General features: G+C 30.9%; 4 protein-coding genes and 1 pseudogene across 4 annotated transcripts; 4 read left to right on the forward strand and 1 right to left on the reverse strand.

Annotated features, from left to right (window-relative positions):
* The first annotated feature begins 10,019 nt into the window (after positions 1-10,019).
* On the forward strand, positions 10,020-12,107 carry LOC114385860 (annotated as a pseudogene).
* Positions 12,108-26,392: 14,285 nt separating this feature from the next.
* Positions 26,393-31,439, reverse strand: LOC114388242 (putative disease resistance protein At1g50180). Its single transcript, XM_028348636.1, has 3 exons — positions 30,136-31,439; positions 27,663-29,309; positions 26,393-26,763 (listed from the first exon to the last, which is right to left on the reverse strand). The coding sequence occupies exons 1-3, from the start codon at positions 31,184-31,186 to the stop codon at positions 26,522-26,524; spliced, it is 2,940 nt and encodes a 979-aa protein (XP_028204437.1). The 5' UTR covers positions 31,187-31,439; the 3' UTR covers positions 26,393-26,521.
* A 10,623-nt stretch (positions 31,440-42,062) lies between these two features.
* Positions 42,063-43,022, forward strand: LOC114386828 (transmembrane protein 230-like). The gene is made up of 2 exons (XM_028346883.1): positions 42,063-42,450; positions 42,684-43,022. The coding sequence occupies exons 1-2, from the start codon at positions 42,264-42,266 to the stop codon at positions 42,803-42,805; spliced, it is 309 nt and encodes a 102-aa protein (XP_028202684.1). The 5' UTR covers positions 42,063-42,263; the 3' UTR covers positions 42,806-43,022.
* A 3,696-nt stretch (positions 43,023-46,718) lies between these two features.
* On the forward strand, positions 46,719-49,194 carry LOC114386596 (glutaredoxin-C4-like). The gene is made up of 4 exons (XM_028346621.1): positions 46,719-46,939; positions 48,151-48,224; positions 48,594-48,692; positions 48,810-49,194. Exons 1-4 carry the CDS (start codon positions 46,794-46,796, stop codon positions 48,893-48,895), a joined length of 405 nt encoding a protein of 134 aa, XP_028202422.1. The 5' UTR covers positions 46,719-46,793; the 3' UTR covers positions 48,896-49,194.
* A 7,334-nt stretch (positions 49,195-56,528) lies between these two features.
* On the forward strand, positions 56,529-58,345 carry LOC114387328 (homeobox-leucine zipper protein HOX17-like). The gene is made up of 3 exons (XM_028347488.1): positions 56,529-57,189; positions 57,453-57,532; positions 57,799-58,345. The coding sequence occupies exons 1-3, from the start codon at positions 56,851-56,853 to the stop codon at positions 58,058-58,060; spliced, it is 681 nt and encodes a 226-aa protein (XP_028203289.1). The 5' UTR covers positions 56,529-56,850; the 3' UTR covers positions 58,061-58,345.
* The last annotated feature ends 2,603 nt before the right edge of the window (positions 58,346-60,948 follow it).

Here is a 60,948-nt window from a genome sequence, read left to right on the forward strand (position 1 = left end):
TCCTCAACTTATCAATCTTTCAAGATTGTAGTGTTGCTATTTCCATCTCCTTTTCTAATTCCGCTTTTTCCTCTTTATTTTCCCCAATTTTAGAGAGTCCCAAATAGGTTCTCCAATTTGATGATGCTAAAAATTGGATGCACAAATTAGGGCTCCATCAGTAAGTATGCTCTCTAGTGACTTTGGAAGCGATTCAGTACCAGATGGAGGAGTAGGATTATGAACAAATGGAATATCCTAAAAAAACCTTGGGAGGTTTTGTGTTAACAGACTCAGGAGGGAAAGAAGGGAATGGAATAAAGAAGGTAAAGGGTTCACTAAGAATTGGGCCAAGTCCACAAGCTACTTTGATAGAAGTGTCAAAGAATGGAGAGTTGAAGAGATTTTGCATGTTCTCAGTGTTGAACATAGAATCCTTCATAAACCTCACAGGGGTCCTCTCACCAGCAACATTATTTTAGGAATGTTGAGAAATATCAGGAGAGGATTCGACCTCTCTTCCTTTCTTAGATGGTTCCTTTTTCTTTTCTTCTTTATTTGAGTTTTCTTGCTCCAAAATTTAGTTAGTAGTCCTTAGTTTTGCAACAACATCAACTATGATATCCACATTGAGATCATCTTGGGTAGGTTCAGGAACCATTGGGTTCTAAACATCTTTAGCCTCCACACCCTCAGAAGGGCGGATACCTTCATTTTGGTCATCAACTTTTTAAGAATTAGCCTTCTGACTCATTTCTTCTTCTTCATTCTGAGTAGACTGATCACCTGCACCAATTGCCAGGACCTCATTCTAAGTCTCATAATGGACTTATGCTTCCTTTTTCTCCTCCTTAGAAAGGTTTTATGAGGCATCATGTCTTTTCTTTTTCCACTTGGTCCTTGATTTGAGGGCTTCTGTCAGCCCTGACCTTCATTCTTTTGCTACTTTTGATGAAGTTACCAACGATCTCTGGTGATCTCTTTGTAACTTTCTTTTCTTTTTCTTCTTTCTTATTTTCGTTCTTGTTCTTGTTGTTCTTCTTTGTTTTCTCCTTGTTTTAATCATCATTTTCATCAGAACATGTCCAAGCTCTCTCAATTCCTGGTTGTGGAGAGAGCTTCAAAGAAACAACATTCTTGGCAGCCAAGGATAAAACATCATTATCCACAAGTTCACCATTTAGAGAGACTTTAAAATGTTTGAAAACTGGAATCATTAGCATTCCATAAGGAATACTAGAAGTGGATTTGATGGGTTTGGTTGCCTTGATGATGTGATTAATGATCAAGTGTGGCAAGCTAAGGGGAATATTCTTCCACAAACAATAAATGACTAGCAAATCATAGTCATTTACTTCTTAAAAGGTTCCAACTCTGGGTAGCACAAAATGCATGCAAATCTAGGGGATAATCCTTCCAAAGGATTTCAGAGACTTGGACTTGAAATCATCTCTTTTGTTTGCCATAAAATTTCTTTGGACCTTTGTCTTTCTAAGTCCCTTGGCCTCGAGTCAGTGTTCATAAAGCCTTGAGCTGTCTCTAGGAACCCTAAAATTTTTTGCTAAAATGTGTTATGAGATTAGAATCTTAGTTCCCTTTATGGTAGCCTTTACGGAGAAATTTTTGTGGTTCACTTCAATTACTGAGAAGAAGGCCCTAACCAGTCTAGGATAAACTAGTTTATGGATTTCAAAGAAGCCAACCCATTTCTTCTTCTTTACAAAAGAAAGAATGTTCCAATCACAATCTTTTATTTCCATCCAGAAGGTCAATGTACCTTTCTATTACCATTTTCTTGCTTACACATCCAACATCAAACTTCTCTTGAAGCTTCTTGTCTTGAAGTAGAGCATGGGCTTTATATTCAGCTCTTTACCTTTTCCTTCCCGACTTCTTAGCCTTCATAAATCTTTTCTTCTTGGGGAACCCAATCACAATCCCTTTTGCATGAGGGGATGTGATGGTCATGGTTGCTTCAAAATCTGACCTAGAAGAAATATGGATAATTATTGCCTTTCCCTTTTCTTGGTTTTTAGGAGAGGGTGAGTGAGAAGTCTCACTTTTAGATGTGGATGAGTTTGTTGGGTTTTTCATTGCAACGATTTTGGTTATGGCCATTTATTAGGAAAGGTTACAAGAATATAAGAACAGAGATGAGGGAAGTAGTGTTTGAAGAGGGATAAAGATTGCGAGAAAAAATGTAAGTGTAAAGAAAATTTCACAAATCCCCTTTATAGAGCGTGAGTAAGAGAGAGAAGTGAAAAAAAAAGAGTAAATAAAATAGCAACTAGTTGTTGTGCACACCAGATAGTTTTCTCAGAAAAGCATATGTCTCAAAAAACATCAACAATCCCAATTTGATCAAGCAAAACATGCGATCATAAAAGCAATTAAACCACTCAATCAAATGTTTCATATAAATCATAATAAATGCATTGGACTTCGTGCATTAATTAAAGATCAATCAGACGTTTAACATTAATTAAGGATTTAAGAAACTTGAACTTGTCTTCAGTCAAGGGTTTAGTGAGAATGTCAACTAATTGAAGCTTGGTTTCAATGAATTTCAATTCGATATTCCATTTCTTAGCATGATCTCTGATGAAGTGGCGCCTAATGTCTATGTGCTTGGACCTTGAATGTTGGATTAAGTTCCTTGATAGATTTATAGTACTTGTGATGTCACACCAGATGGAAAATTTTCATGTATTCTAATGAATAATCCAACATCTATTGCTTGATCCAAATGATTTGAGAGCATTAAGCAATTGCTAAGACGTACTTAGCTTTTGAGGTTAATAAGGAATTGTGCTCTATTTCTTAGATGACCAAGAAACCAATGATTTTTCCAAGGAATTAATATGAACCACTGGTGCTCTTCCTTTCTACTTTATCACCAACAAAATGCACATCACAATAGCCTACAAAATCAAACTCAGACTTTTTTCTCAAACCATAGGCCATGATTAGTAGTTCCAACAAGATACCTTAAAATTCTCTTATTTATAGTAACATGAGAAACTTGTGGACAAGATTGAAATCTTGCACAAAGACACACAACAAATACAATATTTGGTCTACTAGAAGTTAAATATAATAAGGAACCAATTATACCTTTGTACTCCTTTTCTGGAGTATCATTACCTTTCTTATCCTTATTAATGGTTGTGGAAGGATGCATAAGGGTAGACATAGGTCTGGCTTCATATATTTTAAACCTCTTCAGTAGGTCCTTTATTCATTTCTCATGGTGAACGAATATCCCATCGTCTTTCTGAATGATTTGAAGCCCTAGGAAGAACTTTAGCTCACCCATCATACTCATTTCATCATCTCAAAAAACTCCTTGCACATCTTTTCCGAGGTTACACCAAAGATTATGTCATCTACATAGATCTAAACAATCACAAAGTTTCCTTTTTGAGTCTTTCTGAATAGTGTAGTGTCCATTATTCCTCTGGTGAATCCAATCTGAACAAAGAATGAGCTTAGCCTTTCATACCAAGCTCTTGGAGGTAGTTTCAATCCATATAAAGCTTTAAAAAGCTTGTAAACATGCAAAGGTTTCTCCTTATCTTCAAATCCAAAAGGATGCTTCACTTAAACCTCTTTATTTATGAATCCATTCAGAAATGCACTCTTGACATCTATTTGATACAATTTGATGTCTTTGTGTGCTGCATGGGCTGAAAGTATTGTGATAGCTTCGAGTCTTGCTACTAGTGCAAAGGTTTCCTTATATTCAATCCCTTCTTGTTGATTGTACCCTTGAGTAACTAGTCTACCCTTGTTTTTGACCACTTCTCCTTCTTCATTGAGCTTGTTTTTGAACTAACTCAATTCTTCTTCCATAAAAATCACCCAAGAAACTTTACTCAATGCTTCATAAATATTTTTAGGCTCAATGGTTGAGAGAAAAGCCATCATTCCTCTTTCTCTATTCAAAGAGGCTTTTGTTTTGACTTTAAAAGATGTTTCTCCAATGATTAGAGTTGGAGGATGTGAATAAATAAATCTCTAGTCTCTGGGCATATTAGCTTTTGTTTTATGTTTTGAGCTTTGCTTTTCCAAACTCTACTTTTTTTAGCCTTATTGGGCTACCTCATAAAGATCTTCTTCACTTTTCTTTGGACTTTCTGTGCAAGGTTCAATGTTCCAAGTATTCTTGTTGATCCTTGTTCTTTCTAGTTCTTGTTTTAGATTTGCAATCCTTCTATTCTCAAGTGTATGATCATGTTCTTCAAACACAACATCCATACCTTCTTCTACAACTTGAGTTCTCAGATTGAAGATTTTGTATGCCTTAAAAGATAGAGAATAACCAAGAAATTTTTTTTTGTCTAATTTCTCATCAAACTTCCCAAGGTTGTCTTTGTTGTTTAAAATATAGCATTTACAACAAAAAATGTGGAAGTATGATACCATTTGTTTTCCTATTCTCTAAAGTTCATAAAAAGTCTTGCTCAGAACCTTTTTGATAGAAACTTTGTTCAGAATGTAGTAGGTTGTATTGACAGCTTCAACCAAAAAATAATTTTGTATGCAGACTCACTAATAATGTTCTAGCCATATTTTCTAAGGATCTATATTTCCATTCCACAACACCATTTCGTTAAGATGTTCCTGGCCAAGAAAAATTGTGGGAGATGCCATTTTCATCAAAGAAGTTTTTAAAGAAAACATTTTCAAATTCTTCCCCATGATCACTCCTTATAGAGATAATTTTCAAATCTTTTTCATTCTAAACTTTCTTATATAACTTTCTGAATGCTTCAAAAAAACTCATCCTTAAGTGAAAGGAATAAAACCCATGTGAATCTACAGAAGTCATAAACTACCACAAATTTATATCTCTTCCGACCTAGGTTAAGTGTTTTGGCTGGTCCAAATAAGTCCATATGCAGTAACTCTAGGATTTTCTAAGATGATACTGCAATTTTAGAGTGAAAACTAGATTTGATTTGTTTACCCTTGACACAAGCCTCACAGATTCTATCTTTCTGATACTTAATGTTTGGGAGGTCTCTCACTAGATTGTGTTTATAAGCTCAGAAAGAGTTTTTATGTTAAGGTGACCTACCTTTCTACACAATAGCCACATCAGTTTTAAAGGATGCTAAATAGGATTGGCTTGGTAAAGATTATAGACATATCCTATAGAGGTTTCTCTCCCTTATACCAGGGAATAAGACCTTTCTAGTCGATGCTTTTTTAATTAGACAAGCATTGGGTTCAAACTTAACTTCATAGCCATTGTCACACAGTGGACTAATGCTTAGAAGATTACATTTTAACCCTTTTACATGATAAAAAATTTCAATTTGAGTAAAGTTTGGTTTACCTATTTTACCTACTTCATTTATGAGATATTTTTTGTTATCTCCAAAAGCAATAAACCCTTCATCCTTTCTCTTCTCAATTTGCTTTTGTATTCAATCATATGCCTGGAGCATCCATTTTCCAAGAACCACAACTCTTTTCTCTTGTTGTGGAGCATACATTCTTGCATCAGAAAGTAGTAAGTTCTTAGGTACCCACTGTTTCTTGGGTCCTTGTGTGTTAGTCACCTTTCTAAAGGGAATGTTCCTTTTATTATAACATTCTAAGGTTTGGTGTCCCCATCTTAGTGTAGAAGCAAGCTTCATGATGATGAATCAAGATTGATTCAAGGAATTTTGATGATAACAAAGATGATAACAAAAAGTCCAAGAGAATGAGTTCAAGATTAAGTCAAGAACAATTCAAGAATCAAGAGAAATATTCAAGAATCAAGTTTCAAGTTTCAAGAATCAAGAATAATCAACATCAAGATTCAAGACTCAAGACTCAAGATTCAAGAATCAAGAAAAGACTCAATTAAGATAAGTACTAAAAAGTTTTTCAAAACATTGAGTATCACATGAAGTTTTCACAAAATCTTTTACCAAAGAGTTTTTACTCTCTGGTAATCGATTACCACCAGTAGAAGAGTTTGTTTTCAAAAAGCTTTCAGCTGAATTTACAACGTTCCAATTGATTTCAAAATGGTGTAATCAATTACAATATATTGGTAATCGATTACCAGTGTATCTGAATGTTGAAATTCAAATTCATTTATGAAGAGTCACATTCTTTCATAAAAAGCTTTGTGTAATCGATTACAAGGATTTGGTAATCGATTACCAGTGACAAGTTTTGAACAAAAATCAAAAGATGTAACTCTTCCAATGGTTTTCAGGTTTTTCTAAAGGTTATAACTCTTCCAATGATTTTCTTGACCAGACTTGAAGAGTCTATAAAAACAAGACCTTGACTTGTATTTCAACAACAATTTTTACATCTTTTACACACAACCTTTGAACATCCTTTTTTGAACTTCTTCTTCTTCTTCTTCTTCTTCTTCTTCTTCTTCTTCTTCTTCTTCTTCTTCTTCTTCTTCCTTTGCCAAAAGCCTTCAAAGTTTTCTGGTTTCTAAATCTTGTTCTTTCACAGAAAACAAAAGTGTGTTATTCATCTTTTTCATTCCCTTCTCTCTTTGCCAAAAAGAATTCGCCAAGGACTAATCGCCTGAAATCTTTTTGTGTCTCTCTTCTCCCTTTTCCAAAAGAACGAAGGACTAACCGCCTGAATTCTTTTGTGTCTCCCTTCTCCCTTGTCAAAGAATTCAAAACGACATAGTCTGAGAATTCTTTTGATTCTTCCATTTCCCAAAAACAAAAGTTTTCAAAGGACTAACCGCCTGAGAATTCTTTTGTTTCCCCCTTCACAAAGTTTCAAAGGACTAAGCGCCTGAGAACTTTGTCTTAACACATTGGAGGGTACATCCTTTGTGGTACAAGTAGAGGGTACATCTACTTGGGTTGTTGTGACTGAGAACAAGAGAGGATACATCTCTTGTGGATCAGATCTAGTGGAGGGTACATCCACTAGGTTTTTCAAAGAGAACAAGGGAGGGTGCATCCCTTGTGGATCTTTGCTAGTAAAGGAATTTACAAGGTTGAAAAGAAATCTCAAGGACCACAGGTCGCTTGGGGACTGGATGTAAGCACGGGTTGTTACCGAACCAGTATAAAACTCTTGTGTGTTTGTCTTCTTCTTCCCTACTCTTTTAATTTCTGTTGTGCACTTTATTTATCGCTTTTACTTTTGGTTAAGTTTCTTTTCTATTCTTTACTTTCTTAACAACATAGTAAAAGCCTAAGAAGGGTAGATTTTTAATTAGTAAAGGTTCACTAATAATTAATTCAACCCCCCCTTCTTAATTATTCCGAGGCCACTTGATCCAACACTTAGAGCATTTCCTTTCAGCCTTCTAACTTTGTTAGGCTTTTGAAAAACTTTCTTAGGATTCTTATTGAAGCCTAAACTAGTTCTATCATAAAACTCTTTTTGACACCAATTAACTTATCCAGGTTTTTTGTTCCAGTTACAAAGTTAATTAAATCTTTAGAAAGTTTCTCAACTTTTTCTTTCAAAACTTTGTTTTCATTTTCAAGTTGAGTTTGATTAAATGAGATAACTTATTTTGTAGTTGTCTATCTTCTCAATTTAACTGTTTAGAAAGCTTGAAATGATGTTCTTGCAATCAATGGTTTTTATTTTAAAAGTATTTCATCGTATATTTAGCTTCTCATTTACTTTCTGAGTATCAAAAAACTGCTCTTTCAAATGAGCACATTTCAAAGTTAAAATATGGGGATCATTAAGTTATCAAAGGCTTGTTCTGAAGCTTTCTAATTAAAAAAATCCAAATCATTTTCAGAATCAAATACCTCATCTTTTTCTGAGCCTTCGATGAGGCATAGGTTGGTTGCATACTCTTCATCTTTTTTTTAGGATGATGAGTCAGTATCATCCCATATAACCATCATTGTATTCTTCTTTGGATCATTCCTCTTGAAGTCTTTCTTAAGGAAATGGTATTCAGTTTTGATATGGCTAGGTTTGTTACACTCAAAGCATCTGACTTGTCTAGAACTTTCTCCTTATTAGAAGTTTCTTCTGGAGAAATTCCTTCTTGGCCCTTTTCTACTTCTAAGTAATTTTTGCACTCTTTTTGTTAGGAATGTCAATTTTTCTTCATCTTCCTCATAAAGTTCATCGTCACTATTTTCAGCATTAGAAGCTATTGCTAAGCTTAGTGCTTTGGACTGATGTTTTGTCTTGCTTTTCTGATAAACCTTGAGAGTTATAATCTCCCCTTTAGGTATTTGCATCTCATCTATCAACTCTTGTTCATGAACTTTGTTTCAAAGGTGGTTGCTTAATCAAAAAACTCTTGGTAAAACAAAGATTAGTTCTTTTGTTAAGATGTAAAGATAACATATTTAATGATTTTCATCAAAACCATATATGTGCAAAGCAAAGTAAAGAAAGATAAAAAAGGGAAGAGTGCATATATGTTTTTATACTGGTTCACCCTAACCTCAGACTACGTCCAGTCCTCACCCTTAAAGATGAGATTTCAATAACACAACCAGTACACAACTTGACCAACAAACCACTAGGTTTCAACAACCTGCTAGTTCCCCATTGGACTTCAATCCTAGCCTCAATTATACCAGCTACACCAATAGATTTCTCCTCTAGTAGCCACTGCTAGATTTTACAGAAGATGGGTCTATGATTAACTGCACACATTACAAATTTTCTCCTCTTAAGAGGGATACCACTAAGGAACTTATTCTTACATTTCTATCTAAGTTTATTAAAAGCTCTGAAAGCATAATACAAAAGTGGGTCACTCTCACAAATAAGGTTGAAACTAAAACACATATTTCTCACTCAAAGATCTAGCATAGTGCGTTGTAGATTTGGAACGATTCAACTTGTTCTTCGTAGCCTTCAAAAATGTATCTTAAAGCTCCCAATAAGACCTTTGTGATGGGCTCCACACAACTGACACGCTTATGGAGCAAGTAGGTTCACTTTCCAGCTGTCATGATGTGATAACAAACAAAACCATTATGAGGTTATCATTCTGAGGAACCTTTTTGATGGGCATTCTGAAAAACCATCAGAATAACCATTCTAATGTTTGTTGAGAATGAATCCATACTTTGGTGAATTCCCTTGATGAAGTTTAGATTGATATCTCATTATGATGTAGTGCAACTTTATCACTTTTGACACTTCTTCACAGCTTCAAAGCATTCTGAGGTTGACTACTTCAAAAAGACTTAGTAGAAGTTGATGTTGTCAGTGTGTTAGTGTTCTGTCCAAGGTCAGAATGATTTGTTCAGTCTTTCAATTTGATGCTTCACATTAGTTCTTCTCATGGACAATTTCATCATTCAGCAATATTGCATCATCTTATGTAGTTAGTTCTTCCTTTCTGATGTGCCTTCAGTGATTGTGGCAACATATGGAGGGTGTAGAACTGTGAGACTACAGTCTATTGATATTGTTCAAGTGATGCATTTTGAGTCTTTTTGAATCATTCTAATGTTCATAAACTTGGGTCAAGGTCTTCATCATTTTGATGTAGACTCTGCATAGCTTCCTTTCTGATGTGCCTTCAATGATTGTGGCAACATATGGAGGGTGAAGAACTGTGAGACTTCAGTCTATTGATATTGTTCAAGTGATGCATTTTGAGTCTTTTTGAATCATTCTAATGTTCATAAACTTGGATCAAGGTCTTCATCATTCTGATGTAGACTCTGCATAGCTTCATTTTGAACCATGATGTTCTTCATGTAGCCTTTGATGAATCTTCTATGTAAGACCTTGTTCTGATGGACTTCAAGAATTCTTGTGAGTTCTCAGCGTAATAAACATTGAAACACTTAAGTAGAATTGTTAGCTATCACTTAAACCTATCATCATTTCAAGATTTGTATTGCTAATGATTTATCATAATTAAAACAGTGAATTCAACACAATAGGCTCTAAATAATGAGTATTTTACTATTTTTGTGTAAATCATTCTCTCATGCCGTTGTGATAGCCTAAGGGTCACGTGTTTTTGTTTGTTAGGAACGGATCTATATTCCTATATATGTAATCATGGAGATGAATGAATACAATTTATAGCTTCCTATTTCCTTTCCTTTTCTTAATTTTTATGAGTTCTCCCTTACTGGAAAAGGGCTAGTATCAATGGTGTTTTCATAGTACTTCCTCTGCCTTCCATGGATGACCACCACCACCCCTTCCCAGAGAAAATCGATGTCATGATCCAGCAACTACAAAATCAACATTTGACGATGTTCACAACGATAAACAAGTTATGCCTCTGGCTCCTTGCCTAGGCAAGTCGTCAACCATCTTCCGATCACACGACCATTCATCCATCCCCTACCCCTGTTATCAAACCCATTGCCACAATCAAATTGTTTCAACGAAATCAAAAATCCCTAAACATGTTCTTCACTGGTCGATCTAGCACTTGTTCTCCACTCTATTTGCTAAAGCATTCACAAACCTTTGTACCGCAACGCCGTTGTTTGACTTAAACCCGCCCACATCACCACCGTTGTACTCAGCACACTCATCTGCAATGGTATCATGACCAATTTTACAAAGTTTCTCATCTTCGCAAAGGTCAAACTTACCATTACAACACTCTAGATATGCAAGCACACCTTATCCGAGCTCAAGTTCCATATCGCCCGTGTAAGAGAGTTTCCCATGATCCACATTCGACATCGTCGTTGCTACTGTCACAAAGGGATGAGAGGTCTCTGCTCACGCTCTGCGCGGCATGACCGAGTATTTGTTCACGTGTGCACTGCATATCGTGTGGATAAGATATTCCACCATGGTCGTTGATGCATTCGACATCACTGTTGCCGTCACTGCATGGATGGTTTTGCTTTTAAAAGAAAAGAGCATAGAGCAACATCAGGAGGGTAATTTTATTGCTCATTGCAAGCATCACCACCAACCTAGACAGGACAAGCATTTCCAGAACAAGGTTGCATGACTTGGGGTGGACCAAAACCCATTTGAATTGTTGGGTGTATTGGTTCAATTGGAACTCAGACACTAGGTTTTGTGGCAGAGAATCCAAAAAAGTTTAAAGTTGCAAAACATAGAGTTGGTTCAAATGTTACTCTTCTTACAGACCATTTAAGATGATTTAAGCCTCAACTTGTTGTTGTTAGAAATGAATCCTTATTTGTTGAACTAATAGAGGCCTAACATAATGTTGAACAAAATCCCTATAGAGTAGGGAATCATTGAGGTTGCTTGTCACACCAATGCAGTTAATTAGTGTAGTCACAAGAATAGTAGGTTGTGCAGGACTGAAGCCAACAGTTGCTATGATAAAAGCATGGACAGACATAGCTTTAGCCAACAAAGGGACATTGATTGTGGGAGGTCCTTTTGTTCTTCCTCCTCAGCAACATAACATAAAATTACTTACAAATGATTCAGAACATTATGTCATTTTCCAATGTATCCAGGGTTTACCAAAGGGTGCACTTAGGCAAATAATCTTAACTGCATCTGGGGGTGCTTTCGGGGATTGGCCAATTGATAAACTAAAAGCTGTTAAAGTTGCTAATGCAGTAAAACATTCCAACTGCAATATGGGGAACAAGATAGCTGTGGATTTTGCTATACTTTTTAATAAAAGGTCTAGAAGTAATTGATGCAAATTACTTGTTTGGAGCTGACTATGATCATATTGAGATTTTCATTCATCCAAAATCAAGCATACATAGGATTTATCTGTTCTTGCACATTTGGGGTGCCCTGATATGCGTTTGCCAATCCCCTTTACATTATCATGGCCTGGTAGGATTTGTTTTTTCTGAAGTCACTTAACTATGTCTTGATCTTTGCAAGCTTGGTTCACTTACATTTAAAACTCAAAGTATCCATCCATGAATCTTGCCTATGTTGTTGGTCGTGTTAGAGGCATAATGACATGAGTTCTAAGTGCAGCAAATGAGAAAGTTGTTGAGATGTTTATTGATGAAAAAATTAGCTATTTAGATATATTGAAAGTTGTGGAGCTAACATGTGAGAAGCATCAAAATGAATTGTTATCCTCACCGTCCCTTGAGGAAATTATTCACTATTATCTGTGGGAGCTTACTTTCTTAAACCTCATTTTGGTCCCCCTCCTACTTAGTTTGGTGACATCTCTTCTCATTCATATGCCAATGGCCCATTGGTCACCCTTATGGTCATTCTAGATTTCCACATTGATTCTATGAATGACGTCCTTACCCTTCCCGCTTTGGAACAATGGCTTGTTTTCTCTCTTGTTGATACTTGGGAAAAATGGAATGACTTGCCAGGCTTGCACAACCTTGAGCATAAGGTTGCTTTTAATGAGGGAGGTATTGTTAAGAGTAACCCAATCAGCTAGGGGTCATTGAGATGGGTAACTACATTGTGAATTTTCAACACCATTGATTTGTTGGCACAACCATTGGTGTTACCATTTACAATGGGTAGTAGACTGATAGGATATCAGAACTTAGATGCTTTGAGACAAACCACAGGCCAACATATGCCTATTTTGAGGAAAGAATAGGTCCAAGTCCAACAAATCTACTAGCCACTTTCTATATACATGATTTAGGCCACTTTTATTGTTGCAGCCATGCTCCTTTTGAAGGCTTGCCATGATCACAACCTTGAGGGAAAATTTGTTGTGGAAGAGTGGAGTAATGTTTCAGCCCAAGACCCCAATAAACTTGAAAGCCTAAATCTTGTAGGCCCCAATGTGTGAAGATTACTCCTATCTAAAAGAGAGACCATGTTTAGTCTAATAGGCTCTAAATAATCAGTATTTTACTATTTTTGTTTTAAGTCATTTTGTTATGTTGTGATAGTCTCAGGGTCACGTGTTTCTCTTTGTTAGGCACATATCTATATTCCTATATATGTAATCATGATGTAATGAAAAAATGGAGATAAATGTATATAGTTTATAACTTGCTATCTCCCTTCCTCTTTCTAATTTCTGTGGAGTTCCCCCTTAGTGTAAAAGGCTTGTATCAGATGGCTCAACAAATCTCATCAGTTCATCAAAGTTTAATAATTTTTGTTATTCACAAAATTATGAGATTTTTAGGGTTAGACATTCTCCATATCTTAAATTATGATATTATTAATATCTTAAATTAATGCAATTCATATTTTTAATACATTGCATTATATAATTTATTTATTTTTTGTATTTATTTATTTTTTATATTTACTTTATCATTAATTTTTTGGTCAATGGATTATATTAAATCACAATAAGAATTTCACAACTACCTGAAATATTTCTATTCAAGTTAGATAGAATCATTATGAATGATATTAGGATAAAGAACAATTTAAAGATTTTACTAGTTTTGATTTGATCACAAAGAAAGAAAGCAAAAGGTTTAAAAAGCTAAAACAATGAAAGAGGTTTTTTTACAAGAAAACAAAGTCAATCATATTAATATGATAGAGTAAAACGTTGTGTTTCATTAAACATATAGTCTTGAGAATATGTGCATGCGTAGTCCTATCATATTTCACGAAATATACATTTTGAATCATGTCAAGTTGACTTGTTATAATTTAGCAATAAAACATACGGATATTATATAAAGTCAGTAGTCTAAATGTGAATTATGTGTCAAAATATGTTTTAACAATAAAATCTTCTACGATTTTGCATTAAATCAAGTTGAATTGTATATATTATTTAAATTAAAAATATAATTTATTTTAAAATATATAAGTAAATTAAAGTTATAAAAAATGATGTGGTGGGTCACTTATGAGTTTCTTAAAATCCAATAAAATCTTAAAGAGATGAAAAGGAGTATTAAAATTTTAAATCTATCTTTTTTCTACTCAAACTCATCCTCCTTTTGCATGGATGAAGATGGGATAGCCTAATCCATCTTTGACCTATCCCGTTAATATATTTAGATGAAACAAGAGAAAATAAATTAGACTTTAAAAAAGAAAGGAGTCTAAAGTCATTTAAATAAATTTACATAAAAAAGAAATATATTTAATAAATTGAGAGAGTGTGAAAGGAAGGGGACCCATGACCCACCAAAATCAATGTTATCTATTGGAGTAGATTTGAGCTGCTCCAGTGTACACAAATCAATCTCAAATAATGAGAAATAAATGTGAATGGAAGCACCATCACAATGTATAGCACAAAAAGACAAACATGACGTACCTTTCTCGTTAGACTTTCTACTTATTAAGTTTAACAATATTTTTTTTCTCTCAAGAATTATTGTGCGATTTTAATCTTTATGCCTTGGTTTGGATGCTGAGAATTGAAGGAAAATTTGAAAAGAATTAATGTGGCCTCTCACTTTCACACATTATATTAATTTAAATATTTTTTTAATTTTCTTTTATTTTTTTTTGCATTTCACACGAACAAACTCATCCTAATTTTCAATTGCACCAATAGCATCTTTCAAGTATCACTAATGTGTAATTTTAATCCTTCAAATTCTTTTTTCTAATAACTTAGTCCTTTAAGTTCTAATTGCACCAACTAAATCCTTTAGGTATCATAATTTTATAAATTTATTCTCTATTGAATTAATATATATCGATATGACATTACTGATGACATGTTACCAACTTGACACTTACATGATGGTGTCACCATGACATCATGGTAATATGGTAATTGATTTTGCATGCATATCACCTTTATTTGAAATGTGTGATTTTATTTTCTCAAAATTTAAAATTGTGAATTTTAGTCTCCTAAATTCTAATTTAAGTCTATATAAATAAAAATTATTAAATAGAAATTATTGCTTATTTTTTCTATGATTATTATTTATAACTTTTACTAAGATATGAGTTAATAAATATAAATTATTATTACATTAGAATACTAATAAATATATTATTATATACAATAAATATATTATTATAGGGCACATAATAAAAAATACTAAATAATAATGTATTTGATAATAAAAGCATTCATATTTCATATTTTATATTATTTTTAATTTATTAATAATTTTAATAGTAGAAGACTAAATCGCATAATTATGAATTTTATTTCACTAAAATTGAATATGTTAAATCAAAGACCACATAGATATGACAAATCAATCATTATGTCAACATGATCTCATATCATGTAAGAGTTACATCCGCTAACATGTCATGAGAATGTCACATGACATAATTAGAAAAGCTAAAATCATAAAATTGAAACACTTAAGAAAGCAAAGCTACAATTAAGCCGAATTATTATTTAGGTAAACTATACTCTTCTTATTTTATGAATATGCTTAAATTATATATTTTTATTCAAAAATTACATTATTTTTTAAAGCCTAAAATTCAATACCATCAAGCATGTGAATAAGTTATGTGTGGTTAAGTAAGCTTAACTAGGGTTGTATTTAGTAAAACTAGCTTATAAGCTATAAGTTGGAAGCTGAAAAAAATAGAAATTAGTTGAAAACTTAATAAGTATTTGGTACTAAAAAGATAGCTAATTTAATTGAAAGTATTTAATAAGATTAGCTAATCAATTAACTTATAAATATCAATTGAGTAAAAGGATATATTTAATCATGTGTAGGACTTAGTTAACAAAAGGAGAATTTTTGCTTTTACAAATTAAATCGATAAAATAAAAATATACAAGAAAATGAATTAGGTCATATAACTAGAAAAAAAAAACATAAAATAACTCAGCAAAAAGTTAATATGATCAAAACAACTTTTAACCTTAAGAAAGAGTACTAATGTCAATTGATTGTTGTGTGTGCCATGTGTATATAAGAACATAAAATTACATACTAGGTTTTTTCAAACAACAAACAAAAAGAATAAGTGGGTTTTTAAATTGAATAAAAAAAATAAAATAAAATTTCAAATAAAATAGTAAGAATAAAATTAAAAAATAGAAACTAATAACTTATAAACTAATTTACTTCAAATACCTTATCTAAATTAGCTTATGAAAAATAAGTTATTAAAGAAATTTATAAGTTAGTCAAAAAAATTTATAAGCTCGATCTTACAAACATAATTTAGATATCTGGAGTTTGAATTACCATTATACAATTATATTATATATTTTGAGGAAAAACTTTATCATTTATAATGATTCAACCCAACTCAAATAGGATTATTTATTATAAAAAAACACATGGTCTTAAAAAAAACACTAAAATACACTACCGCTTAATTTATAAGATGATATCGACAATTTCTTTTAAGATAATACTTAATTGAGAAATTGCCTTTTAAAAAAACTCTCTATAACGTACATTTGGTGGTATCACACTTTTTTTCTTTAAATATAGTTTACGAGAATTAGATTTAGAACACACTGAATATGAATAAAAACTATACAGTTATTTTCTTATAAATTTTCATATGCCATAAGGTTGCTAATTTTTGTAATAACTATTTTGTAATCATACTAAAATAACTTCTGATATCTTCATAAATATTTTTTTTACAATTAATGTATGAAAGTATTGTCCTTAATATTTTCAAACTCACATCTCTCTGTATAATTAATGAGCTAGCTAGCTTGCTAGACTTCAATATACATGTGGCATTGTGGCCTACTAGCTACTTCATACAAATTAATTAAAGCAGGTTTCTTGTATATTCTCTTTCAGGCATTGGATGCTTATCCGTGACCCAAGAATTATCTCTTTTGGGTTGACTAAATTCTTCTATATGAATTAATTAACATGCATGCCCTACCAAAAAGGGTGACCATGAGAACCATATATGCATGGTGGTGGTGCTAACTACAAAAGAGTACTGAAAGGTGTTGTAGATGTCAATCGAGTTTAAAAGGAGTCAAAATTAAGAGGGCATCTCTTTGGAGCTTTCTATGATTTCTGAGGAAAATTGAAGAAGCCATCATTGACGATTCCTACACATGCATGATTAATAATCAATTATAAAGTTCGCTTTTTTTTATAGAATTTTCTTCATATAATTATTATATTGAATTACATATATACTATTCAATTGAAGATCATTGAAAAAAATATTTTAATTTTTCCTACCATATTTTTTTATTGACTTTTCTTATTAAATAAAAATATTAAATAATTTTTTAATGTTGAATATTTAATGTTTTCTAAATTATTAAGAAAATTAATTAAAACTATTATAAAATGAGATAGCATTATTTGTTGAAGAAGCAATAGTGGAAAGCTAAAGCAAACCTATAATCTCTGGATTTTTCCAGCTTGCATGCAGAAATTGACTCAACTGAGGGTAAATGCCATTATAACGGTTTCTCTCGTTGTTGACTTAGAACTTAGAAGGTACTAGTATATTTTAAACTATTATAGCAAAAAGTGATTATTTTATATTAACATTTTTACGCTAACTTTACTCCTAAAAATGACTATGTTCTTACTCTGTCTTTTCTTTCTTTGTAAGTGACAATTTTTAATAAAATAATACAAGATCTATTTTTCGAACACACATAATTAATACAAATGATAGGAATATAATAAATTTTAATTTTTTCAAAATGTAATATATATATATATATATATATATATATATATATATATATATATATAATTTTGACTTAAATTAATTTCTGACCTATAGATCTTATTGTTTTAGTTCCTATAAATACTTTTTTACGAGTTTTTCCTTGCCAAGATTCATTAATGACGTGACAAGATTTAATAAGAGTCTAAAACGAACATCTTTGAATATAAGCCGGACATAGATCAAAAGTTTACAATTTATAAGGATGAAAATAATAATATCAAGTACTAAAATTATAAGAAAAATATTTCATAGGAACCATAACAAATATTTTTTTATAAATCCAAAATTATAAAATAAGTATATTATAGTATCATAAATATATTTAATCCTTAAAAATTTAAAAGAAATAATTATATCTATATGAATACTAGTTTTCCAATATCATGATGTATATTATATTGAGGAATACTAACAGTATACTTTTAAATATACTCTAATACATTCAATTATTAATACAAAATTATTAAAATTTACAAAATTATGATTTAGTATTTTATGTCATTCCACCCAAAAAAAAAATGTGGCATTAAATAAACTTGTGTAGGACACAAGTCTTTATATATATATATATATATATATATATATATATATATGAGTGTATTAGCAACTAACATTAAAATATTTAAGACAAAAAAATAATATTTTTTATTTAAAATAATTTATTTTAAGGATATTATAGTGATTTAATACTTAATTTTAAAAAAACATAAAAATCTCTTATCTCTTTTCTCTTTTCTCTTTAATGAAAATTTTTGTTGAGAGATAATAATAGATTGTTAAGTGTAAAAAATTAAATGTGCAGTGAGAAAAAATAAAAATAATATTAAGTTGTGATAAGAGAGAAATAATTTATTTTTTAGTTAAATATTAAATATTAAATATTAAAATATCTTTATAATAAATGAATAAATATTTTGATGTTGGTTGCTAATGCATTCTAACTAGAACGAATATTATCAATCCCCATGCATGTATGCATATATAAATGATTAATTAAATTATATTAGTGTAACTTAAACAATTATTATATCATTTTATAACTTTATACAGAATGTTATTCTTATCAATTTAACCGTTGAATTATATCTACATATTATTAAAATAGTCTTTATCAAATTTTATCAAAATTGAACAATAATAAGAAGGTAATCACATGATTCATTTTATTTATTTATTTTTAAAATCTTATATTATGTCAATTTTAATTTATATGAATGAGGTCGCACATAATTTTGGATTAATATGAAATTTTATATATATATATATATATATATATATATATATATATATATATATATAATCTATGTGGAAAAAAATTTCAATTCAATATTAGATTTTTTGCTTGAAAGATAATATTACAATTTCAAATTAATATTTACCGTATTTGGAGTTGAATTTTTTATTCTGAAAATTAGACACATTTAAACGCATGTTCAATCAATACATGTGGTTTAGCATGTTCTACACGAGTCCAATGTACAGCATATACATTTATAACAATAAAATGGCGTATTTTAATTTGTGATGCATAGATCGACAACTTTCTCCTTTAAACTTCTTTTAATGACAAACCTGGGTTCTCTTTTTTATTCTATCTTCGTTCAAAACCTCAAATTAAGCAAGCAGCACTACTATATGCCTTCACCAGAGGAAGCTAGCATAGCCTTTCATATGTCTTGACATTGAAAGACAAATTTAAATTTATAATATAACAGTAGTTCTCCCATCCCAAAATAAATATGTTTATTCAGAAACCATGTGAGTTATGCAGCTTTTGTTTATTAATACAGCCTATGATTGTTTGGTTTGGATCTAAAGTAAATTAATTAAGCTCCTGTAGTACTTTGGATTATATAATGGGTCAACAGTATTCTCTGGCTGCAGGGAATATTGTGATACACAGGTACCTAGCTTTTACTTCCATTGAAATATATATATATATATATATATATATATATATGAAAAAATTAATTTTTTTACTGTCCCCCATGCACGGAGATAGTTTGAGAAAGGACATCACATGCGTTTTGAAGGAACAATACAGAGATAATTTGAGAAAGAACAACACGAAGATAGTTTGAAAAAGGACATCACATGCGTTTTGAAGGAACAATACGGAGATAGTTTGAGGAGGGACATCAGATAGATAGGTGCATATATATACAGAAGTACATAATGAAAGTTATTTTCTATATAAGAACGAAAAGAAGTAAATATTGATATTATAATTATTCATAAAAAATAAATATTAAAAATTATTTAAAATCCTATAACCATTTAAAAACGTAACATTTTTTATAGAAAAAAATTACATATGTTTAGTATTTTAATATTTTCAAAATTTTAAATCAATATCAATTTAATTATCTTCTAAGAATAAGTGTTATCTAATTTATTCTCTTAATATATTTTTTTATAGAATTTAAATTCTATAAATCCAACTGATAGTTTGAGATTTCTCGTTAAATAGATCAAGTTTACCAAAATAAAAATATAATTTAGAAATTATTTAATATTTTCATTAATTATAAGTAAATCTTAACTATAAGATTAATTTATTTAAAATTTAGCATTCATGATTATTAATATGAAATGTCATTATTTAACATTTAGTATATAATTTAGAAAAAATATTAAAAGAAATAGAACCTAATTCAGGCATTGGAGGAGTCGGATCAATAGGAAACAAGAGGTTACCAGAAAAAAAAAAACAAAAAAGAAAAGGAACAACGAGAAACGTTGTTACCAAGGATGATCCGCTGCTACAATATTACCAAATTAGTCGATTACTATTCACTAGTGCAGTAAACGTACGTAACTCATATCCGATCGAATCGATGCACTTATGATTATCCATTTATTCTAATATTACCTGAAATGCTTAAAAAATGTGTATGATTATCTTTGGGATTTGCTATATGTGCAGCTTGGTTGACTTATACTGGGTTATTTAAATTGAATAATGTTATTTTTATTCACCTTGATCATAATATGTTTTATAATGTATTTTTTATTTCTCTATTTTCACTGTGAAATGTGATGCGAAAATATAAATTATTCCAAGTAGCATGGTTGTATATTCAAAACAAAAAATTCTTTCATACGCAACTTTCGAACCTTGAAGTTAGGCCTTGCTAATCGAGAGTAATAAAAACCACCATTATTATTGAACCCATCTAAATAGAATATTCTACCATAAGGTACATAATAAAGGCTAGTTGAACACAAAATCTTAATGTTTAAGAATATAAATGATGCAGCCGATCCCAGTTAGATATACATCCAGCTGTGTCATGATTTTAATACGCCAAGAACATATATGATGATGAGAACTGAAAACAATATTACGGAAAAGAATAACTATAAAAGTTGTTATTATTATTATTATGAGGACAAAAGAGAGACAAGAACGTGAAAAGCAATAGTAAGTTGACTTGAAATTAGGGGAAAAAAGAAGAAGAAGGTGGTTGATTGAAGCATGGACAGCGAGGCAAACAAAGGCAAATGGCATGAGACCGAAGAAAATTGAGACTGAGTCAGAGTCAGAGTCAGGAAGATCAGCAAAGACAAAGCCGGGAGTGTTGCGGATGCCACCACATGAACAGCATCTAAACTAATCATGTGACTTTGTGTCAGATCAAGGTTGGGCTCCATCTAGCTGCATGCCCTTTTAACTTTATATACGTTGTAATTATAATTCCACACTTATATTTCATCTTAAAAAGATAACATTGTAAATTGTCTTTAGGTTAAAATACATTTTCCATCCATTCTCTGTATTTTTAGTTTGGTTCCTTTAGTTGAAAAGGTTTCTTTTGTTACCTCAAATCTGAATATATTGTTAGAGTTCCTGTATTTTAGGTACTTTTCGTTTAGGTATTAAATCTACTGTCACGGTTTTATTTTTATAAAAAACACCTAAGTGGATTGAAAAAATCTACAACCTTGATTTTTAAAAAATATGAGATTTTGTGATTATCACAATAGTTTCATTTTAGTCTCCCTTAATTCATTTGTCAAGTTAAATAAGTAGTTTTATCACTTGGTGTTTTATAGTTTATCATATATCATCAAAATATGATAAAGTTTCATTTGTCAAGTTAAATAAGTAGTTTTATCACTTGGTGTTTTATAGTTTATCATATATCATCAAAATATGATAAAGTTTATGATGTGATAGAAAAAGAAATAGAAATAAATAAAAGGTGTTGATGGAGATCTTTAAAATAAAGAGTGATTTATATATCATTATTCTTAATTAAATTAGTGTGATAAACTAATGGAAAGATTAATTTGATCTAATAAAAAAACTTTAAGGAACCATAGCTAAATTTTAACTTTAAATGATCAAATTTAAATCTTTTTTTAGGTGGATCAAACTTAAATCTAAAGTATAGATAAGGGATCAAAATTTCATTTTTACATTTTTTTTAATTTTCCTTACATTAAGATGTTTAAAAATAGTTATTATGGTGTAATATAATTAACAAACAATCATGTTTTATGTAGTAGAAGTTTGATCTCCAAAGAATAATCGATGAAAAAGATCAATTTCTTTAATAGATTTCACTAACTCCCTAAATTAATCTTTAATTCTAAATCAACCGGAAATAGAGTTTAAAAACTGTTTAGTAAATATGATTTTTTTAATGTGGGTATTTAATTAACTTTTTTGCTTTGGTTAATAAGGTGACATGGACACGCATACAAAGTTACAAGCGCAACACGCCTTGCTGTTTGCTACTTTATTTTTCCTTTTTCTTAGTTTTGTCACTTTTGTTTCCTTTCCCAAATTTCACTCTTTTCCAACACTTATTTTTCGTCTTTATCATTGCATGTGTACCCCACACAACATCCCCCACCGTCCACCCTGTCTATCTCATATATCTGTCTCTCTTTCAGCACCACCTCTCATCATCATCAACACCACCCTTCTCACTTTCCCTCTCCATGCCTCTAGATCTCTCTCCCAAAATAAAAAATAAAAAAATTGCCCATTCAATTTCAATTTGCCACTATTAATTTCTATCCAAAGTGAATTCAATTCCCTCTTAATTTCGTCAGATGGGTCTCGAAATCTTAGAAGAATTTCGGCCAATTACGCCCATAAGAACCGTTGTTCCAACGGTTAGAACAACCTTAAAACACGATCTAGGAACAACAACAACAACAACAAAGGAGGTGCTAAACGAGGATGTTCTAATTGAAGAAGAGTGCCACACACCCACATCACCCTCTCAAAAATTAAGCACCAACCCATTGGTGTGCCCTCCAGCTCCAAAGAAACCACGAGTAGTGCCCCGAAGACACAATTTAGACCCGCCATCACAACAAGGGTTCTTCAAAGTTCCCCATGATCTGGCTTCGGTCTTCGTCCTACGCACACCCTACCTTCCAAGAAGAACAGCACAGCAAGCTCTTTTCTAGGCATCTTCCCATATTCTTTAGTATCTGGTTCAAGCCGTGTAGAATTATTATGGACGATAAAATTCTCTCTCTGATCCAAGTGCATACGTACCCCGGACTCAAACTCGATGGTATATATGAATTTAATTATATGTGTTAATTAATATAAAGTCTTTTAATTATAATTATCACGAGGTATATATTAATTGTTTCTTTTTCTTTTCTCTATGGTTGTTCCTAGAATTCTCAATTTGTTATGTTGTTATGAATTGTAGGAAATTAGTTGATCTACTTAGTTGTGATTTGTAAATTGGTGCGTGACGATGATCCATCATTTTCTGCATCTAACTGTATTTAGTGGTGATGAATTGAAGCACGTTATTGTTTGTGATAGATCGATCTCTAGCTGGCTATGACGAGTTCAATTTTTGGTTTTTTCTTATAGAGGGTGGTTGATGGATCTGGAGTTATATAGAATTAGGTATCCAAGAGCAAGTTACTAAATTTGAAAAATATTTTGCTATTTTTAGAATGGTCGATGGTCCTGGGTTTTGCAATGGTTCCATTGTTATAGTTTTGGTGCATTTAGGAAACTCTTTCAATGTGAAGTAAACTGCAAAAGGCTTTGCTTTGGCGCTATGCTATATATCCTTTATTGATATATTTAAAGATCGTTTATTTTAATTCCTTGTTATATGAAATTCTCACTTAATTTAGTTTTTCACTCTTTTAAAAGTAACTTTTTTTTTACTATTATTTTAAAAAATAATTTGAATAATTACATTTTATAAAATTAAGAATTAAAATAATGATTTTGTAATATCAGAAATAAAAAAATGACTGATACTTATAGTTTCGATATTTGAGTGGAAGTAACTTTGCAATTCGTTTCTTGGAAGGAATATAACCAAGCATAAAAGGAATATACTGATTAATTTTTATTGTTTGACTGGTTCGGAAAACCAAGAACCGTACGATGCGTTACACATAAAAAAATAAAAAAAAACTTACATAAAGTTCTTTTTAAACGCTTGTGGTTTTGTTCCACGTTTAAATATGTCATTTTATTAATTCTTCCTTTATAAAGCTTCTAAAATTCTCTTTAAAAAAAGGCTGTTAAAATTAGGGTATTAAAACAACTACGATCAAATGAACTATATATTAGTTGTTTGCCGGCATTATATTATCGTGAGTATATATATTATTTTAGTAAAAGGTTGTGAGTTGAAATTATAGTAACAATTTTTTCAATATTAAAAAGAGTTTGCGTTATATTATTTGAAAAAAAATGTTTTGGTGCAAAATAAAGTAAAAAAAAACTTATTTAAACGACGAGGGATAGAAGTAAAACAGATAATATAAAAAGTTTCTCTGAGAATTACAATCCTATGCAGTTCCATTCCAATTATAAAAAATTTCGATCTATCATTTTATGATAAAATAATATAAAAACACATAATTAAATTAAACTGGTTAGTTTTTAAATCAAATTATATTTGATGCTGAAGTGGACTCGTATTAATTGATTCCTCCCCCTATGATCCAATCAGAGGCAAGCTACATAGGCATCTGTTCTGTCAGTTTGCACTTTTGCAGTATAAATGTCCTACATTCCTTCGTTTTCGCATACTCACAAATGTCCGAAGCTTCCTACATTGGGATTCTCACGATATCTCACTAAAATTATATATAGAATATAATATTTTTGTAATTTCTAATAAATATTTAAGTTGTGTGTTGTTTTCTAATAATTTTTTTCTTTTTATTTTTTAACAAAATATTTTTTTTGTCTTTAATACTTATTTTAGTCCTTAATAAAAATTAGTGAATTTTATTTTATTTTTTGATAATTTTTTCTTTTATTATTAGTTCCTTTATAAAAGACTAATAATAAATAATTTTTTTTATCACAATGTAAATAAAAAATTTATTAATTTATTAGACACTAAAAATAGTGTCAAAAACAAAAATAATTTTTTTTATTTTATATATATATATATATATATATAATTTATTTTACTAAAATACGTTTTGGTCTTTTATTTTTTTAAAATTTAATATAATCAAATTTGAGCTAATATTTTTCTTTTAAAACAATATTTTTTTTCAAAAAATATGAAATTTATCTCATTAGATTTTGTTTAATTCAATGATACAAAAGTAGGAGACAAACATCACAATTAGGTAAATTTCATATTAGATTACCTTATGTCATTGTCTATATAGGTTTTTCTAGGTCCTTGAGCCTAATTACTTGATATAAGCGTCATTAACGGTGGCAAGGATGGTAGGATCTCTATCTTTTCTTATCTTTGAGGCGAGAAGATAAACTTTCTTCTTTTTCTTATTTATGATGGTTGAGTATGAATAGTACACATGTCTTTCAAGCTTTGAAATAGGATAGAAGAGCTTAAGTAACTCGATTGTCTTTTGAATAAGTGTCCTATTATATACTTGTTCGGGTATTACAAGCGGATTTGTAGCGTATGAAAAGTACTCATGTCCCCAAACTCTAAGCTTGAGGTAATGAAAGAGCTTATAAGATGTTTTCATATACAGTTGATCTTCATTATGCCCTAGTAACTATTCATACTAGTCGAGTTATAGGTACTTTGAGCTTGTGGTTGATCTAAGGATGCTCAAGGCACTTAGCCGAGCTCAAGATGCTTTGGGAACACGACAAAGCTAAAGATACTCAAGGCATGAAGTTGAGATGAAGATGCTCTAGGCATGAGGTCGGAATAAAACAAGGTTGAGCTTAACACTTTATTGGATTTATATTTTTAGTTTCCAATTTAAATTTTGACTAGTCAAAGTCTCTAAAATTTTTCTACATCACCATTTTTAGTCCTTGCATTAAATTAATTGATAACTCAACAACAATGTTAATAACCTAATAACTTGTCACATCATCAATTTAATAAGACAATCATGTCAAATTTAAACATGTTTTTTAATTCCTCATCCATTTAGTTCAATTGATGACGCTAAACTAAATGAGAGATTAAAAATATAAATTATCAAAAAAAATTATACATAATTATCTTGTTAACTATTAAAATTTAAATTAGGGATAAAAACATAAATCCAAAAAAAAGTTGAGAAATTTTGATGAATTAAAATTTATATTAGAGCTAAAAGTATAAATCTGAAAAGTTTAAGAATCAAAGATACTAAGCCCTTTCGTCAATGTTAATGTACAGAGGATCCAAAATTCCCTCAACGTGTCAGGCATTCTCTTTAACACCCAATAATGTACTAAAATATTAGTGAATGTTAGTCTAAAATTTTTTCCCACCGTGTTTACAATTTGAACTTCTATATTCTAAGAACCTATTCCTTTAATAAGTGGATGAAAGTCATGAAACTATATTGGTGAGCCTAATCTAATCTAATGAAAAAGTGTGTGGTTAGCAAGGATCGCTTTTAATAACGTGTTTATCTTACAACGAAAGGTATTAAATGGGTAAAATAAAAAGACAATTAAAACTAGATGTGACACATAAACTTATTTTTCGATGGAGCAAAAACATGCTAATAGAATGGATTAAGTGTCAGGTAATTCAGTATCATATTAATATATTACAAATAGAAGATGGGTTAAATGAAAACCATTAATTATTTAATAGACTAAATAATGCATACACCATCATCTAATAATAAACTATCATGCATGTCATAGTTCATCAATTATATCAGCTTTGATGTTAGCCAACTTAGTCAGTTCATAGATCACCATTGAGCAGCTTGCAGGGTACTCAGATATGTAAAGAACTCTCCAGCAGCAGGTCTTTAAGTTCTTCTCAGCAAAAACTGATAACAAATTGAAAGAATTTTCAAATTCCCATTTTGGAGCCTGCCAAGACACTTGTAGAACAATCACTGGTTTTTGTTTTCTGTTAGGAACATCACCAGTTTCTTGGAAAAGCAAAAAATAGACTACAGTATCTAAATCCTCATCTGAAGCTAAATATATTATTGAAGCTACATGTGAAGCCCAAATATTGGCTCATCTACTTGCTGCATGGTTTTCAATTAAGCAATATTGTTCCAGCTGTCATTTATTGTGATAAATTATCAAGCAGCAATACACATTGTCAATGACTCAATAATAAAATATTTCACGAAAAACGAAGCACATAGTGATAAATTAAGCCAGCTAGATTGCCACATTGTACGTGACAAAAGCTAGAAATGTTGAATCTGCACAGTCCAACTTGAGGGGGTGTCAGCTTTTATAATTACTAGTAATTATCAGCTAGTTGATAGAGTTGGTTACTTTTGGTTAGCAGTTAATCAATAAACTCCCTCTAACTCATGGTAGACCTCTTCATTTTCTTCTTGTTGTTGTAGTTTTCTCCAATAAAATTGTCCAATTATTTGTTTATCGTTGGAATGGATCTGAAGAATTTAAGTTTCTTAGATATACCTCATATTATATTGGATCATAAAATTATAACTCTGGCCATTATTTACCCTTTATTTGTTTTTACATTTCTGTGTTTAGAGGAAAATTATAAAGAAACGAGTAACATAGTTAATGGTATATGAATAAACTAATTAATTCAGACACTATCACGGACTAATAGTACATGATAGTCACATAAATAGATACCAAAAAACAATGAACGAAAATCATAAGCCAAGAACATGTAGATATATTTCATTAAATAGTAATGCTCATCTACAATCTGCTTGACAATATATGTAAACATAGATTTGCTGATTTGCAATATAAATTGTTACACCAACCTAATAGTCACAATAACAGAATACCACAGTTGGCACATGTTGGATTTTGTAATGATCCTCTCCACCTTTTTCAAGTTTAGTTCTGAATACTGCAAACATTGATCTGATCTCCAAATCCTGAAGAGTGGCCACAAACCTGAGCCCATCTGGAACCCTCTCAAGCTTAGTGCAATTTGCAATCTCAAGCTTCCTAAGACTAGGCATGGCTCCCTTACCCAACTTCCACTCTTCAAGGTTTGGCAAGTCATAGATAACAAGAGACTTGAGCTGAGGGAAACCATTGCTGGAACAAAATAGCTTCTTTCCCATGAATGAATCAAGTTGTAGTTCAAGGAACCTTAAATTGGGAAGCTTCTCTAGTGTTGGCATTGGATCTACAAGAAGTCCTGAACCCTTAAACTTTAGCTTCACAAGCTTGGAAGAAAGTTGGTGTGGTTCAGGAAAAATCTTTATAGGCCCTTCTATGTGCAGCTTGTAAAGATTAGGACATCCTAATGCAACATGGACAATTGATATATCCTCAGAACTAACAAAAAACAACGACTCTAGGTGGCTAAATGTCACATTAGGGTACTTAAAGATATCTCCAAATTTAGGATCATCTATCACCAACTTTCTCAAATTGGTCAATTTCATGAGATCACTTACATCACACTTCTCAGCAGGGAAGTTAACCAAGGTCTGCAAGTTTTTTAGGTTGTCAAGTTGCCATCTTTCAATGCTATCACCACATGATTCTGGTAGATGCAAATGTCTCATTCTGTGCATGTTGCCTATGACATTTGGTATAAGTACAGTTGAGTTCCCCGTTAGAAGATCCAGAGTCATCAAGCACTTCAAATTGCCTATTGATGGGGGCAACTCATCAATTTTTGTATTTCTTAGACTGAGAAGCCTCAAGTGGATCAATAAACCAATTTCTTTTGGCAACTTCCCTCCCTGACACTGTATACCTTCCAAATTCAACACTCTAAGTAACCTACATTTGTTAAAAAAAGACTTCATCAACCCCCATTCACTTAGCCTAACTGCCTTTTCATGGTAGCAAAGGAGAGACCTTAAATGGTGGTGTCTTTTCAAGTGTGAAGGGAAGAACCTATCAACATCTTGATCCAGATACAAGGCGATCCTGCGAACTTTTTCCATTGATCTTGTTCTTGATGCCCCTCTAGTTTCATCTACATTCCAGGAATTGATCTCCACAAGAAAGTTTTCCTGATATGCCTTATCAATACACAGTTCCCTCATTAGGTTGTGCATTTGGCAAGTCCTAATTCTTCCTGTTGAACTCTTTTCAACTACCTGAATCATGCACCTCTCCACTAGCTCAGTCAAGTAACGTTGCGCCACATCCTCAAGAGCTTCCTCACCTTCTCCTTCATTGTGATCCAATGATATAATTCCCTCTGCCACCCATATTCTTATTAGTTTCTTTGTTGGTATCTCTAAATTTTCTGGGAAATGGGCTAAGTGTAGGAAGCATGGCTTCAACTGGTATGGTAATTCGTAATAACTCAAAGCCAACACCTCTCCTAAGCGTTGTTCTTGGCCTTCTGCTCTCCTCAAATATGAATTGATGTTCTTATACACAGTGTCCCAATCATAGAATTTAGTCTTTGATGCTAATAGTCCTCCAAGCACAATGATGGCCAATGGTAAACCTCCACATCTTCCAACCATTTCCCTTCCCAAGTTCTGCTTCTGTATGTAGTCTGTCCAAAACAAACAGAAAATTGTAACTTGAAATTGAATAATTCCAACTTGGAGGAATTGTTAAACCTCTTTCATGATTTTAAGAGGAATCGTTTCATTTCCATGTGTGAATCCTACATCATGTTCTTTGGTACATAACCATTCAAAGGTCACAAATAACTTCAATTGGCAAGTACCAATGTACCATAGTCATGCATGTTTGTTTATAAGTTATAACCACGTAAAGTATATGACATGGTTGAACTTTCATTGAGAAAAAAGAGCATATAAACTTCGTTGAACTTATAGCAAGACGAAGAAACTTCTCAGAAGAGAAGAAAACAGTCTATCCATTTAGGGAAAATGAAGAACACAAAAGGCAAGGCACACACAAATAGAAAACAATTGAAATTCGGATGTTTATTTGAGGGAAGGTTAACCATATTCTAAAATTCAGTTATGACTCGTGATCAAATTTTGTTTCATGAATTTCAACTTATGATTTCCCCCTTTCTGCAGCATGGAGAGAAAATTTCTAGAGGTCATAAATAGGGTTGGATAACTATTTCTTCCTTGTTAAAAAACTGAAATTATGAACAAGAATAAGAATCTTTTAACTCTTTTCTTGTATCTTTTGTTTGCTCACTTTTATGAACTAACACTATAGGATAGAATTAAATTGGGGCCCTTCCCTCCCCCTCTGCACCCTTCATAAATTTCTAAAAGAATGTAAAGTTCTAAGCTTTAGAAGATTTAGATTAGCACGTTAATCAATGTGGTAAACAACTGCAATTTTGAATAATATTGAGAGTGCATTTTAGGAAAAGGATAACATAATCTACATACCTGGATCATCAATTTTTGGAAATGCCTTCTTTTGGAACAACTCCCAGCTGTCATGTTCATTCAAACATTTTGGTTTGTGAAGATAACAACTAGGATCCATCTTCAATGGAACATCGATGTTTCGAGTAGTCAACACTATTTTGCTACCAACTACTGGTGGTGATATTCCATTAGGGAAAGCAGGACTCAGTTTCCTCCATGTGTCTACACTCCAAATATCATCAAGGACTACTAAGCAACTCTTCTCCTCTTGAACTTGGTAAAGCGTCCTTGCAAGCTCCTCATCTCTCATATTGACAATTTCTTGTCTTTGCTCTTGAGAAGGAGAGATAAGCTGAAACAAAATTCCTTCCCACACATCCCTTGCTTGGCAATGCTGTGATACGTAGGCCCAAGCCAAGCTCTCAAAATTGCTCTTCACATCAAGACTATGGTACACCTTCTTTGCCAATGTTGTTTTCCCCAAACCCCCCATTCCACAAATGGCTACTACTCTATAGCCTTTGTTGGGGTCAACCAAACATAACTCCAAAATCCTAACATCATCTTGAACACCAATTAGGTCCTCTTCAATAACATGTGAGTAGGAGCTCAAAGATCTTTGCTTCCCATGCATAGAATTTGAGGCTTCTCCTTCCTCAGGCCTTATGCCATAAGTTTCCAAACTCCTTGTGAGGCTAGAAATCCTAGCTATGACATTATCAACATGAGATCCCACCTTGTGGGTTTCTATGAATTTGTTGATGTTTAAAGCATACCTTTTGATGAGGCTCAAAACACCAGTCAAATTTCTTCTTGAAGCTCCTCTGAGGGCATATGACTCAATGACATCATCAGAATCATAAGCAGCTTCTCTGATTTCTGAAATACAATTCCTTAGCCTTTCATTACCATCTTGCTTTCTATCTGCATCTTGCAAGTAAGACCTCATCATCCTCAATTCAGTTTGCAGCTGCAACACTTTGTCTTCCACCCCATATAGGAACACTGCTTCTTGAATGAGCAAATCACCAAGACTTTGCACTATGAAGTTCACTATAGCCTGAGCCATCTTACAAGGTTGTCCTTCTTTCTCCCAAGCAATAGCTTTTCCTGATTAATCACAACCCTTTTGCTAATTCTCAAGCTTATAACACTGCTAGTGCTATTTATTGAACAAAGGGAAGAGAATAACCAAAGCAACAACAGGGGGTTGACTTTGGCAGTGACTTGTCGCTATTGAAGACCTAACATTTGTCTAGAAATTATGCAATATTGTGGTTATGCCAATTGGGATCCAACACATGCAATCAATTCTGCCTTCCCAATTCTATCCATGTGCACTTTAAAGTTTTAAGTTGTGGAATTTAAAAAGATAAGTTAGTTTGGTTTTTCAAAAAGGTGTAGAAAAGTAAACAAGTTGATTGCACCTTCCACGAAATGAGTTGGAACACAATCAACAAAAATCTGAATGAGTTAAGAAAACTGTATTATATTGTATTGGGGTCCTAAGTCATAAAACAAAATAACAGTAGTTTTTGGACGGCTATAGAAAAGTAAGACCGACAATTTGCATAATATTATTAGTGAAGTGTAGCAAGAAATTTGTCATTTGTCAACAAAACTGACCTAACAAATACTACTAAAGAAAAGCAAAAGAGTGATATGGGTAGGGGGAATCGTTGAAAATGTGGAGCCGTGATCCACTTTGATGTATAATTTAGACAAATTATGCTAATAAGTTTAATCTCTATGTATTCAATATATAAAATTACTGTTTGAATTATATATGGACTAAAACTAAAATAAAAGTTTAAAATTGATTGATTCAAATTAATTAATTATTTAATAATGAAATATTTTATTTATCACTCTCTAAATAATTCCATTAAATCTTAAATTAAATTATTTTAAAATAAAATTTTGTTATATAATATATATCATCATATTTTTTATAACAACAATAGATTGATCTACTATATATATAGAGAGAGAGATTTTTTTCTATGAAATAATATCACGTAACAATTTCATATTTATTCCCTCCAAAAAAATATTTAATGAAATCATTTTATTTTTAATTCAAACAAATATAATTATGATAATTAATATCAGTCATGTAAATTAGAACATTCAGATTTTTTATTTATTCCATTTTTTAAATTCAGATTTTGTGAATATTCCACTGTGCTGAATATTTACTAGGACAATTTCTATTTTTAGGAAAAGTTCTTAATTCTATTAATATTTACTAATCAATCAATCAATCAACTCGGACGAATTAATTTTTATAATAATGGTAACTTTCTATTTATTATCAAAATTTTATACTTATATATTGTAAATATTCATTATAATTATAGTAACTTTTTATTGTCATAATTGTTTTTACGTTTATAATTTATTTACAAGTATACTTTACATTATTTAATATTTGATTAGTATTTAATGTAATGTAATAATTTTTTTAGTATTTAATTTTATTAATAGTTAACATGATAGAAACATACATTAGTACACAATAGAATAATGCAGAATTGATAAAATTGATAATCAATAATTGTGTGCTACTAAATGGTTATATTGCTTTAAATAATACTATTACCTTAAATACTTTAAATAAGTATTCATTCTATAGATACTTATGTTTACATTGTTGTTTTCCTCATATTTGATATTTCTTTTTACATTGTTGTTTTGTTTCATATTCGCAGTTTCTTTTTGAAATAGTTATTTGATAACTTTTTGTGTTATGTAGTTTCAAATTTTAATGGAAGGGTAAATACAAACAAGAAAAACTAATCTAACAATTGAAATAATACAAAATATTCAAAGGAATTTTTACAAATATATATATATATATATATAATAAAGTTCTACTATATTATTAAAAAGAGGTTGGATTATTTTATTTCTATTACATATTTTTTTTTTACAAAAGATATATTTTTTGTTTTTTTCTTGATTATTTTATCTTTTCATCGTTTTCTGTTTAATTTGTATTTATTAATAAGTTTATGTCTTTCATTTTTTTTAGACATATTTTTTCAATATATGGAATTTCTAGACTCAATATACAACAAAAGGTCAAATCAAATGCATGGTAACAAGATGATCATTGTGCGTGTAAAATTGATGAAATAAAATCTCATTTTGCCTTCGAACAAAAAGTCAAAAACTTCTATTATATGAAATTGTTTTTTTTTTCTTTTAATTTAAGGAGATATTTGCTAATCTTTATAACAAAGATGAAAAAGAAATAAAATATAAAAATTGGTGTAGGAATTTAAACTCGCACACTTAACATTTATGCATAACTAATGGATTCAATTAGCTCAAGAAAGACACTACCAATCTATTTTATAACGTTCAATATCTTAAACTTTTTATTATTATTCAATATCTTAAACTTTGAGTCTACAATAAAAAAATTCATAAAATTTATAATGATGCTAATTATTTAAAAATGGAAACCTCTGATGAGTTATTGCTACTGGCTTCATCCGGTTTCTTGAAGGTTGTGGTCACAAGTTCATCTACAGATCTTCTAAAAGTGGCCTGAGAAGTACTAAGAGGCTTAGTATTCTCCATGGTCCATTTTCAGGGTCATTCCTCCTTTGTGGTGGTGGAGGTGGCTTGCAAGGCCTTGGGTCTGGCTTCCATCTATCTTCATCATCATCATCTGTATCTTCGTCTGTGTCTCCATCATGGTCATCACAGGAAGAGTCTGAATCACACATTTCGGGAGCAGCATCCCAGATAAAGTGTCCATTTACTTTATTTGAATATATCACACTTCTATTTGCCTTGACGACAAATATCGGCATTCTGTTGTCTTCTTTAACTTTAGGTTTTATCATTAAAGAATGAAAAACCTCTGAAGAGTTGTTGCTACTAGCTTCATCTGGTTTCTTGAAGGTCGTGGTCACAAGCCCATCTACAGATCTTCTGAAAATGGCCTGAGAAGTACTAAGAGGCTTAATATTCTCTCTAAGCTTCTCGTAACCGGTCACCCATTGAAGAGGGATCAGCTCCTGCAGTTCTTTTCTAGAGATGTTTCTGGGGATCTGGACAATAGATGAAGTTTCTTCCTGGTTATTAGCTAGGATAAAAAGAGCACTATCATGGCTAGTAGGCATAGATATATTGACAACATGATTTTGTAATCTATATATGATCTGATGATGTAAGGTAGCAGAATGAGCTTCGAATACTTGTTTTTGCTCCAGTGATATGGATTTGGACTTTCATTCTTTATGGGAGAGTAGGACCTCTCAAACTGACGTTGTAATTTGGGAAAATGGTGAGAACTACACTTCCGGCATGGAGAGTAGTTAATATAGTTCCGATCACAGCATTTTCATAGTGGATGTAATTGGAGTCTAGAAGGGAGACTCTGGCAGTCACAGGAAGTCCTCTTCTGCCATGTAAGGATAACACCAACCTTTGCTCCATAGTGAAGATGGGTGTTCTGATACACAAGATCCTCCAAAGAGGCGAGTGTAGAGCATACTAGCTTGTGAGAGTTTCAAATGATAATCATTATATAACTCAAAGTTTCAGAGAAAAAGGAATTTAGAAGAGAGTCATTTAGTAAGAAAAGAGTATTATTCGATTTTGTCTGCCTCAACATACAGACTCATCCTCTTTATATAGGAGAGGAATGAACACTAGCGTACAAAGTCTTATCCGGGGAAGGATAAGATTATTACAACAACAGATAACATAGAATCTATTTTATTACAAATAAGATAAGACTGAGTAGACTTAAGATAAGGAAACTTCTAAACGACTGACACGTGGCACACAATAACGAGGATAGGATTACGTTTATCCTTATCCTGAAAATTACTCTCTTTACAGCACACTCATATACAAGATTTCTTCGGCAGTCACTAGTCTGATCTGGTGGATAATGACAAGTTATAAGGTTGTGCCTCTGATCTGGTGAGACTTTCGTACACTGGGTGGTGATAACGATATTTCTTTTTGTGTAACAATTCTTCCATCAATTGAGCATTGTAGTCTTCCCAGTCTTGTTCTAATGCGGAATGGTCATCAACCAAATCTTCCACCTTTTGAAACTCAAGTTCTAGAACATAAATCTCTGTTTGGATTTGACCATCATCAGTATTCTGAAGTATTATCCTATCAGTAGGATAACTATCCCTTGGCCTTTGAGATGAACTTGGTAGATTTGGATCCACGGGTCTGTATGAGTAATTGTTGACTTCACAGAGATGTCTCGCCAGCTGGTTGCGATAACTTTCTTCCAAGGGATATGCTTCAAAAGTTTCCCAAATTTGAGCTTCATTTCTAGACCAGAGTTGTCCTTGCTCCATAAATTAAGGACGGTGAATAATCACAATGGAAACTAGTTTTACTATGTGATCTTCTGAGATTCCTCTTTGTCTCTCAATGTCTAGAATTTGTTTCAGCTTCATACGCCACCATGCTAAAGGAGAAAACCACTCTAACATTGTCCATAAAAGATATTCATCTTTATATGGATCTGTCAACATGTTGTATGTCATCAAAGGTTTTATGGCGATGGGGATTGAATATTGTATTGTATTACACCAAATGGCCCATATGGTTGGTTCACACAAATCTCACCCAATCTCACAGGATAGTAATGAGACTGACTTAGCATGCAGAAAATATTTTTGCTGCAGGGTATCTCTCAGGGTCAAATATTTGTGCTGGAGTGTATTTGAATCTCATGGTTTCATGCAAAAATGGAAGTAACGAGACTTAGCATATTCGAGGAGGGATCTGTGCAGGAGTATGAGTAATCAATCCTGGAAGGGAAACCTTAATAGTTTTGGCTGTTTCAGATAATGGTTTTGCCATGAATATCAATGGGAAGGAGTGAGTGGAAGTTATCACCTTAACGGTCTTGTTGTTTGATCTGGATAAGAAATCAGGAATCAAATTATTCTTTATTCTTCCTTTTTATGTGTTTCACAGAAAAATCATACCTGGAGAACGAATCCTTGAGCCTTAAAATTTTGAGGATCTGGTGGCATCTTGTTTTTAAATTCCAAATTTTTTGGAAATGATGAATTGTCCATGTGAACTTGAAACTGGTGTCCTCTCAAATGAAAATCAAATTTCTTGATTTCATTTTTTACCGCCAAGGCCTCTTTGAATGTAGTATAATAATGTTTCTCAGCTTTCATGAATTGTCCACTGGCATAGCCATAGTAATAATTATTCTCTCCTTCTTGTTCTATCATGATAGCTCCCCAATAATGATCATTTGCATCAGTTTGTAATATCCTCTGGCCTGTTCGAGGAATCTTCAAGGCTGGGGGATTTTGGGAAATCTTCTTGAGTTCTTTGACTGCTATCGTCTCTTCTTCTGACCATGGAGAAGAGTTTTACTTTAAAAGTTTGGATAATGAATTGGTATATTGGGCTGCTCTGGGGATAAAATCTCTTATATAATTTACAATTCCCAAGAATTGTTGGATCTGTTTGACTATGAGATTTTCATCAGGAAAATTTAACAGCCAGCTCTCTTCAGTTATGTGAGGCTGAGGCTAGTAAGTACCCTGGAAAAAATGCATCCCTAAGAAATCAATATGGGATTGAGCAAGCTGAATCTTTTTTCTGAGAGCATGATCCCATGCTAGTTGGCTATCTCAAAGAATTGATTCAACAATTTTTTATGAGAGGCAATATCTTTTGAGAAAAGGAGGATGTCATCTATGTAGACAAGAGTGTTCTCTAGAATAGGTTCAAAGATTTTGGTCATGGCTTTCTGGAAGAGAGAGGGTGCTACTTTTAGACCAAAAGGTAGGACTGTCCATTAATACTGAGCATTTGGAATACAAAAGGCTGTTTTATACCGATCTTTTGGTTTTAGGCCAAGTTGCCAAAAACCTGATTTTAAATCAAACTTTGAAAATAAAATAAGTTTGATTCTCTGATCAAGGTTGGGAGAGATGAAGCCTTTGGGATTGGAAACTTATCATCTTTAAGAAAATTATTAAGAGGCTTATAGTCAATGACTAACCTTTTCTTTCCCCTTAATTTTTCAACTCTTTTTTCTACATAAAAAGCTTGGCATGCCTAGTTTGACTAGGTTGGCTCAATCAATCCTTGCCTCAGCAAATCTTGGCATTCTTGTCTGGCTGCTTGTAGATCTGAAGGTGTCATCCATGGATGGGTTACTTTTGTTGGATTGATATCTTCATTTAGTCTGAATGGTAGATCAACAAAGTATTCTTTGTTTTTCCATAAAGGATATGGATGGTTGAAATCTTGTCTGCGCATAGGGAGGAAATTTTTTGTTTAAACTCTCCAACTTCTGGCGGGGCTTCTACTAAAGAGAAGAGCCTTGTAATTCCTGAAAAAGGCTTCAATTCTCTTTTGAATTTGATCCCGGTAGTATGTATTTGGAGTTTATTGGCAGCCGTATAGACATCCATTCCTATAAGGAGGTCTCTATTAGGCAATTTGCTTCCAATGACTTTGGTCCAGATGATACAATCAGGGGAAAACTTGATGTCTATCGGAGCATGTGTTACTAAGTCAGTTCTACAAACTTTCCCATCAGCCGCTACAAAATAGGCTACTTCACTTTTCCAATATTCTTGTGGAAGAATATCTGGATCCATCATCCTCTTTCGAGCTCCCATGTCTATAAAGGCAATAACTTTGATAGGTTTTTCAAATTTTTTTGGCAACACTTGAACTTCAACACATGGTTGAGGAATCGTTGGCCTGATAGACGGTTCTTCTTGTATAGAGAAGATGGGGATGGGAGGAGCTGAAGATTCTTCTGATGAAGAATCTGTCTTATTTAAGGCAAATCCAGTCTCATCATTTAGTTCACTTTGTTCAGAGTACAGAGATTCTATATCATCATATTCACCGATTTGAAGATGAGAGATTAGTCTGATGACTTTTTGTGACTTCTTAGGAAAATTTTTTGCAAAATGTCCTGTCTGGTTGCAAATGAAACATCTTTGTCCCCTGGATTTTCCTTTCCTCTGGCTTCTCTTGAAAAACTTCAATGGCCTTCTTTTCCCCTTGGTGTCAACTTGTAAGGCTTTCTTTTTCTTTGGTGAGCAATGACAAGTCTTCTCCCTCCATTTGATCTCCAAGTAGGGCTTTTTGCATGCTCTTATATACTTGGCTTCATGATATCCGAGAAATACTGGTGTTGTCTGCATAATTTGTCAACAACCTCCAGAGTGAACTGATGGATTTGTCCCATAGACAAGGTAGACAAATCCATTTGGGCGGCCGCTATCATCTTGTTCAATTATGGTTGTATTTGTAATGAAGCTACATATGTATTCTTCAGGCTAGGATCATTGAGACCATTGAGAAGATAAAATCTCTGATTCATTCTTTGGAAGTGTATGTCCAAATCTTTTATTTTTAAAGAACAGCACCTTTTATTTTTAAAGAACAACACCTCATTTCAAAGAATTCTTGTCTGGTCTTTCTTTCAATGATCTTTCTTTCAATGATCTTTCATGAATTTTGTATGAGCCATGCTCCCATCTCAATGAGTTTTTTCCTCTATTCTCTTGGGGGAGTATCATCAAGGGTAAAACCAAGGTCCTCTATTCGGCTTGGAAGATGAACCCTTTGAGATCACTGGTTCTTCTTCTACAGGATAATCATAGAATGGTTCTTCTTTGGAGCGAGCCATCAAAAAATATTTGAGATGTCCATGTATTCAACCTCTTCTTCCTCATCAAAATAAGATTTCTTTGCTTCTATCAAAGATTCTTCAGATTGTTGCTTAGATTCATCAGATTCTGTTCTAGTTTCATCAAATTCTAGCCTTTGTTGAATCGATAACTGGAGTAGGGATCTTGAGAATCTTGAAAGTCATGAGGGTCATTTTTTAGAGTTTCTCCTAATCTAGTGGGAGATTTGACTCTTGGGAAGAGATATTTAATTTTTTGGATTCTCTCTTTGGAGGTTCTGATGTTTTCTTATAAGCTGAGGCTGTGGGCAAAGACCAAGACGGGCTAGCTTTGGGAAAAAAGTAGTCTGGAGAGTTTGGGAATGGAGAATAGAAAGTAGGAGAATGAGGGGTTAAAAAGGAATAAGGATCTAAGACAACCTTTTATTTTTCTATCATCTTTGATTCTATGCATCGATCCAAATCCTGGACTTGAGCTTTAAGCCTCCTTATTTCTCTTTTTTTGGCATGAGCAGCTGCTCCGAAAGTGGTCTTTCTCCATTCTTCTTCAAGGCGAGAAATTTCCTTGGAAAGTTGATGGTATTGTTTCTTCATCCATCCTTTCAGACAGATACTATAATCTTTTATCATTTGTGTTCACTTGGGTATATATCTTGTCAATCTTCTCATCTATCTTTTTCAAGAGATGATTATGGGCTCTGGCATTATCTGTCTGCCATTCAGCTTGGTTAAGGCTCTTAGCTTTCCTTCTGGCCCTACTTCCATAGGAATTATGTAAGGCTTGGTTGAAACTTTTGTCACTGGGTCTATTTCTCTATCAAGAGATGGAAACTCTTGATTATAGGATGTGGAAGAAAACATCATGCAAGGTATATGTGCTTCAGGAATCTTCAAAGATGGATGATTCCAACCTAAAACTTCTGCCATCCTTTTCTCCTTCCAAAAAGGGTCTTCTGGATATTTTTTTCTTTATTCCAGTCCACAGGCCATTTTCAGGGTCACTCATCCTTTGTGGTAGTGGAGGTGGTTTGCAAGGCCTAGGGTCTCGCTTCCATCTATCTTCATCATCTCATCATCATCTGTATCACTCAGTTGGATTGCCTCCTTGATAGAGGAATTGTTGGAGGAATTGTTACACAAAAAAATATCCTTATGAAAAAGAAATTGATGGAGGAATTGTTACACAAAAAGAAATATCTTTATCACCACCCAGTGTACGGAAGTCTCACCAGATCAAAGGTACAACAACATTATAACTTGTCATTATCCACCAGATCAGACTAGTGACTGCTAAAGAAATCTTGTATATGGGTGTGCTGTAAAGAGAGTAATATTCAGGATAAGGATAACCGTAATCCTATCCTCGTCATTGTGTGACACGTGTCAGTCGTTTAGAAATTGTCTTATCTTATGTCTACTTAGTTTTATCTTATCTGTAATAAAGTAGATTCTATGTTATATGTTGTTGTAATAATCTTATCCTTCTCCAAATAAGACTTTGTATGCTAGTGTCCATTCCTCTCCTATATAAAGACGGAATCGAATAATACTCTTTTCTTACTAAATGACTCTCTTCTAAATTCCTTTTTCTCTGAGTTATATAATGATTATCATTTGAAACTCTCATCAACTAGTATGCTCTACACTCGCCTCTTTGAAGGATCTTGTGTATCAGAACGTCGAATATTGATATCAATTGGTGGGTTATCCTTATGGTCTGTAGATATCTTGCATCAAAGTTAGCTTGAAATGCTTAATGCCTTGGGTATGGCTGAACAACATAATGGATATACGAAGATAATAAGTATTTATAAACTATTAAGGAGGCCATCCAACTGAGTGAGGACAACTCTGGTCTAGAAATGAAGCTCAAATTTAAGGAACTTTTGAAGCATATTTGAATCATAGAATGGTTCTTATGTGGAGCGAGCCATCAAAGTATTTGAGATGTCTATGTATCCAACCTCTTCTTCCTCATCAAAATAAGATTTTTCTACTTCTGTCGAAGACTCTTCAGATTGTTACATGAAATATTTAATAAAAATTAATAAATCGCGTCCTAGACACACATTACGACATTAGTCGAATCTATAAATATAATAAAATAGTTATTATAATCGTACGCTTTATAATATTTAAATTACTTAAATTAGATATAATGATTTTTATATTTTTGTGAAAAATAAATATATTTTAGTTTTACAAAATTATGTATATACATAATTAAAATGATATAATATACTTGTGAATATTAAATTGTTTAAATATATATTAATATTTATAACGATTTAATATATTTTTAAATATTTACAAACATATATACTAATATGTTCTTATATAAAATATAAAGAATTGAAAATTTTATTGAAATTTTTTAATACGTAAGAATCAAAGAAGGTATGTTGCTAGGACATTTATAACACCTTACACACTACATAGTGCTCAACTAATTGAATTAATTTTTTTTTATAAAATTTATTTAAAATGATAATAATATAAAAATTTATAGATTATAAAATCGATTCATACCCTCCAAGACACGGTATATTGCACTAGTAAATTATTAAAATCAATTTCACGTGCAATATTTTATATTATATTATGATATTTCATCCAATATTTAACGTAAATGTGTAATATATATATATATATATATAACATGAAATAAAACTTTTAATTTCAAATAATTAAAATAACGAATAATAATTATAAACTATTTAGAAACAACAAAAAGAAATTTAATTTAAAATATTAATAGCTAATTTTTAATTTAACTTTAGGGTAAATATCCACTTTTTTCTTTAAATAAAATTGTTGAAAAAATACAAATGAGAGAATATAATAATGATTATGTTAATAATTCATGCAATCTTAAATTTTAATTAAAAATTTAAAAATACTTTCAAGAAAATAAGTATGTATTAAGTTCAAGGTTCAGGAATTAAAATAATACTAAATTATTAAATTTATAGATCAAATTGAAAAATCAATTTCTTTACGCATGACAACTACAACCACATAGTAATACATGATAATAGTGAATTGTTACATCATGATTAAAAAAGGCATGATCATTTGACTTAATAGAGGGGACTCAACCTAAGATGAATTTATAATATTTTTTATACTTTTGAAAATAAAGTTATATTTTTTTATCTAGTTAATTGTTAGGCACAACGAAAGTAGTGTGTATTTATCCTATTTTTTAATTTTTTTTTAAAAAAGTGTAATAAACAATTCACAGCATCATCACTGTACAAGAATCCTTCCTTGGCTTGTTCGCTTGTTTTGAGCTAGATAGATATAGATTAGGCAGAACGCAAACGAATGACCTTTCTAACTAATCTACAGTCCATCCTGTAATAATCTCCGTTTCAACACCAAACACCAAGCGAAACCTGAATTAAGCCTCTTCTTCTTCATCGAATCGAAACAACCTCGTCCGTGCTAAGGAAACTCAACGACAGAGACTGCAACAATGTACGTAGATCACGCGTTCTCGATTTCGGACGAGGATATCATGATGGGAACCTCGTACACCGTCAACAACAAACCCCCCATCAAGGAGATTGCCCTCGCCGTTTCCCTCCTCGTTTGCGGCGTCCTCGGCATCGTCATCGGTTCTCTCATGGCCTACAACCACGTCGGCGGCGACACTGCTCACGGTAACAACAAAAAAAAGCGATTTTTTTTTCTATTCTGAAGAAAAAAAATGTTAATTTTCAGATTTGAGAGCACTGATTGCAACTGGGTAGCTGGGGAATTAGAAATTGCTGCTGAAGTTTAAAACTTTTTGGTAGTATGTGGTATTTTGAAAAGGGAAAAGTTTTTGGGCTTTTTCTTTTTGATTTCTTTTACCCATTTTGTTGATTTTGGTTTTTCTTTGAATGGTTGATAGGGATCTTCTTTGCAGTACTGGGATTTATCTTGTTCATACCGGGTTTCTACTACACGCGGATTGCGTATTATGCTTACAAGGGATACAAAGGGTTCTCTTTCTCAAACATACCACCCGTGTAGCTGTACTAGCTAGCCATGTCTCATAATTTAGGTTCACATAGCTTCCTCATGTACAGATATTCCATGGTTGTACTCTATGTTCTTTCTTTCTTTCTTTCTTGTGTTGTATTGTGTGTGTTTTGTCTGACAAATGATGAGTGTTTAGATTGTAGTTTGTAATTGCTATATATGATATACTGCCACTTTCTATGCTTGATTTTTTTTTCTCCAGTGTCAATTATCCTTCTCTGATCCATTTTTTTGTTGCCCTCCATTGATGAATGGGGATAGATTGATTTCTGTATGATTATAAGGCGGTAATGAATAATAGAAGCAATACTTAAAGAATTTTTTTCAGTGTTTTTCTTTTACCACATCAACTGGTCTGGAAGTGAGTTGTAGAATTATTTTTTTTTGTAATGGGGTCTTAAGGCATCTTCTGCCTTTTGATACAAGGGTAGAAAGTCTGATGATGAGTATGGCAACCTGTAATGCATTTGTTTCTTTATCATTTAACAATCTTCGATTTATGCATCACTGATAACTGAGTGATTTTGTTCCTATTCAAACAAGGTTGTTTTGGCAAATAGTTGGGACCATGGGAGAAGATTCGATTTAATTACTTGTGTGGGAGTTATGCTTGCAAATAGCAGTGATTGATTTTAGGGGCTCACATGGAGCTCAATTTGCTAAATCAGTCAAACTTCATTGTTGTTTTCATATTTTTTTGTGAAGATTGGTAAACAAGATCTTTGGCAGCTATACAAAAATCAGAATTTTGTTGGGGGGGTGGCAGGGTGTATTTTTTGGCTTAGATGTGAGAGATGGAAAGAGTCACAATTTTTCCTTTTCTGAGTTCTCCATCTTCGACCATTGTTTTATGATTTAGAAGGTCATTGTTGTCCTTGTGATGTTTGGACTTTCAACTAGTTAATTGAGGTTTTAAAACCATTTATGACATCAATCTCCCCATCGTGTCAGTTATTTGTGCAAGGGGAAGACTGCTTTCAAAAAACTATCAAACGGATTGTTAAATGTCTGTTTGGTTAGAAATTGGTAGAACTGATTTTGAACCATTAAATGTGATCAAGGTGTGTGCTTAAATTAATTTGAACCATTAGATGCTTTGATTTTGTGTGCTGGACAAGTGACTTGGAAACCTTGGTAGACAATTAGAAGAAATAACTAATGATGTTTGTAGAAGGCAATCGAATGTGGTATTGTGGCATTGAACTATTGATTCCTGAAACACCTCCTGTGCTATGTTATTTCTTTGGGAACTGTCAAGAGCAATGGAAGTGGTAAGCTCGACATATACTTGAACAATATTCTCTTCTGAATAAAGCTACTTTCACTTAACCTTTCCCCACATTTTTTCTCATACTCATATTTTCCACTATATGATTAGTTCTGGTCGCATACCTATATAAGTAGGGTGTAGTGTCTGGTTGGATAAACTTTTTCATAAATACTTGTAGAAGAAAAAAAGAAGAGAAAAATGAAATAAACTTCTTTGTAAGCTAAAGTTAGCTTATTTTAAGCTAATTTTAACTTATGGAGAAATTTATTTATTTCATTTTCTAAGTTTCTTTACCTATAAACGTCCATGGATAAGTTTAAACATTTCCTTAAGTGTTGAGTGATGTAAGAGAAGTTGATGTGTCACAAGGTATGCTAGCATACCACTTTGCGTTTTTGTCCGATGTGTGGTTGTGTTAGGTTCAGTCATAGAGTGTTTGCTGTTTGTTTAATACTGCAAATTCTTGCAGCCATTCAGCTTTTTACAACATAAATATAATAGTGTCAATTGTTATCAAAAGCATGAATCTCTGTGATCAGAGACAAGGGGGAGGACCCTTTAGAATTGAAAGAAAAATAAAATAAATAAAGGGGCACGAGATTGTAAACTCCTTTTTCTGTTTAAAGATTTTTAATTCTTATAATTTGTATTGATTTAGATTTTGGATTTAATATGTGTGTGTATATGCATTAGTATATGTAGTTTTCCTTGTTCGGGCTTTGGTCCTAGCATTGAATGAGTCTTTTTCTTTCATTATAACAGCATTAGCCCTTATACTTTTTATTCATCAAAAGTAAATAGTTTGTTTTTTTTTTTATGAAGAATTGGTTCATATAATTTAACTTACAATGATCGGTACCATTATAAATAATAGTTTTTTTTTTTATTGTGTGCCCTATAGCACCATTATAAATATTTTAAAAATTAAATATTAAATTATTTTATATTTTATTATTGATGTTTTCCTAATTTTTTGTTTTTATTTTTTTATTATATGCCAGTGAATATGTTAGGCAAATCATTAAATATATTTTAAAATTAACTGTCAATCTAAAAATATCTAACGTTGAAAGAAAGGAACTCGGTATATAATAAGAAACTTAGATTTGGATAGCTTAATGGTACCTATGGATAAAATAAATGTATATTTAAAAATTATGTATTTTTAGTGTGTATATATATATATAAATTAATTTTAGTTTTTTATATTTTAATAAATGTTCATTATGTGAACACACTTGAATATTCATAAAAAATTGATAGAAGGTTACTTTCCGCTCTATTATATCCCATTGTCATCCCAAAGTATTAGAGTTAAACTAGAGCTAACTCGTGGCCTATGATTGATATGGGAACATTTGGTTGAAATTGTATACAATTTATTTTTATCAAAAGAAAAAATATGTAATATCATTAAAAGATGTATATAGTTAATATTTGAAAAAAAAAACAAGTTTAAATTTATAAAATACGCAATTAAGAATAATGTGTCAATTCTTTAAAGGAGAGTCCATTTAGGGGTGAAGTTGATATGTTACTATAGACTTTTAGTATAAAGTTTTTTATACTATCATTTGATCACAATTCATGGTATATATATGATTTTAATATAGTTAAAATAAGAGTCAGACTTTTTAAACATGTGGTATCTTATAATTGGTCGACATGTAAAAAAATATCTTTATGCTATCATTGTATACAGATTGAAAAAAAAAACATAAAAGTTGTTTTCAAGCAATAAAGTTACATATTTACAAAACATACTAAAAACTATGGAAGTGATTATTAGGATTTAGATGGCTAGACATAAACCGTAAAATGAGCATATTTTTATATTTTAATTTGATTTTAAACTTTCATCTTATTTCACTTTTATTTCTTTTTTTTTCATTTTACCTAATTGATCCTAAGACTAGTTAACAATTGACATTGAAAAAAAAATTGAGTTCAACAACAGTAGCTTACATTAATTGGCTAATTATTTTCTTCTGAAAATCAAGTCAGACTGACATTAAAAAGTTTTTAACTTTTTTATCAACGAAACTTGATCTTGGATGTAAAACTTGCAAAATATAATCATATTTCCATTTAAAAAATAACTTAAACAAATAAAAAAAACTAATATTTTAAAATTTTCAATATTATTCTAATTAAAAAATAATTTTTTTAATCATCAATTTTCAAAATTATTTTTTCCAACATTATTTTTTAAAATCGGTCCTACTAAAATGGAACCCATCCCAACCCGACAGAGAAACCCGTTTACAAGTTGCGTGTTTGTTTTGTTTTGGATCGTACGGTTCACAATCTCTGTTAATGCTCGTCATCAACGGTGAGATTTCCTCGTATTCTCACAACAAAAACAAGACTAGATAGTCAAATTTGTCTCCTAAGTGTAATGTAATAACAAATTTATACGGAAAATTTAATTTTTAAATATGTAATAAATTAATTATATTATTAAATTTGTGAGATTATTTTCATATTTATAACTCAAATTGAAAATAAATTATATTTTTAAAAATTAATTTAATATTTAATTATAAAATTTAAGATTAATTTATTATAATTTTTATTCATTTAAAGAATAAATTTAAATTTTTTATTTTTGAGGGAGCTGAGAGGCACACTTTGGGGCACAGGCTATTTTACCCCAAAAACAAACATTGAAAAGTCCAAAGTCTTGTCTTCTCTAGCTCCAATTCAACCATGGCTTCGAGACTCACGGTAACAGCCTTGGTGCTGATAGCTTTGGCAACAGTTTCTCTCCAAACCTCAGCTTCATCAGTGGGTAAATTCATCGACGAAACCATCACTTCCCACAAGATCGTCATTTTTTCCAAGACCTATTGCCCGTACGTTTATACACACCCTTCGTTCCTTTTTTGATGCGTTGATTTGATTCCGTTTTTATATTTATGGATTATGGGAATGCAAGTTGATCGGAGTTTTAAATTCGAAGTCTTTTCTTTCTGGGTAGTGGTGGTGTTGGATCTGGTTTTGTGGGTATTGTCTTTCAGTGTAATGGGCTTAATAAAAATGCTTTTTTTTTCTTCTTCTTTTATTTGAAATTTTTCATTGAGGAAGGAAAGGATTTCGAGATCTGAACTGATGTGACCTTGTTCACGTTTGTGAATTGCGCATTATATGTGAATTGTGATTGACAATGTTGTTTTTACGCACTTCGTGTGTGCAAATGTTTGTGGTATCTTGGAAGCTTCATTTTGTTCCTTGTTTGGATGTATGTTGTTTGGGATCGCATCTTATTGTATTCCAATTTGCTTGTGTTTTCAATAGGACTGTACTGTATTGACATGAGATTTAGATAAACATTAAACTTCTCAATAAACACTTATAGGGGAGAAAAAAATAAGAAGATAAAATGAAAACACTACTATATAAGGATTAAGGTTCATTTTATGATCCAAATACGTTAACTAGGTAGTCATCGGGTAATGGACTGTACTGTATTGATCTGATGATTATTCTGTGATCACTAATCAGTGCTTTTTGAAACACCAAAGAAACACTAAAAAGCTAGGGATCACAAACACTTAACGTAGAAACCAAAACATGATATGTGCATGTGACCAGAGAATGAGAAACTCAAATGAAATTTAATACAAGTAACATGAGAAAGATCTATATTGATAACGAGTATTTGTATATTCTTATATATTCACCTTCTTTACATGATAGAGTCTTGCAATACTAAGAGGCTCTTAATTTTATTTACTATATTTTAAGCTGACTTTCTTAATGTTTTAATTTTTTGTTAATAAAACTAGTGTTCTGGAAGTGTTCATGCAAATAGAGGTGTTAGGTCAAATATCTAATCCAAAATTTTTTTTTATATATAACTCTTTTTGCCTGCATTCCTCTTATGCTCTTAGCTGAGCTCTGTTACAGTGTGTATATTCATAAACTTTGTGCATTACCATAGAGTGTTTCTTAACTTTGCAGAAAACTTTGTTACTCCTCAGAAAAAGAAAAAAAATGTCCATTAAATGAAGTTTGGGGCATTCATTAACCGCTTTTTCTTTTTGTTTTCCTTCGAGGTGTTTAGGTACTGTAGAAGGGCAAAAGCTGTTTTCAAAGAGTTGAACCAAGTTCCACATGTTGTTGAGCTCGACGAGAGAGGTAAACCAAAAATTTCAGCTTGCTTTTTGTCTTTCTAGTATATATTAATGATTTTACTATAGTTGGGTCTAGTTTTGATGAAAAGAATCAAATGAAAGATTCATAATTACCTTTAGTGAAAAGCAGGGCTGGGTTAGCATCCCAGTTCATGGACTGAAAGCTTTGTGGGGTTAAACATTAAAGCAGTATGAATTGGGACAAAGATAGTTTTCTTCCTTTAGGAACTGCATAATGTAGAGAGGGAGAGAAAACTGAAGAAAGTGTTTACATTGAAACTGTTTTTTGATAGAATGTTAATGCTGTGTGATTATGTTAAGGGTTCATTAGCTCATTTGCTATTGCTGAGATAGAGAGACTTCTTTCTCGCAGAGGATGGTTCAAAGATTCAGGATATCATGATTAATATTGTTGGGAGGCGTACTGTGCCACAAGTTTTCATTAATGGAAAACACCTTGGAGGCTCAGATGGTAAGATAAATAGCCTTTTCCTTTTTCACTCGAAATTTGATTCTCTTTCTCTGTTAGGTGTCTGTCATTCTCCTAGAAATTTCCTCAAACATTTGTTGTTTATTGTCCGATTTCCAGACACCGTTGAAGCTTACGAGAGTGGACATCTGCATAAACTTCTAGGAATTGAGACAAAGGATCATGATGATCACGATGATCTCTGAATCAGGTTGTTAATTAAGGGGAAACTATGTCGCAAAGCTGCAACGGTATTCTGTGACAGTATGAAATCTTTACATATCAAGACACGGTGACATTACATTTTGGCACAGCTAAAGTTTTCATTTACATGTAATGCGATGGATAGTTTTTCAATTATCACAGGAATGCACCCCTTACCCCATTTCCACCTTGTTTTGTACTGAACATGCTCAGATAGGTACCCCATCACATCAATTAGCTTGTATTTTAATTCTATCCCTATTTTACATTGTTTGGAATGGAGTGGTTATTCATTCTATTATGTTTGGTGCATAGAGTCATCTTTTGAGATTGGAACGTCTGGTTATAAGGCCAACCATTAAAAACACTCAGGCCTCTTTAAGAGCAAATAGATGACCTCTTAGAGTGAGTTTGTTTAAACTTATTTTGAGAAAAAAAAAACACTTTTTTAACAAAAAAAACACTTATTATCATAACCTAGCATAGTAAGCACTTATAATGACCATTAGACTGAAAAGTCCTCACAAGCCAACCTCCAAATATATTTCACTTGTGCTTTGCCTTTCTTCCAGGAATAGTTTATAATCATGTGACATGGTAAATTGAATGAAGTACATGGATGTATATTGGAACTTTTGAAACAAAAAAAATTGTAAGCCTCTTAACTGGTTTTCAGTCGGTAAGTCACTATCATGCAGGTCTCTCCACAATTCCTTCCTGCTGATTCCTGTTAACTATACTACCAATAATCCAATATCATAATTGTCAATCTTTTTGTCGTTGAAACTCATCAGAAAGTTGTATATTGTTCTAAATTCTGCACGTGAAAATCGATCATACATGGGCTATAAGTATATAATCTATGGAACAACATCTATGGACAACCCTTCATTCATACAATAGGGTTCCTTTTCCCACTTGAGTATAAGACATCCAACCTGCATTTATATATAAATCGGATTCTAGATGGAAATTTTTCCTCATCATGGTTATGTGGATTAAGGATGGCTTGGAAAATTTCTGTTTTGGAATATGTATGCCATATCACATCCTTTGTCTGATGGTGTGTATGAGATATAGGATGCTATTTTGAGGAAAAAATTGCAATCTGGAGTTTTCAACTTTACACGTGCACTTCAACCTTTTAACCCAATAAAAGTACTGTTCTGGTATAGGTCATCCTTAAGGTTTGGAGACAGGAGAACTAGTCAGAAGCATTAAGTGTGTATGTATAGCCTAATTTTCCTCGAATGAAATGCTGAATTATATTCACCCTGCGTGCACCTGATACTCTAAACAGTTAAGTAAAAGCTCAAATAAAGTGTTTTTTAGTCTTTTAAATTTTTATTTTTGCTTAAGTCCTTTAAAATTTTAATTTTTTCTTATTTTAGTCTCTACTATCAAGTAACAATGTTATGACTAATAATGACATTGCCCGTCTATTAACTTGTCACTTCATTGAGTCTGTTCAAGCAGCTGCATGTAATATTTTTGTAGTAAAATATGTTTTTAAATTTTTCATCAAGTAGTTTGAGTTCATAAATTGTTTTAAAAAAATGAATTTAAAATTATTAATTAATCACAAATTATCGAATATCATCAATTGATTAATTTTACAATAATTATCATAAAATTATATTTATTCTAATTTTAATTAATTAACAGTATACAACTTTTATTCTGACAAAATACAAATATATATATGACAAAGACAATACATATAAATTAATCTCCACGTGAAAAGTAAAAAACAAAGAGAACTTTTGGAAGTTTTAAATTGTCATAAAATAAACAATTGAACATTTCGTTGAAATTTTGTAGTGGTATCTAGAAGTCATCATTAATTATCTTAAACCGCCCAAAATAAAATTAAACTGTGATGGTAAAAAAACCTGTTAGTAAAGCTTAATTGCGATTAAATAATCACTAGTAAAGCTTCTTTTTTTCTATAGTTTGAACTTATCGATCTACTCTAATTTATTAAAAAAGTTACAGTAAATCTACGGCATTGTTTAATATTTTTTGGGGGAAAGAAATATATGATAGAAAGGGGTTGGGCACCCTTAATCCTATAAGGCAAGGTGCCAGTAACTATGAGAGATTATCTTACAAAATTACCATACAATCCTAAATCACAATCAATTATATTTAATCATAGTTACCAAATCTCTGGATGTTGAGAAATTTCTCTAGAGAAAAATATCCACTAAACGCGATTTTAGATACTTTTAGTAGGAGTCAAACCTAAACTTGTAGAAACGTGAGAGTTTTCTTTTAAATCCTTGACTATTTATGTTAATCCGTATTGACCCATTATTTATCTTATATATGAAAGTCTACGAAGATAAAATACCTGTGAATATTATCATCATTTTCACACTGGTTGTTGTCTTCTGTTTTCCCCCTTCTGACCATTGAGTGCATTTTGTTAACCAATTGAGACTTTTTCTTTTATTCCTAGAAGATAATAAACCACTCATTAGTAATCTTCTCTGATCATTGCGAATACGAGAGTGGTTGTGAAGAAAAATATAATATGGTTCCAATACATGCCCTTGGAATACATCAACTTCAAAACGAAAAACTGACTAGAAGTAGAGAATACGTCTTAAATGTCAATTGTAGAACGTGTCCATTAATTGTATTTCTGAATTATGCTAATCGTTCTTCTTTTCTTCTCTAACATTGCTATCTGTGTTTGTTTTTAAATTTTGTCTCATTATAATTGTTATAATTGTTGTGTCTAAAAAAATAATTTGTTCTAATATAACATTAATTACTTTTTTTCATTTATGTCATTTATAATTAATGATGAAAAAAATCTAGAAATAAGTTTAATAATAATACAAGATTAATTTTATAAAATTATTATTATTTTCATCTATTTTTTACTTTTTCTCAATATGTATAAAATAACCTAAAATGATAATTATTTTGAGACAAAATGAATATTTTTATGTGAAATTCACTTCTTTTACCTTCTACTTTAATTTAAAAAATCTATTATTTTCACCTTCACTATTTTCATCCTTTAAAGTCTAACCAAACACAGTGACGTCTCTCACGGTACACAATTTTGACATAAATTGCGAACTTTCCAAGTTATAAGGGCGAAAAGCAGCATATGATTAAGGTAGATGCATCAACAATACAGGTCAATATCCATCAATATCCCATGCTCCTCGTTTGGGCATATTAAAAGAATAAATTATGTAGAGTAAATTATATATATATATATATATATATATATATATATCTTGTGTGATTTTTTTGAGATTGTAAGTAAATTTTCTGTTTTTTTTCAAAGTTGACAACAATCTCTTTTATTGAAATACACAATGGGATGTTTTATAAATAATTAAGACAACTTGTGTCAAAGTAGAAAAAGAAGGATATCATGTGAAAAATAAAAAATAAAAACACAAAAAATGTCAGTATAATTTATTTAAGAATCAAATGCAATGTATTCTCGTTTTTATTATCTGTACATTTTCGAAGCTAATACGTATATATTAGTAAATAAAATTAATGTTTTTATATAAAATTAGTTTAAGTTTTTAACATAATAATTATTATTATTATCTCTCGTTATTAACAAATATATAAAATTGTTAAGAATTAGGTTAAAAATAAAAATATAATTAAAAAATATAATAATTAATAGGGAAAATCAAACTCACATATTCAATGGTTTTCTAAAATGATTTCATACTCTATAGTTTTAAAATAAATTCACCTCTCTTATTTGTTAAATCTATTGACACACGCAAATCCTATAAAAATAACAAACGTTAGAGACGCGAAGATGATTTCTTTCTTTGCAATTAACCCACAAGTTTTAGAAAGGCAAAAACAATTATATGTATGGATGTTATAGTGTACTCTGATGTTAAGAGTACTTGTAAAATATCCATAAACGAATTGTGCATAATATTAAGGTTGGTACAAACTAGATATCTAATTATTAAAAAAATTTAAATTTTTAATTAGACTTTTTTAAAACGATTAAAATATTAACTTTAATCATCGTTATGTTTAATTTATAATTTTATTTATTTATGACTTGAATCTGAACGAATCAATGTTCGTTTTTAATATTATGTATATAAGCTTCTAATATCATGTTTGGATTATTTAAGAAGAATTTTTATTATAATTGTAATAATTATTTTAATTAATTTTTTATTAATTTTTTATTATTAACTTTATAGATAAGTAAAATGTGAGTCATAGTTACATATATGGGTATACAAGAACTCACAATAAGAATTAAAATTACTACCCATATAAGTATAGAATTAAATATGAGTATTACTTTTAAACGTAAATATGGAAACATTTACTATAAGATCCTACCCCAATTTTACCTATTATCATCCCTAATTATATTTTGTATATTATGCACTTTAAATTCTCAAATCTATTATGTAATATTAAAAAGATTTAAATATGAATTTAGTTTCTATAAATGTTATTTTAATTCTAATTTTTTTTTATTTACTTTTGGTATCTATAAGTTGGACCTTTTCAATTTTAGTGTCCAATTAATGTACAAATTTACGAGAATTATGAAGAAAAAAAATATTAAAGAGACTAAAATGAAAGAAATAAAAACTTATAAAACTAAAAATAAAAAATAAAAACTTAAATAAACCAAAATTAAAAAAATATGAAGTAGACTAAATTCATATTTAATCCTAATAACAAAGTGTTTAGTGTTTTTCTTTTTATGTTTTTTCAGTTTTTCACTTTATTTTGTATTTTTTGTTATTTTTGAAGAAGAGATTGATATTGAGGCCATATAGATGAAGAGAAACATACAAATTTTAGAAGGATACTTTTATTTAGGTTATGGCTTTAAATATCACTTAGTAATAAAAATTAACAATTTACATTGACCGATAAAAAAGAAATAAAAGAAAGATAGGTGTTTTTTATAAACTAGATGGAGTGTGAGTGTGATTAATTTAAGAAGACTTTAAAGAGATTAGTAAGATTTTCTCTAATTAAAATTATCTTAAACTTATATAAAAAAGATAAATAAAAATATCTTCCTATTCTCCAAAATAAAAATATCTTTCTTTAAAGTGAATAAATAAAAAGGAACAAAAAAAAGTACATACCTTCTAATAACAGCAGTTTGCCTTTGCCCTGGGTAATGCCATCATCACTCTTTAGCCGTTTTCTTGTTGATTATTCATCAATTGAATAGGGAAACGCTAAATTTCAGTGTGGTCCAACCTCATCTACTATTAACAAAAAATAATCACTTTTTTTTATCTCACATCATTTATCTTTTAATCAAATATATATTTTTAAGATATTTATTAGTTACATAAGTTATTATGACAAAATAATTCTGTTTAATAAAATATTTGTTTATTAAAAAATTAAAATATAATTGTGAATTTATTCAAATATTTGGGTAAGATACTAAATAACAAAAATATACTTCTATTAGAAAAAAATAATTAGTGATTTTTGAAACAAATTTGCAAACAAAGAGAGACATGCGAGGGAATAAATAATTGACTTCCTAAAGTCTCAAGTAACATTAATTCTTGAAACAGTGCTCAGCTTACTTACAACCATATTAATTGCTCGGGTTTATGTCAACTAATCAGTTGCTACTCCAATAACTCGAAGTTAATGTCAATTTATTTCACTAAAATGCCCCCTCATACTCCAACAAATTACACAAAAGAACTATCCCATCACATGTGGGGAATTTTATCATTGGAAATGGGACCGCTTTGTGGATATTTCGTTCCTATAATTTAGACCTTGTAATTTTAGTTTCTAAGTTTGATTAGAATGAATTAGTTTTTTTAAAAAAAATTAAATAAATTTAGTTTTATTGATAATTTTATTTTATTAAAAAATTTAAAATATTATTTCCCATTCAAATATTCAAGAGTTTGTGATGAATTTGAAATATAAATAATTTTAAATGTTCAAAAGTTGGAAATGTAGTACAATTTTGGTAAATTTTAAAAGACAATATAAGATGTGAAATATAAAGATTTGAAGGACAGACATTTGAGATTTTTTATATGAATTTTGACATTTTCATTGGTGAGTTTTAAGTAAAAGAAGGTTTAAAATAATTTGATTATTTATTTTCTGAAGGTTTTAGTATAAAATAAGAATTGTAGGTGATTGTTTTTAGAGAAATACTAGTAGCATATTTGCTAATGCATTTTTTTAACATTTTTTTATTATGGGTTAAAATCTATTGAAAAATTAATTTTTAAATTGTGTTATTTAGTGTCTCTTAATTTTTTTAATTTTCAATAAATTTTATCCCATAATATACGACTTAAAATGTACTTTTTTTCTCATTTCATTTTTAGTTAAAGTTTGGTCTCTTAAGTTTAAAAAATTTAATTTTAATTCCTAAGATGTTTTTATTAAACTAAGTTGATCCTTTTACTAGTTTACTATATTAACTTCATCAATTTTAGTGACATGTGACGAATTTTGGGAGATATATCATATGAGCATATACTATATGAACCTATACGAACCAAAATTAACATTGTCGGTGCATGCTAAAACCAGATGGAAAGGTTAGTTTTTAAGATATAAAAATGAAAAAAAAATAAATTTACGGTACTCAATTCAAATAAAAAATAAAACAGGAGATTAAAAGTATATTTTAGTCTAAAATATATACAATTTAAATTAAAATTTTAGCTTTAATAAACTATAATTTAAATTTTTTACATTGTCAATCATTTAAAAATTATTAAAAATATTTAACATAATTATTAAAAATAATAATCTTATTATATATATATATATATATACATATATTAATGATTGGATGATAAGATAAAAAAACTTTAACACAGTGGATCGATATATTATAATTAAATCATTAAATTAAAGAGATAAAAATCTAATTATTCTAAATATTAAAGAGTAATTAATTATAAGTTTTTTTTTATCTAATTTGGTCATAACAGATTTCCTTTTTCTTTCGGTAAAAAAAAGTGATTTATTTCGGTCAAAGCGTAACGCTTCATTTACATATTTTTACATATATCTTCTGACATCTTCTTAATTACTTTAAATGAAAAGTATATAAAAAAATAATATTTAAGACTTTAAAAAACAATACTTTTGCTGTAGATATAAATACTACTAATGTTGTAAGTTTTATTCTTTATTACTTTCAGTTTAACTTTAGGGGACAAGTTTTTGTAAATGTAGTACAAAAATTATTATTATTATACCAAGTCTTTGAACAGTTTATAATTACTAGAATTGAAAATATAAAAATTTGGACATGTCAAAAAACAATTGTATTCAATAAATTATTCTTTAAACAATAAAAAATGATTATTAAAACTTGTAAAATTATAAATTATTAAAACACTACTAAAACTAAATTATTAAAACCCAGTGAACTGAGGATAGAAACTTGGGTTACGGAATCCCCGATCTGACCAGACAGAGAACTATCATAGGAAAGTGTTGGGAAAGATACGACCTGGTGACTGACTCAAACAGCCTTGGAATTAAAAATATCGAAAAGTCAAACATTTTTATGTCATTAAGGAAGTTTTGGTTTCCTCAAAAGAGTCAGAATTCTAACGCATGCTTTTACTCCTTTTGCCCCCCATTTTTATTATTGCCTTTAATGCAACCAAGTCCTTCTCTTCTCTTAGTACTAGTACCAAAACAAATAAAATTACTCTCTCAATCTCCCATGCACCATTTTTTAATTTTTATTCTTTCTCAAATACTTCTACTATATAGTACCCCAATAATAACTGATTCAAGAAAATTGAATACACCAAGACCAAACCCCAATAATAAGTGTTAATTCACCTCCTTTCACAACCCCCCCAACCAATTAACTTTCCCAATATATTATTTGACCCTTTTCTCTCTGTTTGTTTTTGTGAGTGTGTGTGTGTGTGTGTCTCCGTTCATTCTTTCTTTCTCTGCCATGGAAGATGATGAGGCATGCATCACGAGTCTGAGCCTTGGACTTGGAATAATGGGAGGGCATGCTCCAAAGAAGGAGAATAAGCAGAAAGTTCCTTGCTTGGACCTATCTTTTGAGCTTTGTCCAAAAGGGGAAGAAGAAGAAGAAGAAGCCATTGACGTGGATCAACAACAACATGGTAATAAGGCCAAAGGGTTGTTGTGTTTGAAGCACCCAAATGATGAAACAAGCCCTGATAGCAACAATAGCAATAACGGCAGCAGAAAGAAACTGAAGCTCACAAAGGAGCAATCAGCCACCCTTGAAGATATTTTCAAGCTGCATAGCTCTCTTAACCCCGTATTGATTTTTCTCTCCCTTTTTCATTCTCACAATTTTGTTGGAAATCTTGATATTAATTTTTAGTTTTATGGAAGCTAATTAAACTGATGCATATTGAATTGTGATAGAATATGTATTTGACTACTATTATTATTATATTATTATCAGTTTTGTGTTGTTGTTTTTTTAATTAGAAATTTAAGGGTTTGTAATTGTAACCACAAGGCAATTAATAAAAGGGAAATTATTTATTTATCGGTTGGTTTTGGTTTCACATGCAGGCACAGAAACAGGCACTTGCTGAACAATTGAATTTAAAGCATAGACAGGTTGAAGTTTGGTTTCAGAACAGAAGAGCAAGGTATGGCGTGTGATATTATATATGGTTTGGTTTAATTAATTAGTTTCATCCTTTCACAAGTTTTTCAGTTTCTGGGGTGTAATCAGTTTTGGTTTTACCTTTAATTTTTCTCTTGTTTGTCAAGTTCACCTTTGATTTGATTATCCTGGTTCCATTCCTATCTCAATTCACCATGAAAAAAGGAGCCTTTTTTCATTTTTTTTTAATCTTTCTGTGTTGACTTGACTATGCTAATAATTAAACTATGTGTTACATTGACTTTTCAGGACCAAGCTGAAGCAAACAGAGGTGGATTGCGAGTTCCTGAAGAAATGTTGTGAGAAACTGACCGATGAGAATCTAAGGCTGAAGAAGGAGTTGCAAGAGCTGCGTGCACAAAAGATTGGATCAACACCACTGTACATTCAACTCTCCAAGGCCACAACCTTGACCATTTGTTCATCGTGCGAGAAACTGTTGAAGCCCAATGAAGGGAACAAAGGAGCCATTAACAAATTGCAGAACAGTATAGAGTTAGGGGGTATCTAGAGGGTATAAAATAAAACTATGAGGAACTCATAATTTGGTGAAGGTTATTGGAATGTCAGAATGCAATTATCAAACATGGATAGTTTAGTTTAATTAATCAGCACAAAAAAGAAAAGTACACACCCTCAGTCCCCACATCGAATAATTTGTATAGCCATGTAGGACTGCTTGTGGTATATATGCTAAGGCTAGAATCTAGATAGTTAAGGTAACTTATTGTCTCTTTCTAGTTTCTATTCATTCAAAATACAAATTAATCAAAATTAACCCACTCTATTTGCTTTATTTTGTTTGGCTTGATTTGCAAATGAAGATGTGTGAGTGTGTACGGACAAAAAAAACGTGTGTTTGAATGATTGAATTAGGATGAGACAAATATGATGATGATTCACTCAAGACTACTTATTCAACACTACTAGATTGTTTTTTCCTTTCTTTTTTAAGCAAAGAGAAAGACTAGTTTTATTAATGAAAAGATAAATGCAACCAAAAATTGCCTAGATGTAACCAAAAATGAAAAGCCAAAGCCAATTAAGATAAGTGCTTATTGAATTTTGAGATATGTCTTGACTTGATAAATTTTTTAAATTCAACTTACCTATATTTTTTTTTTGTATCTAAAGAAATTAAATGATATTTTCTTTTGAATAATGTTTTATGGAGATCTTAATATGTATCTATACTTGAAAAAGAAAGAAATAAACAAAAAAACTGTGATATATGATATAAATATATGATAAAGAGATAAGATACAAATAAAATATTAATATTTATCAACTCACTTTCTTACAATTTATTTTCTTTCTATCTCGTTCTATTTTTTCATCCTCCATCCGCCCCAATCCACTCCAAAATGGGGTGGGTGAGTAACATTTCCCATAAAAACGAGAGGCAATAAATGGGTGTTTGAAATGTTGAAATATTCATATATGCATGAGTATTATTTTTGTTTAGTTCATTTTGGATAAAAAAAAGAACACTCTTAATTCTTTGAAAGAACTTAAAAATAATTATTTTCTATAGAAAAAAAGTGTTAGCAAATATTGCTTGAGAAAAAAGTGTAATTGTTTTATGAATTAATTAGAATGTTTTGATAATATAAATTTTTTATATTGTTATTTAATTATAAATTGTATGTATGAGAAGATTAATATTTTCATAATAATTATTTTAAAACTTATATTACCTCAATTTTTTTAAAACTCATATCTAAAGTAGTTTTTAATTAATTGGTATTTACAACATAAAAATTAAGCTTTTGTTTTATATTTAGTTTTCCATGACGTGAAAGATGGGATTGACGTTCAAATTCTTAATTATATCACCCATGCCACTAGCAAATTTAATATTGCCTTCCTAATGTAAAGAACTCTCCCTCCACATATAACTTTTTAATTAGCAACAGATCCACATTAAGTGTTCAAGGAAAATTACGTTGTCTGGTTATAACAATTACAGTTTACTGCATTTGGCTGTCTAGAAATAAGCTGATTTTTTAAGATTATCAATTTTCTGTAATAGAAGTTATTAGGAAGATTAAGTTTCTTATATATAGACAAGTGCACCTGCATTTGTTTTAACATCTTGATATAGGTCTTCTTGTATTATGGAGACTTTTGATTTTTTTTTAACTGCGGGGTATGTCCCATTTATTATTGTATCATTTTAGATTTAATATAATTTACATTTTTTCCCAAAAAAAAAAAAAGGAACTCTCCCTCCAGGAAAACACTTTGATAAGGAACAACGCATGAGTCCAAGTCCAATTTACATGGAAACACGTATTTTTTAAATATCTCTTTCTTAATATATGTAGTAGGGAAATCTTTTCCGATTAATATCTGGTTGATTAATTTATAATGTCACATTCACGTATCTAATGTAACTTACCATACAATTCTCTTCACCGTCATTAAAATTGTAATTATTATATGAATTTTCAACTAAACAGTAACAATTAACAAATCTTATGCGTTTAGAAAACGTGTTTAATCAGTAAACCGAAATGATAATTAAAAAGAAGAAATTAGATAGATGATCATTGATTATTCGTATATCTCTCAATAATCCTAATCTACTACTACTACTATATCTTTGAATATTAGTTCGAACTAGTCAATTGTCTTGAGACTCAAGATTTCTATGTGAACCACGAACAGGGAAAGTGCGTTCGTATATGATGACGTTATACACCAGCCGTCATGCAAAATAATAGTAATGGAAACGGTGATTTTAAATTTTCCCACACTATGTTCTTATTAATCATTTTATATATTTATTATATAAAGAAAATATTAAATACTTTCTATATTTTTAAGAAAGTAAATATATTTATTTTTTATTTGGTTTTTTTTTATAAAATATTATAAGAAAGTATAACGTTATATACTCTAATGAAAATACTGGCATCGTGTTTCTCGGAGTTGCACAAAATGGATTTAGAATGTACCTCCACCCAAACACAGTACTAATCCATTGCTGGAATCACGTTGAAAAGGACAAACAACAATGGATGTTTTTGCCCTCTTAGTAATAAGATTAAGTGTATGTTTGGATTAAAGTAGATAAACTTAAGTTTTGCAAAAACAATTAACCCAAACTTAATGTATAAATTATTTTTGAGAGTAATCAAATATGTCACAAAATTAAGCTTACTTTTCAAAAATATCTTCATTATCTAAAAATACTTTTTGAATGGTTAACCAAACATTGCTTAAGTCTCATCGCGTAAAGAAATATACTCATTATCTTTTGGTAAAATTGGTGAACTTTGGTCGGTCATAGAGTAATAGTGGATTATATTACATTACTATAACATTATATATGTTTTTTTTTTCCTTTTACATATTTAATCCAAATATATGTTCACAACATTTGTAAGACCAAAT

The sequence above is a fragment of the Glycine soja genome, chromosome 15 (assembly GCF_004193775.1).
Source record: "Glycine soja cultivar W05 chromosome 15, ASM419377v2, whole genome shotgun sequence".
Lineage (NCBI taxonomy): Eukaryota > Viridiplantae > Streptophyta > Magnoliopsida > Fabales > Fabaceae > Glycine > Glycine soja.

What these genes read in the sequence shown, in the direction of transcription:
- LOC114386828 (XM_028346883.1), top strand. Translation starts at nt 42,264, where the DNA reads ATGTACGTAGATCACGCGTTCTCGATTTCGGACGAGGATATCATGATG. An exon ending in CGGCGGCGACACTGCTCACG is followed by an intron (nt 42,451 to 42,683) that starts GTAACAACAAAA and finishes AATGGTTGATAG; the next exon opens with GGATCTTCTTTGCAGTACTG.
- LOC114388242 (XM_028348636.1), bottom strand. Translation starts at nt 31,186, where the DNA reads ATGGCTCAGGCTATAGTGAACTTCATAGTGCAAAGTCTTGGTGATTTG. An exon ending in TCCAAAAATTGATGATCCAG is followed by an intron (nt 29,310 to 30,135) that starts GTATGTAGATTA and finishes TGTTTTGGACAG; the next exon opens with ACTACATACAGAAGCAGAAC. An exon ending in CAGAACTAAACTTGAAAAAG is followed by an intron (nt 26,764 to 27,662) that starts GTGGAGAGGATC and finishes TGCTTTTCCAAG; the next exon opens with AAACTGGTGATGTTCCTAAC.
- LOC114386596 (XM_028346621.1), top strand. Translation starts at nt 46,794, where the DNA reads ATGGCTTCGAGACTCACGGTAACAGCCTTGGTGCTGATAGCTTTGGCA. An exon ending in TTTTCCAAGACCTATTGCCC is followed by an intron (nt 46,940 to 48,150) that starts GTACGTTTATAC and finishes CGAGGTGTTTAG; the next exon opens with GTACTGTAGAAGGGCAAAAG. An exon ending in TGTTGAGCTCGACGAGAGAG is followed by an intron (nt 48,225 to 48,593) that starts GTAAACCAAAAA and finishes TCTTTCTCGCAG; the next exon opens with AGGATGGTTCAAAGATTCAG.
- LOC114387328 (XM_028347488.1), top strand. Translation starts at nt 56,851, where the DNA reads ATGGAAGATGATGAGGCATGCATCACGAGTCTGAGCCTTGGACTTGGA. An exon ending in TGCATAGCTCTCTTAACCCC is followed by an intron (nt 57,190 to 57,452) that starts GTATTGATTTTT and finishes TTTCACATGCAG; the next exon opens with GCACAGAAACAGGCACTTGC. An exon ending in TTTCAGAACAGAAGAGCAAG is followed by an intron (nt 57,533 to 57,798) that starts GTATGGCGTGTG and finishes TTGACTTTTCAG; the next exon opens with GACCAAGCTGAAGCAAACAG.